This window comes from Benincasa hispida, chromosome 10 (assembly GCF_027475165.1).
Source record: "Benincasa hispida cultivar pf3 chromosome 10, pf3_genome.v1.1, whole genome shotgun sequence".
Lineage (NCBI taxonomy): Eukaryota > Viridiplantae > Streptophyta > Magnoliopsida > Cucurbitales > Cucurbitaceae > Benincasa > Benincasa hispida.
The window spans coordinates 9882275-9946549 of record NC_143487.1 but is presented as its reverse complement, the minus strand read 5'-3'; the positions used below and the strand labels follow the sequence as shown (position 1 = coordinate 9946549).

At 35.2% G+C, this 64275-nt stretch overlaps 1 protein-coding gene across 1 annotated transcript; it reads right to left on the bottom strand.

Annotated features, from left to right (window-relative positions):
* Positions 1-9989: 9989 nt before the first annotated feature.
* OVA5 (Lysyl-tRNA synthetase, class II) lies at positions 9990-33730 on the bottom strand. The gene is made up of 14 exons (XM_039045597.2): positions 33305-33730; positions 32982-33200; positions 32456-32567; positions 31645-31753; positions 30866-30923; positions 30048-30116; positions 25283-25390; positions 15071-15163; positions 14887-14991; positions 12749-12955; positions 12231-12325; positions 11377-11467; positions 10763-10939; positions 9990-10340 (listed from the first exon to the last, which is right to left on the bottom strand). Exons 1-14 carry the CDS (start codon positions 33578-33580, stop codon positions 10248-10250), a joined length of 1812 nt encoding a protein of 603 aa, XP_038901525.1. The 5' UTR covers positions 33581-33730; the 3' UTR covers positions 9990-10247.
* Positions 33731-64275: the final 30545 nt, after the last annotated feature.

Sequence of the window (64275 nt, the reverse complement as noted above, 5' to 3'; positions counted from 1 at the left end):
TGTAATGGTTATATTATAAATGTAAATTTGAAATCGAAGTATTGAGTCGAACAAGTTGGCTTTGAAGTGCTAGTACACAAGAGGGTGCAAATTCGAGGAATGGGAAATGATATGTTTGCCTTATTGATTCTTCTAAAGAATCCTTGCTATATTTAGACTTCTTTCATGCAAAACATTTGTGATCCCACCACCATGCGCACGTGCACGTCAACCCGCCCCCCTGTGCCCGAGCGCCCCCCCACGGCCCTGCTATGTCCGCCCACCCATCTTGCAATCCTAGTATTATTGTAGTACATACTATTTGTATTTATAATTTGACACATCATTCAATGATTTAGTAATCTATTATTCATTTATTTCATGGATCTCACATTTAAATACTATTTTGTTAGAAATCTGATTCGTTTCCTTAAGAATTTCCTAACAAATTGATCCCCAGAAATAGATCAATGCACTAGTAATTTTGTTATGAACTTTAAGGAAAAATTACAGCCAAGCAGATGAGCAAGAAGAATAAAAGAACCCTAGCAACCATCACTCAAGAGGGCTGGAAATCCTCACCCCAAGCCACACCCCTCTCACAAAGCTAAACCCCTCCTTGATGCCTTTGGTTGGTCCCTACAATAATAATAGACTCCCTCCACTGACTAATATTTCATAAAATTTCCTTTTTATGTTGGATTTTATGTCCTAAAATTCGTGGTTTGTAAACTGATGAAAATAGAAGAGGAAGAAGAATAGAAACACACAAATAATTTACGTGGAAAACCCTAAGTCAGGGAGAAAAAACCACGATATAGACTTGTTTTTTTTTATTATTCAAGTGATACAGAAATACAGGAAGACTTGCTCAAATAAATAGACAAATAGGAAACCCTAGGTCCATAAGAAAATTACAAATAAGTCCCTAGGGCAAACCAACCTTTTTTGACACTCCCCCTCAAGTTGGGGCGTAAATATCAATAAGACCTAATTTGCTGATACAATAATAAAAACTGTCTTAACAATCCCTTTGTAAGTACATCTGAAATCTGCTGATTAGAAGGGATGTAGAGAATGCATATGCTTCCATTGTCTAGTCTTTCTTTGATGAAATGTTTGTCAATTTCGACGTGTTTGGCCCTATTGTACTGAACCGGATTATTTGCAATACTTGTTGCTGCTTTATTGTCACAAAATAATTTCATCGGAAGCTCACTGTCTTGTCAAAGATCTGTTAACACTTTCTTCAACCAGATTTCTTCACATATCCCCAAACTCATGGCCCTGTACTCAACTTCTGCACTATTTATGGCAACCACTCCATGTTTTTTACTTCTCCAAGTGACCAAATTACCCCAGACAAAAGTGCAATACCCAGACATAGAATTTCTATCAACAGCAGACCCAACCCAGTCTGAATCAGTATATGCTTCTATGCTACGTTTAGTTGACTTCTTAAACAATGAACCCTTACTAGGAGTGCCCTTCAGATATCATAGAATGTGTTTGACGGCTGTCATATGCTCCTCGTAGGGAGCTTGCATAAACTAACTGACAATACTCACTACATATGATATATCAGGTCTCGTGTGAGATAAATATATCAACTTCCCGACTAATCGCTGATATCTCTCTTTACTAACAGGAACTCCATTGTTAACATTGCTTAGTTTGGCATTATACTCTGCAGGGGTGTCTACTGGTTTACACCCAGTCATTCCTGTTTCTTTGAGGAGATCCAGAGTATACTTTCGTTGTGAGACTGAGATACCCTTCTTCAACCGAGCCACCTCTATCCCAAGGAAGTACCGCAATTTTCCCAGATCTTTAATTTCAAATTCTTCAGCCATCTTTGTTTTAAGTCTCATAATTTCACCAGTATCATCACCGGTCAACACAATGTCATCCATATAAACGATAAGTACTGAGATCTTTTCTGAACCAGACTTCTTTGTAAACAATGTGTGGTCTGAGTGCCCCTGACCATACCCCTATGCTTTAACAAATGTGGTGAATCTGTCAAACCAGGCTCTTGGAGGCTGTTTCAACCCATACAATGACTTCTTTAATCTACAAACTCGGTGCTTAAACTGGTTCTCGAAGCTGGGTGGAGGGCTCATATAGACTTCTTCTTCGAGTTCTCCATTAAGAAACATATTCTTCACATCCAATTGGTACAAAGATCAATCTTTATTAACAGCAATAGATAACAACACCTGGATCGTATTGAGTTTGGCTACAGGGGAGAATGTCTCAGAGTAATCAATACCAAAGGTTTGAATAAAGTATTTGGTTACCAGTCTCGCCTTGTATCTGCCAATCGAGCCATCGGATTTGTACTTAACAGTAAATATCCATTTACATCCAACCGTCTTGTGCCCCTCAGGAAGAGTAACCTGTTCCCATGTCTCATTTCTTTTTTTTTTCTAGAGCTCTCATTTCTTACATAACTGCAGCCTTCCACTTAGGGGCTTCCATGGCAACATGTATACTACTTGGAACCATTACCGTATCTAGGCTGGTAGTGAGAACCTTGAACTTGGGAGATAAGTTACTACATGTCATGTAACTATACATAGGGAACTTCGTACATGATCTAGTCCCTTTCCTCTTCTCTAGGTTTCTTACTGCAGCTAGCCGTTTGATCTATGGGCCTTTCTTTAGAAGGACTTCCCACACAATCACCTTCCCTTCCACTGTTCTCATTTACTGGAGTTATTTCTTCAGTGTTGTTCTTTCCATCAGTTTCTTCATCCTCATCAATCCATTCTATTTTCTCATCACTGTCACCAATTCATATATCTCTGTCCACTTTGCAAGTATTAGTCTCAACAACATCATCAGTATCACAAACAGGGATGTTCATACTTGGAGCTGAGACTGAGTTAGACTCATGAACTGGAGCTGGAGAAATGACAGGCGGCACTGTTTCCTTCCTGAGATTCTTCTTGTTTAGCCGAAATCTCTAGGGGAATGGAATACGTGGACCAGTTAGCCTCTTCACTAGGACTCTCCCCCTGAAGAGGACTAATAGGAAAGAAAGACTGATCCTCGAGAAAGGTGACATTCATAGAAACAAAGTATTTTCGAGACGAGGGATGATAGCACTTGTACCCACGTTGATGGAGAGGGTACCCAACAAAGACACATTTCTGGGCACGAGGAGTAAATTTCGTATGGTTGGGACCGTGGGTATGGACGAAGACAACACACCCAAATACTCGCAGAGGTACGTCAGGGATTAACCGGGTGTTGGGATACGACTCTTTGAAACAGTCAAGGAGAGTGTGAAAGGCTAAGACATGGGAAGGTTGTGGTTGATGAGATGGGCTATAGTGAGGATAACATCACCCCACCGATAGGAAGGAAGAGAGGTAGATATCATAAGGGAATGAGCGACTTCTACTAGATGCCTATTTTTCCTCTCGGCTACTCCGTTATGTTGGGGAGTATAGGCACACGAGCTTTGATGGAAAATCCCTTTAGAAGCTAGGAAGTCCCGGAACGAGTTATTAACAAACTCACGCCCGTTGTCACTTCGCAAAATGGAAATTTTTGTGTTCAACTGGGTTTCTACGGTAGCATAGAATTGTTGGAAAACAGAGCACACCTCAGACTTATCGGCCAAAAGAAAAACCCAGGTTGGTCTGGTGTGATCGTCAATAAAGGTGACAAACCAACGCTTGCCTGTAGAGGTAGTGGCTGGTGAAGGACCCTAGACATCACTGTGAATAAGACTGAAAGGTTTGGATGGTTTGTGAGGCTGAGAATGAAAGGGGACACGACTTTATTTAGCCCGGATACACACATCGCAATGTAAGGACGATATATTAATATTATGAAATAAATGCGGAAAAAGATAACTTTATATATTGAAAATTAGGATGTCCCAGACGGTAATGGCATAACATAAAGTTAGTTTCAACAGTAGAGAAATTCAAAGAAATAAAACTAGTCCTATAACCATCCCTAGAAGAAGTCTCATCAGTAAGGAAATAGAGCCCCCTATTATGTCGGACAATGCCAATCGTCATCCCCGAGCTCAGATCCTGAAACAAAACAATGTCAGATGAGAAAACAGTCTGACAGTTTAGGTCTCTTGTAATTTTACTGACATATATTAAGTTGTATGAAATTCTAGGAACATGCAACACATCATGCAATATTAGACCCTCAAAAAAAGAAAGATGTCCTTTTCTTGCGAAAGGGGCAAAGGACCCATCCGCGATTCTAATCTCTTCATTTTCGGTGCTCGAGTGATATGATATAAAATGATCAGAAGAACCAGTCAGGTGATCTGTTGCTCCAGAATCCACAATCCAGGGCTTTTTTCCATTAATGCTAATAAAACCAAAGGATTGAGCCATACCTGGGTGTGTAATAGCATTGACCCCAATAGTACTTAAGTTACTCTGGCCGTCAGCTTGAGGTTAAGCCGAGGCCTTATCATTCGCCGAGTCGCTTACCAGAGCCTGTTTAGGACCAGACTTGTCCTGTGACTGACGTCGTTTGTAATTTGGAGATTTTCCATGAAACTTCCAGCACTGGTCTTTTGTGTGCCATTGTTTTTTGCAATGCTCACAAACAGATGGAGGTTTCTTGTCACTGTCAGATCCGGAGGACTTTGTGGCAAAAGCAGCAACGTTAGTAAATGTAACTACTGAATTGTTCATTGCACTAGACCTATCTTCTTCCAAGCGTATTCCAGAACACACCTTCATAAGTGACGGTGTAGGATGTTGGCCCAATATCCTGCTGCGAACACCGTCAAACTTCGAATTTAGCCCAGCCAGAAAATCATGCACTCGATCAGCTTCCTTAATTTTGGAATACTGAGTCTCGTCATGTGTACACTTCCAGATAATTTCATGGCATAAGTCCATTTCTTGCCATAATAGTGATAATTTGTTGAAGTACGACTTACGTCCATAGTCCCTTGCTTGCATTCATGGATTTGCTTGTGTAAGGTATATAGGCGGGATGCATTCTGCTTCTTCAAATACAACTGCTGTACTACATCCCAAATGTCTTTGGTAGTTGCCGTATAGAGCAATGGTCTGCCTATTTGAGGTTCCATGCTACTCACCAGAACTGACCATAGCAATGAATCTTCTGCTCTTCAGATGCGTTCTTGGGGGTTACCAGGTTCAGGTTTTGGTATCTCCCCAGTTAGATAGCCAAATTTTTGTCTTCCTTCCAGAGCCATTATGATGGAATGCGACCAGGAGAAATAATTTTGGCCATTCAGTTTTTCTCTAATAATAATTCCTGCAGAATTTCCCATTGATCCAGATAACAAATTTGCAGAGGTAAAGAATGGAAAGAGTTTACCAAGTTCGCGGAGTACAGCTGAAGATTGGACAGCTCTGGTTGAGCACTTTGCGAGTTCGTGCCAAGAACCGACCCAAGATCCGCAAATTGTTGCTGAAGAAAAACAAATCTTTTTTTAATCTCATCAGGACACACCCCATTCAAGGCTATCGAAGAGTTCGCTGGAAAAGGGTCAAGACCAGCGCCACTGCAGTCGGATTGGACTGGCTGATCCACCGGCGGCTGCTGTTCAGAAACGAAGTCACGACTGGAGAAGAGAAAATCGCCATGGCTTCCTGTTTGCACCCAAGTGTTCACCATGAAGTAAGTCTGCTGCGATCGAGTCTGGACGCCGTCGACAGATCGGGTCTGCTGGGTGGCTGGGCTTCAATCAAATTTGGATGCCGATAGTTGTTTGCACCCGAGAGATCGACGGATCTGGCACTAATGAAGTAGGGTTGGGCGCCGCCATCGATGGGGTCTTTTCCGCGCGCAATCAGAGCGCCGTTTGTTGGGTTTTATGTCCTAAAACTCGTGGTATGTAAACAATAGAACTTATTCTGAAAATTCAATAAAGGTGTTATTGAATAGATTTATTGCTTGATAGAAATCCAATAAACCTGAAAGCCCCTTGACTATTGGATGAATACTTGAACTTTATGTGGAGATATAAAGGTGGATCAGGTTCGAGTAAATAATCAAAATGATCTATAGTTTATGAATAAGGTTGGGTACCTTATTCTGGTAACACTATTAGATGCGGCCCGCTCTGTAGTTGTTACAAGGACTTGTAAAGTGCTACAAACAAAGTGATCCTAATTCGCTCATATTGGACATGAGAAGTGAGGGTGTCCTTGTACAAAAAGGTTTGTACAAGATCGGACCACGAAATCAGTCACTCTTACTTTATAACGTTGTTTACTATTTAAGACTGACTATTTCGAAACGATGACCTAGGTAACTTGACCTTAATCCTGAGCTAACTATGAACTCCTGTTTATTTGGAATTATTCTTAGATTTGCATAAGTGAGTGTTGACTCAACAACACCGGCTCAATAAACCTCCCATTTCAGGGGTAAGACTAGATAGATAGCTGGGGACATAGGGTGCAAGATGGAATTCATTCCTACCCGCTTTTAGGGATAGTAAAGAGGTTGTTCCCTTAAGTGCTGATTCTGGGTCTTGAATAAGAGTCCTCGCCCTCTCATTGGCCCGAGAGGGACTTAAAGAATAAGAGGTAATTTCGGGAACAGAGATTTGACCCAGCCGTTATTACGAACAACCTGTGAAGGTTTGACTTACTAATCATGGTTATATCGAGTGGACATAATATATCTACAGTGAGGGGAATTCAAATATGGGCTTTAGTGGAGTGACTTATTAGTTAACGAATGGGGGTTAGATCAGTCTAATGAGTTTAGCCGATTAATCTCGGATCGTTGGAGCCCATAATCTGTAGGTCCACGAGTCCCCCTACTAGCTCGAAAATGGATTAGCTTTAGAGTAGTGTGATAAGTTAATTTGAAGCGTTCAAATTAAAATAAAATAGAATTGGAGAATATATATTTAAATATGATTTAAATATATGAAGATGGATCTGCGTAAAATTTAATTTAATATTGGATATTAAATTAATTATAATTATTTAAATTGTTTAAATAATTATTTATTAATTTTATTAGAAAATTAATTTATGAAATTAATTTGAAAAATTAATAAATTTTAATTTTAGAAATAAAATATGATTTTAAAATCAAAAATAGATTTTGGAAATAGAAATTACACAAAAGGGAAAAATGGTTTTTCCATTTTCATCTTCAAAGTTGCTCACAAAGAACCCATTATCTTCAACCTTCAATTACCCCAAACATGAGTTGCATCCCATGCATCATATCTCTTTGCATGATAGTTTGCAGTATATCGAAGAGATTGGAGTGAAGTTGATGGGATGTAACCGATTGAATTTTTCTGAAAATTCAGGTAGAAGAAGGTGTTCTTCATTTTGAGTTGTTGCAGTAAGCATTCTCCAAGTTCCTTTTGATTTCAGCTTATTTTGAGTCCCACAACTCAATCTAGAGCACCAAGAGAATAGTAGGGAAAATCTTGTGGTGGTTTGCACAAAGATTTAGAGGATTTAGCAGCTGAAAATCAAGATTCCAACGGTTCTTCAAAAGTATGTCTTGAAACCCATTAAATTCTGTTTAAGCATATTTTCTTTTCTGCCAAAATTAATGAATTAGAATGTTTATCGATCCTCGTCGCTTCTGCTGCGTGCTGGTACCTGTCCAACACCATCTACATGTCTTGACTGGGTGCGATCCTCTACGGTCGGCCGCAACCTAATCTGTCCGCGATCCTCCATGGCTAGGCATGACCCGATCTGTCCGTCTACGGATTGGGTTGTCTATCCGACGACACTCATTTATTGAAGAAGACACGGTAAGGCAGCCTCTAGGTACTGTTGGACAGCTTCCTTAATAGTGTCAGCCATCTCGGAGTTGGTCATCGAAGGGGACTCATCAATGGCGGCCAGGGTTTCGTCGCCTTGCTCTGATACCATGATGAAAATAGAAGAAGAAGGAGAATAGAAACACACAAATAATTTACGTGGAAACCCCTAGGTCAGGGAGAAAAAACTACGATCTAGACTTGTTTTTTATTATTCAAGTGATACAGAAATACATGAAGACTTGCTCAAATAAATAGATAGACAGGAAGCCCTAGGCCCATAAAAAAAATTACAAATAAGCCCCTAGGACAAACCAACCCTTTTCGACATAAACAATAAATGAATTCTATTTTCCAATAAAGTTATTATTGAAGTTTATTCAATAAATATGTTATTGAATATGTGAATTGCATTTAAAAACCCTAAATCCAATAAACTAAGAACCCCTGGTTATAGTATGAATATTTGAACGATATGTGGAGACATAAAAGTTGATCAAGTTCGAGTAATAGCCAAAACGATCTATAGTATAAGGATAAGACTGGGTACCTTATCCTAAAGGATGCATCCCACTTTGTATTCTATACAAACGATGTGATCCTGAATCGTTCATGTGAAAACATGCGAGTGGGGACGTCATATGCAATGAGTTTGCATAGGACCAGACCGCGGAATAGTCACTTTTACTTTATAACATCGTTTACTGTTAAGATTAACTATTTCAATATGTTGACCTAAGTAACTCGATCTTAATCTTGAGCTAACTATGAATTTATGTTCATTCGAGATTATCCTTTAATCTACATGGATGAGAGTGGTCTGAGTTCGCCGACTCAATAAACCCCCAATTTTAGGGATAAGATCAAGTAGATAACTGGAGACATAGTCTTGCAAAATGAAATTTGCTCCTACCTAAATCTAGGGATAGTAGATAGTTTATTCTCTTAAGTGCTGAGTTCAGGTCTTGAACAAGGGGAACCACCCTCTATTTGGCCCGATGGCTCAGTTTGGTGGTTGGACCACAAATTAATTATTCATTAGAGGATCCGTGAGACTTAAGAAACAATATGTAATTACAGAGGTAAAACGATAATTCTGACCCAATTGTAATTATGAACAACCTGTGAAGGGTTGACTTATTAATTATGGTTATATCAAAGAGACAAAAATATATCTACAGTGAGGAAAACTGGGCTATAGTAGGGAGTTCCGGTAGTTAAGGAATGTTGGTTAACTAGGTTAAAGAGTTCAACTGGTTAAGCTCGGATCGTTAAAGCTCATGATTTGTAAGTCCATTAGGTCCCCTGCTACCTCAAATCAGACTAAAGATAAGAGAATTTAAATTGTTTAAATTTGACTTAGGAATGTTAATTATATGTGATATAATTGACATAATTACAATATGAAGAGTTGAAAATTTTTAAATATGATTTAAATATTGTACACATGAATAGAGATTCATGATGGAGATTGGTGTTATTTATTAATTTAATATTTGACATTAAATTAATAATTATTTAAAATTAATTATTAGAATTACTTTTATTTAAAATTATTTTTAAAATTAATTTTTTTTAATTAATTTTTTTAAATCATTTAAATTAAATTTTAGAAATTCAATATTAATTGAATTTCACGTTAGTGGATTTTTTCCACATTTGAGCTTAATCAACACCTCAAATCCCACTAGTTTATGTTTAATTTGGTGTCAATTGGAGATAAAATTAATTTTGCATGTTCTCTTCTTTAACCAAAAGAAGAAATGCTGAGATCTGAACTTTTTAGAAAGCTTGTGAAGCTAACTTATTCTTTCAAAGTTCATTATACCAAAAACACTTTCGAACTCTCCTTTTCCTTCAAATTCATCCTAATTTGGATCCCACAATCCGTTCTAAAGCCGGAGAATAATAGAGAAGACTCTAACAATGGTCCACGAAGTGTTTGTGATCAAAACAACCCGTGGATAGCTTCAGTTTCCAACTACATCACGGTTTGCTCAAAGAACTCTGTCTCTACAGTTTTGAACTAGCATGCTTGATCCTTAAATTAATGAAATTAGAGTATTTAGATCTTAATTGCTTCCGCTTGTATGTTTCTAACTCCATCATCTTATCCCTACGCTTATAATGGGTGTATAATTGGGGGCCTTACATACTTTTGTGGCAAGTCTTGACAAATTGCCAATCAGACAGGGTACCCCTAAGTTGAAGTCCTATTCATCCACCCCCAATCGTCCAGGGCTTTTGATTTCAAAAGTAAATTCATGCATTAATTTTATTATTTCTAAATCTCAATCCAATCAACAAAACTGCAATGCCTTTGCAATAACGACACATTAAAAAATCTTGTTGCCTTTACAGCAATAAATGGCCAACAGAAATGCACAGCAAACCTCAAGTAGCACATCCAGATGCATAAACGTGCCTTCAACAACTATTCCTGCTAGCCAACAAAACTTGGAATCTAGGAACAAACCTTCAGCCTCTCAGGTCACTTGTCCTAAAATTACTGCTGAATTTTAAGCACTGGAAAAGCAATTACATCTCGAATGCTTGCAGAATTTGTCAGAAGCATCACTAATCTATCAATTCCAATTCCCTGAAAGTTGAATTGTTTCATCAGTTACAGCGATGAAAAGGGATACTAAACATCCAAGTGCAATTAAATATCTATCATATGTTCCACAATTTAATTATAGATCAAATATCAGCCCCAAATGTTGTGTACAAATTGACAATGTTCAAATTCTGTAATTTGTATGCACTGGAAAATTTTAGACTACTTTGCATGCAAATGGGAGACTTTAGCAACTGGTTTTAAATGTTTGCATATGAGAAAACTTCAGAGAAGCTATGAAATAGCTATTTAAGATACTTTCAGTGGCCACTTTCTAATCTGTTTATGCTGTGATTATAAAATGTCAAAAAGAATGAAGAGTGGGCTATAGTTTCACTAGCGCATTGAGGACGTCATCCAAATCGTGATACAGAAAAGTGGACAGATAGAAAAGATAACCATACCAGTCCAGAAGCTGGTGGCATGCCATATTCCAGAGCTGTAAGAAAGTCATCATCAAGTGTCACTTCATAAGAATCATCCTCATCTTTTTGGCGACTGCGGTCCATAGAGTCTGTTCTAGAAACAGCTGCACCATGCTTCTCATTGTGTTGCCTGATCTGGGCTTCAAATCGTCCTTTCTGCCAATTTTTTTTTTTTTTTTTAAAAAAAAAAAGGGAAAAAAATCGTGACAATCTTTCCAATTATCATGGAACCCTATAACTTCCAATAAAAATGGTTATTTGTTGACATGGCATGAACCAATCATGCACGAGTATACCAAGCAAGAAGAATAGAATGCTCTTATGAAGCTTGGCCGCACATTGATATCATGATATGGAGTTAGATGCAAACCAAAAAAACCAATTTTTTTGGTAACCCTTTGACTGAAAGGGTCTCTAGAAGGTGGAATAAAGTATAGGAGAGCTATCTTCCACCAAAAGGTGACAAGATTATCCAGTTCAATTTGACTTCAATGCCAACGTATTTTCTCTCTTTCAAATGCCAGGAAATTGGCTAAAAGTTTCATCATGCTTGCACCCTTCCGACATTACTGATTGATATAATTAACTCTTACCTGATCAATAGGATCGGTCAATTCAGAAAATGCATTGGCCAGCTCACGACCACAAATGAAAAGTTCGAACCTTTCTGTGAACCCTGCATGCCTAATAATGCACAAGAAATGAAAAATTTTAACCCCCTCCCAGAAAAGAAAAAATAATTGAAAAGATACAGACAAGAAAGATGGAAAAAGAACATTCAAACAACTGTTTGTGTAGAAATTTGAGGGCTCCATCAGAGTCATCCTTCAATAATTTCCAAAAGAGGAGTATAATTGAATATTTTAGGATGGAAAATAAAATTGACAATGCCCCAGAGCTTATTTCTCTGGAATCCTTGTCGATTCCTAAAGGAATTAGAAAATATGCATTTGTGTTTTAACTTTCAGGATTGGATATCTTGTAGCACAAACTTATTTTTATTTTTTGATAAGAGTTGTAGCACAGACTTAATAGCATAAACTTATTATTATTTTCGGTAGGACAGTATGTTCTGTAATATTATGCTTATGTTTCTAGTTGGTTGTATAAATTTTTAATAAAATAAAAATTGATGATTATTTTTCTTGCCCTACAGCTGAATTCTTGGTAATGAATGGAATGGACAAATTTGACATTGTAGCACGCACAAAAACCCAAAACACTATGGGCACCTACATTTACTCATGACACTGATTTACTTGCGTCTTGCAGTAAAGGCATAATCAGTCAAAACCCAAATAGGAACTGCTTAGTTGATAAGAAATAGAAAAGCTCTTGGGTATATAGGTCAGATTGGAATTTTCTTATCCCCCTGATATCTTATTACACTAAGAATACATGAAACACTAAGCTAAAAACATAGATACACGTCATGTGCCCTTGATACCTTCTGTGAGGTTTAGCCAGAGGAGATATCTCGATAGGGTAATCCAGAACGAACGTGGGTTGAAGGAGTTTCGGTTCCACAATAAGCTCGAAAATCTGGCACATAATATGCAAACCACAAGGATTGGGTTAGATAAAGACAAATCTTTTCTTCTATAATAGGAAACTATTTCATTAGAACAAAGGATGGGGCCTAGGCCAAAAGAGTACCTAATCTATGACAAGAAAGATATAAGAAAGCCCTCCAATCGAAAGGATATAGGCCAAAAAAAAAAGGGAGAAACGAGAAATCCTACAACTAATCATATAAAATTCAAAGCTCTTACAAAAGGAAAAATAAAGTTATTGACGCCCATAGGGAGGCTGCAAAGTGGAGAAGTTATCGCACCGCATGAAAACAAATGAACCAAAAAAAATGGACTAATTGCATCCATAAAGTTTCAAGATAGAACTAAAATCTTCTAATAACATAATGTACATGTGTAAAGGTAAACTTCCAAGGTAGAGATGGAGCATAACCTCAGATAACAAGTGCCCAATTGATTGGCATGCTTCAATAGAAGTTGTACCCTTATTATCAAGGGTATCCCCAATGGTCCTCAAAGTAACTTCTTTGGCAACTTTAAGGTCATTTCCAAATTCATTTATATCTATCCCAGTGGCTTCTTTGACGAGGTTGTGCATTGTTTCTCTCCTCCAAGGCCTTTCAAAGCATATTTCAGTTCCCTACAAAGATTTATGGATTAACCACAGCATAAGGTTCATCATCTAATTGACTGATAATCACCCAATGGAATGTTCTGTAAATGTGGCATAATTTTACATAAATACATATGCGTGTATATATATTTATAAAAGCGGTTGGAGAAACTTTATCTGCCTATTTTACCATTATCTTTAATATTAATATATATCTATTTTACCCTCAAGTTCAAGAATTAGTTTTTTTTCTTTCTTTTTTTTTGGAAAAAGGAAACATAACTTTTCATTAAATTAATGAAAAAAATTAATAATTAATAATTTGCAAATCACTTTGATTATAATTATGGTTAAAGTAAAAATCACTTTATCATTAATGAATTGCAATTTTCCAAATCGTCTAGAAGAGTGTAAAGGTCACACAAGTTATCGGAAGAACACAAGTTTCAATTAATTAAAGACAAGACTAAATAAGTAAATAAATTATAATTGTTTTAAATGGTAAAATTGCTAAAAATATTTTCAAGTATAACAAAATTTCACTATCTATCATTGATAGACCGCGATAGACATCTATTTAAATAAATAGTTACTAATAGTTCCTTAAAAATCATAGTTAAAGTAAAAAAATAAAAATCACTTTATAATGGATTGCAATTTTTAAACCATCTTGAAAAGTGTAAGGTAAGAAACTAAATTAACAGAAATATAGTTATCAAGAGTTCATAATAAATTATAAATAAAATAAAAATCACTTTATAAATAATGAATTGAAACTTTTAAATCATCAGGTAACATAAATTTTCGAAAAGTCACAGAAATTCAATTAATTAAAGTTTATAAAAATTATTTTAAAAAATACATAGTTATAAATAGCTAATTTCACAAGTAAAATTATTTGATTTTAAAAATTACCCCTTCAAACCAAAATTTAAAATGTATGTCTAAAATACATTTTCAATACAACTTATAATAATGCAACCGTTAATTTTATCAATTTATATTTATTACGGTCACTTTAAAAAATCCATTTTTCAAATCCCAGAAAGTATTTTTCCATTCGAAAAATGTGGCACGTAACATACTCGAGGGTCAAAATATGAAATTAAAGTAAAGGAACATATTAAATAATTTCAAAAGATACAGTGCATTGTTTTTTGTTAGATAACTTGGAGCTTTCCATTAAAATTTAAAATCTTCATATTTTGTAATTGAAGTATTGAGCATTATCAAATGAGACCTTTATAAGTATTGAAATGAAGACTTGAAATAAATATCATAACAAAAATATTAAATTTCTATTATTACTTACAAAATATTAATACCAATTTTATTTTGATATTCATATATAAGAAACAAAATAGAGAGGATATGAAATTCGTCTGAAATTGTTAAATGACCTTTTGTCATATTTAGAATTATTCTAAAACAAGCGGTTATTACTCAAAATCAATTCAATGTTTAAATTTACATTTTAAAACTATTTTCTATACTATTAAAATTGATTTTGAAGGATTAAAGGTATTTTTCGAGTGATTTTAAAAATGAAAAAAATGATTTTAACCATTTTACAACCACTCCTAAATATGCCATAAGAGATTACACAAAATTACTTCCCATTGCCAGCTATAACTAAAAAGGATAACTATGTCGTATGTACGAAATACATATTTCACAACAGGAGCTCCATGTTGAACCATTCACCTCCTGCTAAAATATCATCGACAAATTGGTCTTGGAATGTTCTATTCCTTTAAAGCCAAAGTTCCAAGGAACTTTTATAGCATTAATCTACGAATTCTCTTTTAAGATATACCCTTTTCAAAGGTGCTTTTATTCTCTTTCATTGTTCAAGAAGAACTTGTTAAATAACAATTTTGCATTTTTCAAATAAAATAAATAAGTACACCATCCACGTCGCAATAAACTAAAATGTACAAAATTGAACTGGATCATACCTGGTAATCAACAGAAAGCTTCCCATGAATAGCAAGAGCACAACGAGTAACAATTTCTTCCGCCATATTCATCATACTCTGATAATCGGAATATGCTTCATATATCTATGGATCAAGCTATAAAGTACTGATTAGAATCCATTTCCAAGATGCAACTTCAAAAAATGACCGAAAGAAAGCTTGCCTCTATAGATGTAAATTCAGGATTATGACGAGTAGAAATTCCTTCATTTCTGAATATGCGTCCAATTTCATACACTTTCTCAAAGCCACCAACCTGTCACCAACAAATAATATGTTCAGGGTAATACTATATCTCAGATACAAAGATAAAGAAATAATGTGTTCAGGGTAATACTATATCTCAAATACAAGTTTTGTGCTGATAAAGAAGGGGTTATCTAACATCCCCTATATTACATGACGATTTTCTTAATGCCTACCAAAGTCGATATGGAAGTTGATTTTGCGTTCCTTTCTCTGGGAAGCTTCAAAAGGCAGCAAGATTTAACATTTAGTGAAATGGGATGTAGTTTCTAAAGCTCAAGAAGACAGTGATCTTGGCATTGGCGGCTTGAAATTTTAAAATATAGCTCTCCTAGCTAAATGGGATTGGAGATTTATGTTGGAAAAAGATTCATTTTTTTTTTTAAAAAAAAAAAAGAACGATATTTTTATTGAGATGATGAAAAGAGACTAGAGACCGATGCCCAAAATACAATGAAACAAGTAAAACAAAACAAGAAGAAAAAGATAACAAGTGCAAGCCAAATACATAAAAGCTATGCTGGAAAAGTAAAGATCTTCCAATTTAAACTTAAATCTTGTATGGAGAAACGGGTAAAATGCTTTGAAAGAGAGAACCAGGTGGATGCATTAATCCAAGCAATTTTGTAGGCGATCTATCCATGCCATAGACTTATCTTGAAAGGTAAGTGGATCAATATATACAAATATATACAATGTTGAGTTTTCTGAACTAAAAAAGAATACTCCCACTTGGACTAAAACTCCAGTGGATCAATATATACAAATATATACAATGTTGAGTTTACATGGAGAGAATAAAAAGTACAAAAACAATAAACTAGGGCATCAGAATACCCATCAATTCTCCCACTTGCCCTAGTGATACAAAGATCATAGACCTAGTCCTACTAGATGACCCTCGAACACTCTAAACGAGAGGGCCTTCGTAAATAGATCAGCTATGTTTCTTTTGCTGATTCGCTTACAGCAACATACTCAATTTCCATTGTGGAGTCCGCAATACAAATCTGCTTGATGCTTCTCCACACAACTGCTCCTCCGTTCAGAGTGAATACCGACCCGAAGATGATTTCCTCGAATCAATATCGGTCTGAAAGTCAAAATCAGTGTATCCAGTAAGGATCATATCCTTAGGACCATACATGAGCATATAATCTCTCGTTCTCCGAAGATACTTGAGAATGTTTTTAACAGCAGTCCAATGGTAATAACAAGGATTGGACTGAAATCTGCTGACAATTCCTACGACATAGCATATGTCGGGACCTGCCCTTACCTACTACAAACTGATTAACATAAACTTCACTTCCAATTAGAATATACCACAAAACAATAGAAATCAAGCTCCAAGGCAAATGTTTGATGGCCAACACCCACCAATCAATCAAGCCCTGATGGCAGCCCAGACCAATAATCCTTTCATGGCCACCCCTGAGTCTGTTGCTGATCCCAGATGGTACATGGACAGTAGAGCCTTTAATCATGTTACCAGTGATCCAAACAACATGACATACTCATCTGAATATGAAGGTACTGAAAAAATGACAGTATGTAATGGAAGTACTCTTCCTATTTCTCACATTGGTTCTTGCTCATTAGTGACAAACAGTGGCTTGGTAAACTTGGAAAACGTTTTATGTGTACCTGAAATAGCAAAGAATCTAGTTAGTGTCTCTAAATTAGCTAAGGATAACAAGATGATTATTGAATTTCATGATGACTGTTGTTTTGTTAAGGATATCCATACGGGCAAGGTGGTGCTGAAGGGGGAACTCAAAGCAAAGGGACTATCTTCCAATCACCAATCTTCCCCAAAAACACCGTATCCCTCCCCTCCCCCACCCGACAACAAATGAATTGAGACATGAAAGGAAACTATCTTGCAATCCCTTTTCAAGAACTAGAATGTCACATTACCCCATTCAGAGCATTCAAAAGGGGGCAAACCAAATTTACTCGCAATAACCTTGCGCCAAAGAACATCAAGTTCATGATAAAACCACCTAGCCATTTAGCCAAAAGGACGTCATTCAATGAGAATTACATACAGACACAAGAATTTTAAAGAGGGAAAGAAAGTAAAGAGGAATCGCACTTAACACCAACTAGATGAAAGTTAGACAATGAATGTCAAGTCACTGCCTTCGAGCTTCTGCAGAACTCGGTAAGGATTAAAATAAACTAGGAAAAAAGATTAAAATGGTTGAAAATAGGATTATTAACCTAGGGGTATTTATGTAATTGTGTAGACCCCTCGGGTTTTCTACTATCTATTTATACAGTGTGTCCCTGTGTATTCTGTGTATAAAATTAAAAGAATAAGAAAAGTCTTTAGATCGTGGTTTTTCTCCCTGTACTAGGGTTTCCACGTAATCTTGTTGTTCTTCTCTTCCCTATTCTTTATTTTTAACATGGTATCAGAGCTAGGTGATGAAACCCTAGCCGTTATGGAAGAGAATCAACCCCAATCTTCTTCTGCTGATGGGTGTTCGAGTTTTAACATGAACACGGCTATCCGAGCAACTGTAAAAGAGTGTTTTCAGGCTGCCCTACCGGAGTTACTTTCTGTTGTCTAGTTGCAATTATCGGAGAGTCGCCGTCAGTGGGAGCCACCACATCAAATCGCGCCGATTGGGCTTCTCCATGCAGAAACAAGCCAAAGTTCAGTTGCGATCGGAGCTAGCCAAGAAGAGCAGACGAACAACGTTCTGGGAAGGGTCGATCAGCGGGTGGAGTGTCCGGCCACGAATGGAGCTAGCCGCGAAGAACAGACGACCTACGGTGGGAGAATCGATCACGATCTGGGTAGAAGCGGCAGCCTTGGACGCGAAGAACAAGCTCCTCGGTCCGATCTGAGTAGAATCAGACCCGGTCTGGAGCAAACCGGGCCGTTCCGGGTTGAACAGCAACAAGTCGGGTCATTCTGGGTTGAGCAAGGGCAGACCCACGATGGGCAACACCATTCCTTCGACTTCTGCTCCGACTCAAGGGTTTTTTGGCTGGCCGATCCTTCCACGTTCACCGCCCGAAGTCTCGAACAGCCTTCTGATTCGGTGGGTTGTGCGCCGGCCAACCCTTCCATGTTTACCGCCCGAAGCCTTGAACAGCCCAACCGACCAGCACCGTTTCCAGCCACGTGTAGTTCAACCCGTTACCAGACGATGTGAGACAACGGTCGGCTTACCTACAACAACAGATTTCTGATTTGGATGCAATGTTCGGTGCAAATCCTCAACCGGTTTATTCAGAAAATCCGGTAAACTAGTTAGCTATTGTGCCTAATGTTTCCTACTTATCTGGTTCGATGGGTAATTCTGCAGGATTTATCGTAGGGGAAAATTAAATGGCCAGAACTATTTTTCCTGGTCCCAATCAATCCGGATGGCCTTGGAAGGGCGTCACAAGTTTGGATATTTGACAGGGGAAATTCCAAAGCTGGCTCCAGGTGACCCACAAGAACGAATTTGGAAAGGAGAAGATTCATCGTTACGTTCGATTTTGGTAAATAGTATGGAACCCCAGATAGGAAGACCACTGCTATATGCTGCAACAACCAAGGATATTTGGGAGGCAGCGCAGGATCTATACTCTAAAAGACAGAATGCCTCTCGACTATATACACTCCACAAACAGGTCCATGAATGCAAGCAAGGGTCCATGGATGTTACTTCTTATTTTAACAAACTATTAATGTTGTGGCAGGAGATGGACTTGCGTAGAGAGATTGTTTGGAACTGTCCACAGGATGGGGCCCAATACTTGAAGATTGAGGAGGTAGATCATGTTTATGTGTTCTTGGCTGGATTAAACCCTAAATTTGATGGCGTCCGTAGTCGGATATTGAGCCAGCGCCCGACTCCTTTCTGCTCTGAAATACGGTTGGAAGAGGATCGGTCGTGTACCATGAATAATCTCATTCCTACTACTGACGCAGCCGCCTTCATCGCCAAGCCGTCCGGTGCTGATGGTGATAAAAAAACCACCACCAGTTTGTGAACATTGTAAGAAGCTTTGGCATACAAAGGATCAGTGTTGGAAATTACACGGGAAGCCCCCAAACAGCAAGCGACGATAGTCTCATGATAAATCTAATACTAGTCGTGCCCTGGTAAGTGACTCAGTAGATGAACAGACTCAGAAGTAATCGTCCGGTGACAGTAAGCACAACTTGAGTACGGTTGGGGTGAGTGCAATTGCACAGTCAAATAATTTCTCTTCTTTTGGCTTGATTAGTATAAATGGTAAAAAACCATGGATTGTGGATTCAGGGGCCACCGATCATCTTACGAGTTCCTCAGAGTTATTTATGTCATATAACCCAAGTGCTGGTAATGAGCGTATTCGAATTGCAGATGGGTCTTCTCTCCGTTTAATGGTTTAATTCTTACATGTGCCTAAAATATCGTATAATTTGTTACCTATCAGTAAAATAACAAGAGATTTGAAGTGTAAGGCGATTTTCTCACCAGATTCCGTTTTGTTTCAGGATCTGAAATTGGAGATGACGATTGGCACTGTCCAACACAATAGGGGACTATACTTCCTTTCTGACGAAGCTTCCTCTAGGAATGATCACCAAACTGGATTTATGTCGTTAAATTTCTCGGTTTTTGAACATGATGTTATGTTATGGCATTTCCGCTTAGGACATCCGAATTTGCAATATATGAAGTATTTATTTCCTCATTTATTTCGTAATGTTAGTACTTCTTCCTTTAATTGTGATGTGTGTATTCGTGCCAAGCAACATCGTGTTTCTTTCCGTTCTCAGCCTTACAAACCCTCGAGTCCGTTTTCTCTCGTTCATAGTGATGTATAGGGTCCCTCACCGGTTACTACTTCCACTGGAAAATGGTGGTTTGTCACATTTATAGATGATCACACCCGTCTTACCTGGATTTTCCTTCTTACTGATAAATCTGAAATGTCCTCTGTTTTCCAACAGTTTTATACAACTGTCGAAACTCAATTTAAAACAAAGATTGGGATTTTAAGAAGTGATAATGGGTGAGAATTTTTTAATGCCTCCTTAAGGGATTTCCTTGTTTCTAAAGGTATTGTCCACCAGAGCTCATGTGCTTACATTCCGCAACAAAATGGAGTAGCTGAGCGTAAAAATCGGCATCTGGTTGAAGTAGCCCGGTCTCTTATGTTATCCCTTACTCTTCCATCGTACCTCTGGGGAGATGCAGTTCTCACTGCTGCCCATCTCATAAATCGGATGCCCTCTCGTATCTTTAATCTCCATACTCCTTTAAAGTTGTTTAAAGAGTCATTTCCAACTACTTGACTGATCTCTGATGTTTCTCTTCGGGTTTTTGGTTGTGTTGCTTTTGTTCACTCTCATGGTCCAAACCGCACGAAATTTAGTCCTCGTGCTCAGAAGTGTGTCTTTGTTGGATATCCACTCCATCAACGTGGATATAAGTGATATCACCCATCGTCTCAGAAATATTATGTCTCCATAGATGTCACCTTTCTCGAGGATCAGCCGTTCCCTGTTAGTCATCTTCAGGGGGAAAACATAAATGAAGAGACTAACTAGTCATCTTATGCTATTCCTTTAGAGTCAGCGTCTATTCAAACCTTGTCTAACCCTAGTTCTGAGCATGATAGTCTGGTCCTTCCTACCAATCAAGTTCCTTGGAAAACTTACTACAGGAAGAATCTCAAGAAGGAAGCAGTGTCACCTGTTGAACCAGAACTACCGGCTTCAGTGCAGGAGTCAGACCCGTCATCAAGTCCAGGTACATATATTCCTAATGATGTTGATATATGTATGGAGACTGATGAAGGCAGGCAAGACAAGGGAGAAGGTAGCAGTAATACTAAAAGAGTGACAGAAGGGGAAACTGCAGAAAATGAAATGATTGAAACTACAGAGAATGAAATGATTCTTGCTAATGACGATGTGGAAGATACTACTGAAGTTTCTGATACACAGATAGTCGATCATGGTGAGGAGCCTGGAAAGGTGCAAGAACTGATGCTTCACTTGATCTTCCTATAGCTCTGAGGAAAGGTACTCGTTCATGTACTAAATACCCTATACATTACATGACGTATAGTAATCTGGCATCCGAGTTCAAAGCTTTTACTACGAGTTTGGACAATGAGGTGGTTCCAGATAACATAAGTGTTACAATAAAAAAACCGAAATGGCAGTCTGCTGTTATGGAAGAAATAAGAGCTCTAGAAAAGAATAGAACCTGAGAACCGGTGACTTTGCTTGAAGGGCACAAGACAGTTGGATGTAAATGGGTGTTTACTATAAAGTACAAGCCAGATGGGACGATTGACCGGTACAAGGCTAGACTCATTGCAAAAGGCTTTACTCAAACCTATGGAGTAGATTATTGTGAAACTTTTTCACCTGTGGTTAAACTTAACACTATCCGAGTGCTCCTGTCAGTCGCTGTGAATAAAGATTGGCCTCTACACCAACTTGATGTTAAAAATGCGTTTTTGAATGGGGAACTTGAGGAGGAAGTCTATATGAGTCTGTTAGGAACCCTCCTAACAAGAACAGTACTAAAAAAATATAGAGAAACTAAAGGACCATTCAATTATAGAAATATAGGAAAATGTATTGAAATATGTTATAAACTCACAAACAAAATAACAAGATAAACCTTAGCCTTTCGAGAGGGCTCCCACCGCGCTCACGGCCCGGCTGGCCTGCCAGCGGTCCAAATTCCCAATTAGTAAATCCTCACATAAAGTTCTTCACCCCCTCCCAATACTCCCTCTCCTTCTATTTATAGAAATATTCAGTAACTAACTTCTCATTTAATTACCCCTATACCCCTTACTAATACCATACTAATATTCTACTAATACTCCTATTATTTCTATAGCTAGGAGCCTTACATTACTCCGCCCTTCGAATGACACCTTGTCCTCAAGGTGTGCTTACAACATGACCACAAAATTGAGCCTCTATATTATTCCTTCCTCTACTGAACTAGGCCACCCACAAGCACTGTCTTCAACCTTTGATAAAAGGATTTTTTTATTTTTTCATTAGCTAATGTGGAACGCACTTGGGCTTCAATTAATTCATCACACCCATTTATTAGGCCCACTTTTCCAGCCCATTAAGCAACCCAGCATCTTTACTCTCTCCAGGCACATATCTACTTTTTCTGTTGTAACTTTTTCCAACCAGTGGGCCCACCAGGTGACATTTCACGTGGGTAAAAAAAAATTTCCCTCATCTTCACGTAATTTTCCTTTTTTTTTTCAAGGCCTTCTTTTCCGTCCATGGTAGCTCCCCTTTTCCTGCAAATTTCAGCACATCTTTCGTGAAGACTTCCCACCTCACTTGCTTCTTCACTGCCACCCGCATTCCGACGACCGCCGTTCGTGCACTTGCTCCTTGACCTTTGTTGCACAACATCTCCTCTTCCCGAGAATGGTCTCTCCGTTTACACGTCTTCTTCTCCTACCACTGCCGCTCGTCCTCTTTGGCCATTACATTATTTCCGTCCTCCTCGCCTCCCCATTTTCTTCTCCTTGCATGGCCAGAAATGATTTCATTCACCGGACTTTTTGCCATCTCAACCCATCCTCCACCCGCGTATTCTCCGTCCTTCGCTTGCCATTTCGTTTATTAGAGTAAGTCAAAGTAGTTAAGTTTGTACCTCGTCGTTTCTTTGTCCATCTTGGCCAAAACTTGCAACAATGCTTTCTTGGGATCATCTTCGCTCGTCCCGTCATTTGCCGCTTCCTCTTCCACTCGCCATCTCATTTTTTCCATCGGTGCTTTTCTTCTTTTTCCCATCCTTCTCTCGTCAACTGCCACCCTTTTCAACATTCGATCGCTTTTCTTTTCCTTACCTTGTTGCTTCTCCAACCATATGTTTGCTGATAAGTTCTCCCTCCACTCTGGATACTGCCTTTTTGCCCTTGTCTTCTTTGATGATGCCTTTGTCCTTCCTTCCCTCTTGGCTTGTTGATTTGTTCTTCCTCGCTTTTTATGAGATCTTCTCGGGTAAGACCGACGTCGTCCAATAACTTTTCGAACTCGACCCGACAGCTTCTGAACAAGATTTTCCTTCACTGTTAGGAACCCTCCTAACAAGAACAGTACTAAAAAAATATAGAGAAACTAAAGGACCATTCAATTATAGAAATATAGGAAAATGTATTGAAATATGCTATAAACTCACAAACAAAATAACAAGATAAACCCTAGCCTTTCGAGAGGGCTAGTCTCTCCCAAATTCCCAATCAGGAAATCCTCACATAAAGTTCTTCACCCCCTCCCAATACTCCCTCTCCTTCTATTTATAGAAATATTCAGTAACTAACTTCTCATTTAATTACCCCTATACCCCCTACTAATCCCATACTAATATTCTACTAATACTCCTATTATTTCTATAACTAGGGGCCTTACAGAGTCCCCCTCCCAGGTTCGAGAGTCAATTCAAAAACAAGGTGTGTAGATTGAGGAAGTCACTATATGGGTTGAAACAGTCTCCATGAGCCTGGTTTGACAGGTTCACAACTTTTATGAAAGCACAGGGGTATGTTCAGGGGCATTCTGATCACACTCTTTTTATAAAAAGATCAACATCAGGGAAGATAGTTGTTCTTATTGTCTACGTTGATGACATTGTTTTATCTGGGGACGATGATGTAGAGGTCATGAGGTTAAAAACAGAGATGGCCAGAGAGTTTGAAATTAAAGACCTCGGGAAGCTAAGATACTTTCTGGGAATGGAAATGGCTCGCTCAAAAGAAGGTATATCAGTTTCTCAACGAAAATATACTCTGGACTTGTTAAAAGAAACAGGTATGACTGAGTGTAAACCTGTTAACACACCAGTAGAATACAATGCGAAACTCGGTGATAAGAATGATAGAATTCCTGTTAATAAAGAAAGGTATCAACGGTTAGTTGGGAAGTTGATATACTTGTCTCACACAAGACTTGATATTTCTTATGCAATAAGTGTTGTGAGTCAGTTTATGCAAGCTCCTTGTGAGGATCATATGACAGCAGTTGAATGTATTCTTCGGTATCTGAAAGGAACTCCTGGTAAAGGCCTAATGTTCAGGAAAACCGATAAACGTTCTGTTGAAGCCTACACTGATTCTGACTAGGCAGGGTCTGTTGTTGATAGAAAATCGATATCTGGGTATTGTACGTTTGTCTGAGGAAATCTAGTCACCTGAAGAAGTAAGAAACAAGGAGTTGTTGCTAGAAGTAGTGTTGAGGCTCAGTAACGGGCCATGAGTCTAGGGATTTGTGAAGAAATCTGGTTGAAGAAAGTATTATCAGATCTCCAGCAAGATAATAAGCTTCCGATGAAATTATTTTTTTATAATAAAGCTACCATCAATATTGCAAACAACCCAGTTCAATATGACAGAACTAAACACGTAGAGATAGACAGACACTACATTAAGGAAAGGTTGGACAGTGGAAACATATGCATTCCCTATATTCCTTCAAATCAACAAGTTGTTGATGTACTTACAAAAGGGTTACTGAGACAAAATTTTAATTATTGTGTAAGCAAGTTGGGCCTTGTCGATATCTATGCTCCAACTTGAAGGGGAGTGTTGAAAATAGGGTTATTAACCTAGGGGTATTTATGTAATTGTGTAGACCCCAAGGGTTTTCTACTATCTATTTATACAGTGTGTCCCTATGTATTCTATGTATAAAATTAAAAGAATAAGAAAAGTCTTTAGATCGTGGTTTTTCTCCCTGTACTAGGGTTTCCACGTAATCTTGTTGTTCTTCTCTTCTCTATTCTTTATTTTTAACAAAAATAAAAATAAAAGGAAACTTTAGCAGATAATTGTGGATGCTTACCCATGAATAATATGCAACACACCACGAAACTACCCAATAATGCAGAAGTTTACTATAAAGCGGAAAATAAACATCTTCAACGATGACTATTTTGTAGCTTGTTTGGAAAGGGGTTCCCCCACCCCTTGCCCTTATGTTGTTCTTTTCCTTTTGAATAAATTCTCAGTTTCTTATAGAAAATAATGATGACTACTGTTTGCAAAAATCCTGAGAAGCAGGAACTAATGGGATAAAACAAGGGACCAGTAATTCCGTTCTTTACAAGAACACTAAAAGATTATAATATCAATAACTCACAAGCATCCTCTTCAAATGGAGCTCAGTAGCGATTCTTAAATACAGATCTCTCCCAAGGGAATTGTGGTATGTAACAAAAGGCCTTGCTTCAGCTCCCCCAGCTGCTCCCTAGTTGATTAAACAAATAAAAAACAAGTACCACCTAGTAACCATACTTGGACACATAAATTTATAGAGTAATCAATACATAGAAGAAATGGTAATTCATCCATAATTTAGAAAATCTTCTTAACATTCTAACAATCAGAATCAAGTCAAAAGTCTCATGTATGTAACAATTTGATATAGCTACAAATTTACCAGTTTTAATTCTCTGTAAATGAACTGGCTCTAATAATAGCAATATGATTTGGATTAGTCTTGCAAGTGATAGTAGATATAAGGTTTAGCATAAAAAGATGTAGAAAATAGAAATGTTTGGTTCCAAAGTTCCTTCAAAATACAATTTTATCAAGCATTTCATACTTCTCAGAAACAAGATGCCAATATAGTTTAGGTCTGCCATAAGATAATTTCTCATTATGACATTATATTGCAAGCTGTCAAAACTAGTTCATAAGAGTACCATTTAAAGGGAAGTTTGAAAAATTAAAGGCTAGATCTCGGGTATCCTTCAAAAGAAGCTACCATCCAATTATTTAATGCCGTCAATTTGTTTTGTGTTTGGAGGCTGACGATGCTTTTTATTATAGTATATGTTATCATGTATAGTTGCCCTTTATTGTTATTGTGGGAGGAAAGAAATTTGCAGATCTTCAAAGATAAGGATTCATCATATGATCAATTTTTAGCCTATATATATATATATATATATAGTTTTTGGTTCCAAAGTTCCTTCAAAATAGAAAATAGAAATGTTTGGTTCCAAAGTTCCTTCAAAATACAATTTTATCAAGCATTTCATACTTCTCAGAAACAAGATGCCAATATAGTTTAGGTCTGCCATAAGATAATTTCTCATTATGACATTATATTGCAAGCTGTCAAAACTAGTTCATAAGAGTACCATTTAAAGGGAAGTTTGAAAAATTAAAGGCTAGATCTCGGGTATCCTTCAAAAGAAGCTACCATCCAATTATTTAATGCCGTCAATTTGTTTTGTGTTTGGAGGCTGACGATGCTTTTTATTATAGTATATGTTATCATGTATAGTTGCCCTTTATTGTTATTGTGGGAGGAAAGAAATTTGCAGATCTTCAAAGATAAGGATTCATCATATGATCAATTTTTAGCCTATATATATATATATATATAGTTTTGACAATATGCAGAGCGTGGGAATCGAACTTCTAGAGACGGTTCTGTAGGGACCCACCCTGAATGGGGTTGGGAATCCCTGATTGGAAGGGGAATGGGGGAGAGAACGGGAAAATTTTTTCCCCGTTGGCTAAATGGGACGGGGACGAGGATTACATTCCCCATCCCCGCTCCAATGAGTATAACACACACACATATATACATATATACACACACACACACTAATTGAAATGAAATGCCATATGAATTGAAATGCTTAGACAATTTCCACCAAGAGATAGCAATGGTCTAAGAAGATGTCAAAAGTGTTCGGCTTTGTTGTTGAAGATGCGATTGTTTTGTTCGAGCCAGATCGACCACAAAAAAGCTCCTAACGAGCTGTTTCCAAAGAAGACCCTTTCTACCCTTGAAAGGGTGGCTATCTAAAACAAAGGATAGAAAATGGGTAAAGTTCCCAAGAAAGACCACACACCAGTTGAAAGCCTGAAGAATATGGTTCCAGAAGTTCTTAGGGAAAGGGCAGAACATGAAGAGATGATCCTCGTTTTCGGTCTCAGTTTTACAAAGGGAACACCAATAGGGTGAAAGCGTCATTTTAGGGAGACGACGTTGTAGCTTGTCATAAGTGAGGACCACCTTATGAGCAAGTTTCCAAAGGAAAATTTTAATTTTTTGGGATATTGATCGGACCAAATAGCGCCAATTGGGTCCTCAAATAAAATGGTGCCAATATCATAACTATTGTCATCCAAGACTTTGTTGTATAGGTCCCAGATGGCTCAAGCTTCCAAAACTACTTGTCTTCTATTAGTAGAGACTGATGAGATGCAAGCAAATTTGAGAGGACAGCCCATTCTTCTGTTTCCAGGGCATTGAGATGTCTACGAGGTTGAAGGTTCCACCCACCCTCCATCGAGTTCCATAGCTCGGAGACCATTGCATCTTTGGCAAGGGAAAGCGCTTGGGAAAAGCAAACCTCAACGGGTTGTTATTCACCCACGAATCCCCCCAAAAGGATGTAGATCGACCATTTCCCAAAGTAACAACATGTTGGTCCACACGAGGTTGAAGGTAAAACAAGGTTTTCCATGGACCCTCGGCAGTAGACATAGAACGGGAACCAGCCTTGTTGCCACACCTAGAAGTGCCAAATTTAGCAGCAATCATACTTCCCCAGATAGTAGCTTTCTCCACCCTGAAATGCCAAATCCATTTTGCAAGAAGACCCTTGTTCCTTAGCTTGAGATTAGTGATTCCCAAGCCACCGAGAGATTAGGAAGAGGTAACTTTGTCCCAATGGACAAGGTGCAAGTTTGATCCATCATATTTCCCTTTCCAAAGGAAACATCTATAGAGCTTTTCCGTAGTATGACCTTACTAGGAAGTTTGTGAAAGGAGAGGTAATATGTAGGCAAATTACCCAGGGATGCTTGAATGAGGTTGTTAATCTTATTCTTTCAATGAGGGTAAGTATCCTTTCTTCTCTCTCCTCTCTTCTCAATTCTCTCTTTGCCACCTCATTTAACGCCGACGTCATGTCCCTTCTCCGATCATCCTCGCCGCCCTCTTGAGCTCATTTCGCCTCCTTTTCATTCAAAAAGCCTCCTCATCTTAGTTTGTTTTTTTATCTTCTCAATGGAAGTCAAGAGTTGTAAGATAAATGAAGTCCATTTTTGTGTTCGGTTCGAAGATGGAAAGTTTTCCATCAAAGATGTGGAAGTCAACAAGCAACTCATTTTATCAGAATCGTAACTTATCTGGTTCGTGGATAACATATCAGAAATGATTAAGTCCCCAATCTCCAGCTTCTTCGTAAAAAATGGAAGAGATGAATTCAGTGTTACAAGGTTATCTAAACTTAGCAGTTCTTCGGGTTGGTTAATGAGATGTGTAGTATGGCCAGCATCTGGAGGAAGGTTTTTCATCCATGTCCCATCGGGTAATACAACTTTTGGTTGGCAATCCTTCGTCAACATGTTAAGGGATTTCTTGAAGCTGAAATTTGAATCTAGCTCAATCTTGAATCAAACGAAGACATCATCTTGGCAAAACAGCTTGATTCAAGATGTTAGCCAACCTGACATGTTAGGAAAAAAAGAATTCAGAAAGCTCTGTTTTACCACATCGAAAAAACAGGCATGATCACGAGTGTTCATAAGGGACAAAATTCCTCCTCTGTTCTAGAAGCTGGAAAACATAGCAAGACAAGTTATTGGGTACAGAAGAGTTCTGAAGTTTTCAAGGAAGATTTTAGCAATCTATGGATCATTTCAAGACTACTTGAATTAAAATAAATGGCCAGAAATCTCCAAAGTGTATAAAGTTTTGTTTTAACTCCGAACGTCATAATCAACTCTCTGTCTGCGGAAAATGTCTTGATAGAATTGGACAGTGGGTGGTGAAGACTAAAGAATCTTGGAGAAATCTTGGAAGAATCTTGAAACTGAAGCTTTTATTCATTGATTAAAGAGTGATAAGTTCCCTTTAAATAGGCCCAAAGGGAAAGGGCTTGTACACGCCTAATTAACTAACTAACCTAACCTCCTTTAAATAAACCCAAAGGAGAAGGGTTTTGTCACACCTATTCTAAAATTAAAACTGAATTTGAAAAGAGAATACAATCAGTGGGAATCTGCCATTTTACAAGAAATATCCAAAATACCCTTTTTACAAGAAATGCCCAAAATACCCTTAATATCCCTACATCAGTGGGGATCTAGAAGATCTAATAGAGTACCCCAGAAAATGGCAGAAGTTTGGACATTTCTATTTGAAGTTCAAAAAGTAGAACAACTTGACAACGCTTCCGCATATGTATTTCTTATATTTGCAAGTTTTAGCTTTTTAATTGAACCTTTAAATTCTTTGAATATTTTCTTCGGTTTTTTTATTTAATTTATTTAAAATTAAAGTTAGGGGTACCTTGAACAGAGATTTTATTTTATTTTATTTTTTTATAATGTTATAATAAAAATTTATTTTATTCTTTGAATTTAGTCCAATTTTGTGAAAATTCCGTTTTGAGATTTATGCAAGCATATAGTAGTCGTCCGATTCCCATTCTAAAAAGTCGGGTCATTACATAATATATGTCTATCGTGATCTATCGCAGTCTATCACTGATAGATAGTGACATTTTGCTATATTTTTAAATAAATTGGTTCATTTTTCTTTATTTGAAAACAATCCAAAAAAATAATAATAATAATAAAATAAAGAATAGATAATGAAAATTGGTTCCCGCATATGTGCACGTACACAATATGAATCTCAACAACTAAAGAAAAAATAGTTTATAGAGGCAAACAATCAATCAAGCAAAGGAGATACTAGATGTTGTCTAAAAATAAATGGAAAAGCAATTTGGAGCCATGTGAAAAGAACAAGGATGATTGATTGTTTCTAATTGACCCTTAATTTTCAAATTTGTAAATTAATCTTCATAAGAAATTTTTTTAAAAAATTATTAAATTAGATATAAATTTAGCATATGAAAATTTTCACGAACCTGTAGGACTGGAGTCTCAACTTCAACAAATCCTAATGATTCCACAGTCTTGCGAACCTCTGATATTATCTATACAAACAAGGGATAGCAAGAGTTCAGAGTATTACAAAACTTAACATTATTTCTTGCAAATATTGCATTGTTTGTGGGGGTGGGATTTAGTAGGGTCTTAGTTAAGGATATTAGTATGGTATTAGTAACGGCATAAGAGTAATTAGCTAGGGAGTTGGTTATAAATAGAGGAAGGGGATTGAGGGAAGGGAGGCAATTGTTGAGTAATTTAGGGCTTGGGTTAGCATACTTGAGAGGGGAGGTTCCAAGTGCATTATACGATTTATCCTTTTTTTTTTATAGAAACAACTGCTTTCGTTGAAAAAGAATACAATGACATACAAAAAAAAACAAGCCCACCAAAACCCCACTGAAGAAAGGATTTCCAACTAAGTAAGATATTGCCTAGAGTATAATTATAAAAAGTCTTCGAAATCGAAACCCAAAGAGAAACATGAAACATAACCAAAAACCAAACGACACTAGGGTCCCTCTCCACATCCCTAAGCATTCTATCGTTTCTCTCACCCCACCGATCCCACAATAAAGCCCACACTTCTGCAAACCAAGGAAACTGTCCTTTCTTTTGGTCTATCTTGTAGTTCTTGATCCTTTATATTTCAATATATTTCAGTTCTTGATTCTTGGTATCCTAACTAATCCAAACATACGACTTTTTTAAGGAAGTGAATAGAAGAAAGCCACATGCTTAATTACATAGTTATGCGTACAAGTTACAAATAAGAAATAGCTTAAGCCTACATCACCTTCGCTCTTTTCCGAAATGTATCGGCTACTTCAGGATTTGCAATCATATCTATGTACCTAAAAACAAAATGCATCCATTCAACTATGAAAATAACATTTCTAAGCTAAAGCATATTCCAAATGCATGTTATTCGTACTCATTTGAAGTGCATTGTCTTCTTAAGATTGAAAAAATATCTAGATAGTGAATATTACATGTGAACAAAAGGTAAACATTTTCCATAGGTAACTGATAATATTTTTAAAAATAAAAAATAAAAAAGAAGAGGAAACACAAAGGGAATGAAAAATCCTTCAAAGCCAACTTGATTTTCATAGACATTCTAAGGTTTTTCTAAGAAAGGGGAGGGCCTGAATACTCATCATGATCACCGAGGGTTTTCACAAGGAAGACTCCTAAAAAATATTCGTAATCCAATTTTGTGAATTGCTTTCTGTAAGTTTGTAACCTTCGGTTTATTCATGATATAAAAACCAGGAAAACCTCTATGGCAGAAAATATTGAATGATTTCCACGAGCTTGCTTTCTCTAACCTTCAATTTGTTGTTGATATAAAAACCAAGCCGAACTCGATGGCAGAAAATATTGAATGGTTTTTGTCTCAATTGGGATGTTTTTACGTTTCCCTTATAATTCCTTCTGTTTAGATGGTTTTGGTTTTGATGTTATGTTTTATCATTATTTCTATGTTTTCCCTTTAAGGTTATTTCTACTTTTGAGCATTAGCCCTTTTTCATTATATCAAATATAAAAGAAAACATAAGGACCAAAAATTACCTTTGGCGGTAGCGCTTATCAACATCAGTTAAACCATGATATTTGTCAGGAAGTGGAAGTAATGACTTTGTCAGGATTTCAAAAGAATTCACACAAACAGAAAGTTCCCCTGAAGAAAATAAAGGACAAAAATAAAATGAAGTCACAACAAATCAAAATGCCTAATAAGGCGCAAATGCAGTTTAGATCCACGTAGACATATGCTCTCCAGTCTTAAATGTAATATTACATAAAGGAATAAAGATTGTTGCCAAATTTTTCGATCATGTATTTTTTTTTACTGTCCCTTTTCTCAAGATTGTCGGTTTAAATTTCTCATACTCTTCAGTATGTAGTGGCCTTTTGCTTCAAGTGTCAAAGACAATGTTCTTCAATTACCGGTGGGTCCTTCCATTCCCGATGAGATCTGATCTACTTTGAGTTAACGTGACCAAAGCTTCTCAGGATCGTGGATAGAAAGAAACATGCAAATCTTTGAAGAAAATATAGCTTTTATCAATAAAATGTTTTGACTCTTGTTCCAAAAAAGGGGATTTTGGTAGACAGTTTCCTATGCAACAGGCAGATTAAGATAAGAATAAATTAATATTTGAGGTTCTCTCCTAAGTCCCAATTTCAATTAAATTATGAGAAATAAGTTCTTGTTTCTAATATCTACATCCAATGAGTATTTGTATTTAACTTCTAAAACTATAGCTTCCAGAAGTTAACTGCAGAAACCTTTCCTTGCCAACGGTAAAATGTGACCTAACCTCCTAAAAAAAACTAAAATGTGATCTTACCATTTCAAAACAATAGCATGAGGACTCACCTTTCTCAGTTCGCTTAATTGAACCTCGGGCACCAAGAATATCTCCAATATCAACAAGATTCTTTATCTGATCAAACTGATCATTTATGAGCCTTTCCTTCTCACAGTAAAGCTGAAACCAAAAGTTTAACCAATTATGTTGATTAAATGGCCCATGCTTAGAAGAGAGGGAGTAGAAAACTCTTCTCTTTTCTTTTTTGGATAAGAAAACTCTTCAGAATAGTACACTGTACAATAGATCAAATATAACTTAAAAGTAACTAAAAAGACGTCATTCCCATAGATATTACGAGAGAACAAAATCAAACAGACCTAACGTGAAATGACTCCCAATTATGTTCACCACCACCCAACATCAAAAACAAAAATTTCCCCTTCCTAAAAAAGGAGGTACCCTGCTAACGTGAAATGACTCCCTGTATTATATGCACTCCACAAAGTTTCACCGATCCTAGCAGATACTTGACGGGGTAATAGCGAGCATATGTGCGTGTTTTTGTCCATTACAGCAAGGGAGAGTACGAACCTGAATTGTACCAGAATCATCTCTTAACGTCAGAAATGCAAGCTTTCCAAACGCTCGGCGAGCCACAATTCTTCCAGCTATTGACACACAGTCCGCGTCGCTATTAGACTCTTCGCCATTACCTAGATGCTTATACAACTCTTGCAGCTGATTAGCAGTATGAGTCCGGTCCCACGAATACGCATAAGGTTCCAAGCCCTTGCTCCTCAATTCTTCAACCTAACACAACAGCGTGAATGTCCAGCACATTCAAGGAAGTCCAAAGAAAGAAGAGCCGGGGAGGGGTGGAAGTATGGTACATTTATAAGTGGCTAGAGAAGAACCTTCTTTAAGCGAATTGCACGAATCGCCTCCCTGTCAGACGTGGAGGAAGGTGACGACGTAGTCGAGGAGGAAGAACGGCGGGTGCGCGCTGAAAGCTTAAGCTTTCCATCTCCAGCAGTGGATGCTGCAGCGGAAGAACAACGGCGAAGGAAAAGGGTGGAGCGAGAAGATTTGGAAGCGAGGGCGGTGACTGTGGAAGAGGAGGAAGCTAAGCGAATGAGGTGCTTGAAGAATGGCTGGGAGTATATTGTCCCGTATAGCTTCAAGGCTTCCATTAGCCTGACTTTCGCCTCACAACTCCTCTTCCTCCCTCTTCTGCTGTCAGTAAATCTAAACCCAAATGAGCCCTTATCCACTCTGACTGCGCATATGCCCGTTGCGCCAATTCCACCTCAGGCACTGGCCTATTTTACTCCATTAACGGCTTTTTTCAAATATGAGTTGTTTCTTATCTCTCTCTCTCCTTTTTTTTTTTTTTTTTTTTTTTTTGGAAATCAAGGCATGTAGTTTGATTTCTGATTTCGATTTCATCTTAAATTGTTCCTAAATTTGATTTGATATGGTATGAACACTATGTCAGCTATGTTCAGGTTAGCACTCCATTTTATTTTACAATATCTTTACAATAAAAATGATAGACCTCATTCTATTTTTATTTCTCTCAAATTTATTTAGTTTTTACTATTACCATTTTAAGTTATTGTTTTCTCCCTTTTTCTTTTATTTAAGTTATTGTTTTCTCCCTTTTTCTTTTATTTCAATTTTATTTTCCCCTTTTTACTTTTCATCCTTCTTCTTTTATATTTGTTGTTATTTTCCCCTTTTTACTTTTCATCCTTCTTTTTTTATTTTATTAACTTAAGTACTTTGGTTGACGGTAAGGGAACACCTCTGCCTGGGAATCGTTTAACTAGTCAATTCTCATAATTTTTCATTTCATTAATTTTCATTACAATTTTGGATGATAGAATAAAACGTCTTTTTAAAACGGGTGTTGTAGGGTGCTAATACCTTCCCTACACTCAATGACCCCCGAACCTATCTTTAGAAAAGTAAACTATTTTAATTTTAATTTTTTTTAATGGGTGACCAATCACACCTTAAAATGATTGGTGGGGACTCCAAACCTTTCACCTTGAAAGAGACTCTAAAGGAAGGACGTCGGACATTCCACGTCGTGATAACATTGAGATAGCTTAGCGATCCACTAGGAACTATAGAAGGTTAAAGTCATTACGTTTTATTTATATTATCTTTTATTTTATTTTATTTATTTATTTGGTTTCTTTCCAAGATATTTTTCTGGCTAACTAATTTTAATTGATTATCATTATTTTATTTCTTTATTTTTATTTAGTTTTGTGGAAAAAAAATATTTTGTTTGTGTTTGGTTTCATTTATTTGTTCATTTTTTGCTACTTATTGATTGTTGTCACTTATTTGTTTTTCATATCTGTATGGTTTATGTAATCATCTTATATTGTCATGTATTTCACACACATTCACAAGCCTTCTACCTGGGCTATATCTTTTAGGATTAGATTGGATTAGATTTAGAGGTTGAGTACTGTGACCTACATGGAACCTAGTCCTGGTGCAGACACATGAAAATCTCCATTCAAGCCAACTATATCGTGAAAGCAGTTGGAAGGCTTAGGGACCATATATTCCCTTAGGTGTGCTAGATTTAACCTCACATTTATGCGTGTGTTTAGGATTTTGGTTCGTTCATGAGTTTAATCGAGATGTTATTTCGATTATTTTATTTAGGGTCGAGATGCCTTTATATTTTGTTTATACTTTGCTTATATTTGTGGTCCTATTAGTTCAAATGCATTTTTCCGCTATAATATTGTCATGCATGCCACATATACATTCACAAACCTCCTACCTGGGCTATACCTTTTGAGATTAGATTCAGAGGCTGAGTAGTGTGACCTTCATGGAACCTGGTTCCCATGCAGGCGCATGAAAATCTATACTCAAGTTGGTCATGCTGTGAAAACAGTTGGAAGATTTTGGAACAAAATCTCCTTTAGGATTTGTTAAAAATCAACCTTACAATTATTTGGAGTTAGATTTTAAAAGTTGAGTCTTTATTTTTCAAAGTAAATGACTTGACAACCCTTAATTTTGGTCGTAGACTAAAGAACGAGTTCAATAAAGTCACCACCTTTAGTACCAACCCCACCAGGATTGAGTATAGAAGATCAGTCCATAGTACGTTAGTGGTCAGAAAGCACGTAGAGAACTCATGGGGACCGTTTAGCATCTAGAAAAACCACAAAGGTTGAAGACATTAGTTTCCCTGAAATCATTTTGAAGCTTTGAAGCTAGCATGGAAAGGTTTAACCATAGCCAGGAAGGAAAGATTCGTCAACAAATATGGTCAGGTAGCCCAACTTCTCTATGTGCAAGTTAATGTTTCTGTGTTAAAAGTTTTAATATAATATTGGGATCCAACTAATCGGATGCTTCATAGTTTTAATAGACATGACTCCAACTATTGAAGAGTACTAGTCCCTTCTAAAAACACCATCACAGGAGAAAGTGGAAGTATATTCTTACAGTGGGTTGCTTACTATGAAAAGGGCGTTGTCAACATTCTTAGGCAAAGTTCGTACAAATGAAATTGGAAAACATGTGAAAACAAAATGGACAAGCGTGTGCTTGCCTATGGAATACATACTTTCCCTTCAACGGAGATTTATAGGTGAGGATAAGGGATTATCATTGTTGGCCTTAGGTATCTTCAACGCGATCTTATTCCCGAAGGTAAAATGATATGTCAAAGAATGGGTGGTCGAATTATTTTTGAAGATAGAGGAAGGAGTAGACCCTATCATACTAATATTGGCTGAGACTTTCCGGTCATTGAACCATTGTAGGACAGAAAAGGCTGAAAATTTTATCGGTTGTGCTCCGGTGTTGTATGTTTGGATTATAAGTCATGTGAAATGCTCATCAGAATTTAAGTGTCCTCAAATCAGATTTTCAAAATCATGGAACAAACTCCAAAATCCTATTTTAGAGTTTGTACAATAAGGTTGGAACTCAACATTTCCAAAAGAAAAATGTTCTGAAAGCTTTCTTTGCTGAGTTGAAAATAAAGGATGTGGTATGGAAGGCTCAGCAGATGTCCATCAAGCCAATGATGTACAAATGTGGTGAGTTCCAGAATTTACCTCTCTTAGGTCCATAAGGATGTATATCTTATGCTCCTTTGATGGTGTTATGTCAAATGTGAATACGCCAATTCATTCCTGCAACACATGAGCTCAACAATTCAATATTTGCTTACAATAAAGATTTTGTGAAGACAAGATTCAGTACATTGTAAAGGCTTGGAAGAAATCAGTAAAATTCAAAGCGGTAAATTCCACAAAGACACCACAGAAGATTACAAGACATGAAACTTGAACAACGTGAAGATTATGGATGCATCTCCATCTACCAGTATTAAAATACATCCCCAAGAGGAAGTAATGATTCCTAATCAAGCGACAAAATATGAATTACGTGATGAGGAATTAAAGAGGATGAATGTATCATTAGTTTAGGAAAATGAGCGATTAAAGTTTGAAGTCAATCAATGTTTGTTGTGTAACACTGCATTTAAAAAAGAACTACACATGTTAAAGGATAATGTCAAAAAGCAGAGGAATTTAGAACGAGAACTGTCAGCATTAAATACAGAAGCTCGTGATTTGAATAAAAAAATTCATCAATCAAGGAAGGAGAAAGAACTCGCAAAAACAACTATAAAGTCTCAAGATAATCAAATCTCACGATATAGTCCGATATATCCCTACTCCATGAATTAGTAAAAGAATTGGAGAAAGGAATTGATCTTAGAAACAAATAAATTCTAGATTTAGAAGAAAAGAACAAGGCATTGCATTAAACAGTTGATATAAAAGAAGGACAACTATGTGAAATTAACAAGGAAAACATGACCTTGAGAGAGTCCATCCAGTCCTTCAACATTCGATTTACCAAATATTAGGATATTGCTAAAGGGTTAATGCGATATCATACGCATTTAAAAGGACAATATAATGAATTAAGAGAAGATTAAGAGCTTCTGAGACTTAATAATGCAACCTTGCGCAACAAGACGAAATATATGCTTACAAAAATCAGGAAAGTTACAAAGAAATCAGACGACTTAGCAAAAAAAGCATGTGTCATTGATCGTCGCACCCACACAACCAAACAACAAAGACATGTCAAATTCTTGGGAAAGTTGCATACTATATTATAATATTGGGGGCGGTTTTATTGATTTTCTTCTTTAATTGACATTTTTAAGTTCATTTTTTGTTCACTTAATTGAATATTTTCCTGCATTGCTTTCAAAATTTGTCAGTCATGTCATTAAATTATTTTTTTCTTTTTTATTTTCTTAATAAAGAAACAAAAAAATAAGATAGCTTGATCACCACGAAGCAATCGCACTCACGTTACTCGGTACTAATTAAGGAAAATGGAGGAACAAATGTAGAAATGGAAAAAACCAGGAAAGATATTAAGGAATTAAAAGAAAAGATGGAAACTATTCTTCATATATTGGAGAATGGCAATTTCATGGCAGATATAGCTCAACCCAGTACTACGACTAGGACAAATCTACCACCAATCCATCAATTAAAGGATTTACCCTAAAGTACACTGCATATAATCCTCTTTACAATATTCCTGTTGAGTAGTTGCCTTTTCCCTTCTCAACCAAAAGTGAGCCAGTTCCTTTGGCTAGCCAATCAGGCTTTCAACTTGTCAATGAGAATCCATCAAAAGTTATGATCACAATTCCTAACCCAGATGATCCCGAGGTGAGAAGAAATTTGACAAAGGAAGAGCCTAAAACTTATTCTAGTGGAAATTATGAAAATCTCGAAGAAAGATTGAGAGCCATAGAAGGAACATGCGTTTCGGCAACATAGACGCTTACTCAATTGTGCCTGGTGCCAGATGTTGTTCTTCCAGCAAAATTTATAGTTTCGGAGTTGAAGTACATCGACCCCATTTCAAAACCCATGGCTTTGACCCATTGGTCATTGTCTACGTCATTCATTACCTGCCTATAAGACAATGGATCCTCAACACCATCATCTAGTATGACGACCCTGAGTTTCAATTAAATCCAAGTAACGATCAGGTTGTGTTACAACCCTCCCACTGCGTTGAAGCACTCTCAATGATTGAAAAGGACGATACTAACTTGAAGTGCTAGTCCCTTCATTAACTCTTGATGAAGGACCAGCATCATCATCAACAACTCTTGTTGATTCTTTAGTATATTTATTTAATACTAATTTGCTTTGTGGTTTATGATCTCTCATATGGTCTTCTTCCAAGAATGTAGCGTTTGTCGATACAAACACTTTGTTTTCTCGTGGATCAAAGAATAGACCACCTTTCATTCCCTTAGGGTAACCAACAAATTGGCATAATCTTGAATGAGGTTCCAATTTCTTAGGATTTGTCACTAGCACATGTGCTAGACAACACCATATCCTGAAGTAGCGTATATTAGATTTACGCCCCCTTTATAACTCGAAAAATGTTTTAGAAACACTCTTCGATGGAACGTTGTTCAAGATATGAACTTTAGTTTCTACTGCATACCCCCAAAACGAGTTAAGCAATTAAGCATAGCTCATCATAGAACGAACCATGTCTAATAAGGTTCTATTTCTCCTTTCTGATATGTCGTTTTGTTGAGGTGTACTAGGTGTTGAAAGTTGAGATTGGATTCTATGTTCTATCATATCGTCTTAGAATCTTAAACCCATATACTCTCCACCTCAATCAGATCGAAGTGTTTTAATAGTCTTAACTAACAGATTTTCAACCTTTGCCTCATACTCCTTGAACTTTTCAAGGACTTCAGATTTATATTCCATTAGGTATAAGTAATCATACCTAAAATAATCATTTATAAAAAGATGAATTATTCGTACCTTCTTTGAGCTTTTACATTCATTGGACCATAAAGATTCCAATGTATGAGCTCTAAAGGCTTTTTGGCTCTATAACATTTTCCACTAAAAGGTCTTTTAGTCATTTTACCCTCATAAGAAGATTTACATGGAGGTAATGAATCATCTTCTAACTCACTTAGAAGTCCATTCTTTACCAATCTACCGATCCTATCGAGATTAATATGACTTAATCTTAAGTGCCAAAGATAAGTATTATTGTTACTTGGAGAAATTCTTTGTCTTTTCGTTTGAGTATTAGCAGTCTTAAACATCTCATGATTTAAAAGTGCTTTTGTTTCGGTTGGTATTAAGACATACAAGTTGTTTTCTAATTTAGCCGAACAAATATGAACCCCATTTTTTTGAAATGAATGCTTCATTACTTGTAAAAAATAATGAATACATATGTTCAATTGGGTGGGAAATAGATACTAAATTCCTTTTCATTTTAGAAACAATATACATATTTTCTAAGAAAAGAAATCTATTTCCAAAAAATAACATAGTAGTTCCTTCTGCATGAGTTGAAATGGTGTTTCCAGTTCTAACCTTGAGCGTCATTCACCCTCAGAAGCTGTTAGAAGGAACTAGTTCCCTATAAAGAAGAACAAACATGATCAGTGGCTCTTGAATCAAGTATCCAGACATTGTGGTCATTTTCCACTAAACATGTTTCCAAAACAAATAAATCACATTTACCTTCCTTTTCCTTCTTCTGCTCAGCTAGGTACTTTGGGCAGTTCTGCTTAAAGTGACCTTCCACATTGCAGTGAAAGCACTTACCTTCGTTGGTCGCCTTGGCCTTTTCCTTACTCTTCCCAACAGAGGGAGCCTTTCCCTTTCATCCTTTATTCTTCTGGACCTTCTTAAGACTAGAAGATGAGGATACAGACTTAGTTTATGAAGATGAACCCTTATGGAACTTTTTGGAACGAGCCACATTTTTCTCTCCTTCTACCGGTCCATTACCTTTCATAAGAGACTGGTAGGTCTGCAACTCATTCAGGAGAATCGTTATGGTGTATTGGATTTTATTCATAACCACATTGCTGTGGAATTGAAAAAGGCTCTGCGGGAGAGATTATAAAATAAAAGACACCTGACTTTGCTCGTCAATGACTGCCCTGTTCATTTTAGTCATGTTGAACTGGACCATCAGGTCGAGAACATGTTCTCTAACTGATTGGTCTTTCTTCATACATGCATTATAAATGTATTTGAGGGCCTCGTATCAAATCTAAATGGACGGTTGCCCAAACATACCCTAGAGAGACTCCATGATCTCACAAGTAGTGAGCATGACCTCATGCTTCTTTTTTAGTACATCAGATAGACTCGTCAAGATATAGACTCAGGCCTTTGTCCAACGGTCATATACATCCCTAACATTTAGGGTGCATTTCGAGCAGGGACTTGAGGACACTCCTCAGTTAAGATAAACCGCAGATCATCAATAATAAGAATCATATTCAAGTTCAATTTCCATGTTGCGTGATTTTCATCGATTAATTTTTCATTTTTAAGTAAAGTGATAATTGAGGAAGACGTGCTGAAAAATAAACAAATAAACGACCATTTTAGTTATCTTTGCCTTAACCCAACACACTAAACATCCAATCAGTTTGGCAAAACCAGGCAACATAGAACCCTAAATAAACTATTGATTTGATTTTGCAACAATACTTCAGAGGTTTAGGACAACAGTCAACGAAGGGTGATCAGCTATCCCTCCCTTGAATTAAAACTATCTCAGCTAATTACTAATTCCAGAACAACTTGTATTCCTATAGCTCTTAGCTACCATTAATATGGTCAAGGATTCATTAACTTGTTTAATTCATCCTGTAAGTGTGACGCTTTCATTTTCGAATTTCAGAGGTACACTTTAATAGGCTATTGTTAGGAAAAACAATTGTTGAAAATTAACCTATGAAATTCTATCTATTTTTGGAGTTTGCGTTGTTCCGAAACCTATGATTAGGCCCTCCGAAGGGATGGTCACCCTAGGACGACACACAAGCAGATCAAAAAAATCTCACAATGCAACTTAATGAAAGAGACCGTAGGATACGTTGACACGTGACCTTCTCCCACGTACTATGAACATTTCTCCTATTCACACTGATATTAACCTATGCAAATATTTTTCGAAGGGAGACCACACCCAAGACGACACAAAGCCGAGCATGGATCTCACTGTGTATGAATCTATCTAAGTCTACGTCTATTATAACTCTTATAATAAGATCTTTATACTAAAGTTCTAGGTGTATTAAACCATTTAATTTACCTAGTGACATTTCATGCTAATATGACCTCGGTTAATTCACATTAAGTTCCGATCCAGTTTTCAGTTAGGAGGTGTTACGTAAATCGTCAATTTAAATACCTCCGGTCTAGACAAAACTGTATCGGTTGTGTTCCCTTATAACCTTAATCCTATTTGTCCTACTTAGTCAATTTTAAAACGATTTTTAAAAAAAAAAAAACTAAATAATTTTTCTAATCTAATTAGAAATGTGATATTATGTCTAATTAATTTTAAATAATTTAAAATAAATATATTTTTTTTAAGATCATATGTTTGCATGCTACTCTGTTATAGGTTAATGGTTGCTAATCATTAATTTTTATAAATATACAAATTTTAATGATTAGTCCTATATATGCCTACTATGATTTTAATTAATTAACAATCATATTCTAATTAAAAAATTAAACCATATTACAAGCATTTCAGGACTTTAATATAACCATTATATTGAGTCATAAATGTGTCATGCTCAATGCATATTGATTTTCAATTAAATACGACATTTATATAATGCTATGAAAATCAACCAAACATATTCATATACATTAATGAATATAACTAATTATATTTTCTAATTAATGTCATGCAACATGCTTCTCCAATTTCATATATTTGACATATCACATACATTAAATAAATCTTGAAATTATAAATCATACGTTTCATACCATACATTATAATACTTATAATATACAAAAATGCATGAACATGCTTAAACTAAGGTGGGATTTATTTAAATGACATCCACAAAAGTAAATTACACTAATTTAGCTATTTTTATCCTAAAAAATCTTCTGTCGCTCTAGAACAGACAAAACCAACTTGAACCGGTGTGAATTAGATCACCAACCTGCAAACCAAGCCAAGGCAACTGAACTGGACCACCAATTGAACCCCAGTCGAACTGGACTCGCTTTGGTAACCCTAATTCTCTGCAGAATTGTGTAGAGATGCTGAATGTCGGTAAAATTATGATTTTTGGCCAAATTGGTCTCGATCTTCATCGACACGAGCCCTAATTCTAGACCCGGACTTACAGAGAACAATTTACAACAATGATACCCAAAAAACACAACGGCCTCTACATTGATCATATCAAAATTGTAAATCTAAGGCCAAATATTGCATAAAATATTCAATTGCAAACCATAACATTCATAATACAATAAATCCCACCAAACCAATGAAAAAAATATATTTAAATGGCCAAATTGATAATACAATTTGACTCTGATACTAGGATGAAAACACTAAGACACATAGGAAGCCAAAACATAAAACCATTTCATTTTTTCAAATTGGCATTTAAAATCAAAACAATTTTGCATTGGAATAAAAGGTAATATCGATTAAGTATGCAATTCCTGAAAAGACAAATTATATAGGGGAAGAAACTCTACCTTACAAACCTTTTGACAATTATGTATAATTTATCTGTTGAATTGGGATTGAGCACCACCACTCGGAAAATCTCCCTATTCTTGCACAAGACTTGTCGGATTCTCTTTTGGGATTTTGGAATATCGCGAAATTATTTTTCTTTCTTTTCTTAGGAAGAAGAAAACACACATAGTGAGCTTAAGAGTTTTTTTTACCTCCCTCTACAAAACAAAACAAAAACATGAATTTATCCCACGTTTTCTCGTAACTTCCCTAAAATGAGGAGTTAATTTTTTTAATTTAATTTAAATTAAATTAATTAAATGATCATTTAAATCATATTTAAATGATTTCCTCTTACATAACCTATAGTTTCAATGTACATTAAATTTAACCTATAGTTTTTATTTAATCGATTCAATTAAATTCAAAATTAAATTAAATTAAAAAAATTAATTAATTCTTCAATTAATTAATAATCTAATTAAATATCACATATTTAATTTAATATCCCATTCAAATCATATTAAAAAATATTTCTCTCATTTAACCTATAATTTTAATGTGCATCTAATGCACATTACTTTTAACTTATGATTTTCATTATGAATCTTATTCATATTTGAACTCTTTTCAAATATTTCTTTCTCTCATTTATTAATTTTAAATCATATAAAAAATTAACAATAAAGTCTAAAATTAAACTTTATATTAAAATGTATCAATATACATTAAAAAATTCACAATTCTGAATTTGAACATTTCAAATTCAATCTAATGACAAATTATCTTAATACCCTTTACAAGCTAAGAAGTGGACCTAGTGAACCTGAAGCTCCAATGATGTAAGTTTAATTGGCTAAACTCATTAACCAAATTAATCAATATTCGTTAACTGTACACTCCACTAAAGTCCCACAGCTGCACTCTTCTCACTACAAATATATTTTTGTGTCCACAGATATAGACAATAACAACAAGTTAGTCCTTCACGAGTGATCGTAATACCAGTTGGGTCAAATTACCATTTTACCCCAGGGTTACCTTTACATCCTTAAGTACCAATGCTTCTCTAATGAACAACATGTTTATGGTCCAACCATTAAACAGAAACCCGTCTTGAGCTAGCGAGAGGGTAGGGCCCTTTGTTTAAGTCTCGGAGACACCGCTTAAGGGAACACTCATCTATTTACCCTGAAGTCGGGAATGACTAAAATCCATATTGTATGATTATGTTCCCAGCTACCCACTCGGTATTATACCTAAAATGGTAGGCATATTGAGTCGACGAATTGGCCACTCTCACCCATACAAATCAAAGGATAATCCCTTGTGAACAAGAGTTCATAATATACTCGATAGTAAGACTAAGTTGCATAGGTCATCCTATTGAAATAGAAACATAATTAGTTAACAGAGTTACATCTAGTGGTTACTATTTTACGATCTGGTCTTGTGCAAACTCATTGCATAGGATACCCCCACTCGCGTGTCTCCTACACAAACGTGTTGGATCACTGCGTTTGTATTAAATACAAAGTGGGTCGTATTCATAGTGTTATCAAGATAAGGTACCCAATCTTATCCCTATATTATAAACCCTTTTATGCTGTATCTTGAACATTGATCCCTATATGTCTCTACATACAGTTCAAGACTCATAAGACAACCTAGGATGTTAGTTTATTGGATTTTAGGGTTAATAAGACAAAATTAAATAAAACATCAATAACAATTATTAATAAAAAATATTAATAACTATTTATTAATGACGATGATTTAATTACATTCACTATCTACGAGTTTTAGGGCATAAAACCCAACATGATCATAGGTTTTGGAACAACGCAAACACCTAAAGAGGATAGGGTCACTTTGGTTAATTACCAACAGTTGTCTTTCTTAACGATAGCCTATTGGTACGTATCTTTGGGATCTGAAAGTGGGAAGGTTACACTTATGGGGATGAGTTAAGAGTTAATGAATCATCGACCGAACAATGGTAGAAAATGTCTATAGAAATATGAGTTATTTTAGCATTAATGTTAGCTGAGAATTGTCTTATTTCAGAGGAGGAATAGCTAATCACCCTTCAGTGGTTGTTGCTCTAAACCTCTGAAGCATTGTTGCAAAAACTAAATCAATAGTCTATTAGGGTTTCTAAGATTGCTTGTTTTTGCTAAATGATTTGATTCCTTGCAATTTGTTTGCTTGTGTGATGGGTTAAGGAAAAAATAATTAATATGGTCATTATTTGTTTAATTTCAGCAATGTCTTCCTCAATTATCGCACTACTTAAAAATGATAAGTTAACCGACAAAAATTACTCTATATGGAAGTCCAACTTGAATACGATTCTAGTTGTTGACGATCTGTGGTTTATCTTATCAAAGGAATGTCCTCCCACCCCTACTCGTAACGCACCCCAGGCTATGAGAGATTCTTAAGACTGATGGATAAAGGCCAACAGAAAGACCCACACCTACATCTTGGCAAGCTTAACTGAAGTCTTGTCTAAGAAGCACGAGACTATGGAAACAACATAAGAGATTATAGAATCTCTATGGGAGATGTTTGGACAGTTGTCCTATCACCTCCACCACGATGTTCTCAAATACATTTATAACTACCAGATGAAAGAGGGTCAATCTGTTCGGGAACATGTATTGGATATGATGGTCCAATTTGACGTGGCAGAGACAAATGAAGTGGTCATAGACGAGCGCAGTTAAGTTGCGTTCATCATGGAATCTCTTCCAAAGAGTTTCTTACAATTTTGCAACAATGCATGATGGACAAAATTCAATATAATCTTACTGGTCTCCTTAATGAGCTACAAACTTATCAGTCACTTATGAAAAATAAGGGACCAGTTGAAGGAGAGGCAAACGTTGCCCATTCCAAAAAGAAATTTCATAAGGGTTCATCCTATGGAACTAAGTCTGTTCCTTAGTCTTTTGCTTTGAAGAAGATTCGGAAGAAGAAAGAAAATAAGGGGAAGGATTCTATCGCTACAGTTCGAGGAAAGGGGAAGGCAAAATTTGTGGCTGACAAGGGTAGGTGTTTCAACTGCAACGTGGATGGACATTGGAAGAGGAATTGCCCTAAGTACCTCGCTGAGAAAAAAAAAAGAGAAATAAGATAAATTCGATTTACTTGTTTTAGAAACATGTCTTGTTGAACATGATAAGTTTGCCTTAATACTTGATTTAGAAGCAACTAATCATGTTTGCTCTACTTTACAAGGAAATAGTTCTTTTCGACAGCTCGAAGAAGGTGAAATAACGCTTAGGATCGGAACAAGACATGCCATTTCAGCCCATGCAGTGGGAGCTGCAAAGTTATTGTTTGGAAATAAATTCATTTTTATTAAGGATTTATATATTGAACCCATAATTAAGAGAAAATTTAATTTCTTTCTTCTGTCTAGTCGAACAATCTTACACAATTTCATTTGAAAGTAATGAAGCACTCATTTTCAAGAATGGTGTTCTTATATGTTCAGTTAGATTAAAACATAACTTATATGTATTAAGACCAACCGAAGCAAAGACGATTTTAAATCATGAGATGTTTAAAACTGTTGTAACTCAAAGTAAAAGGCAACATATTTCTCCTAAAAGTAACAACATCTATCTTTGGCACTTAAGATTGGGTCACATAAACCTCAATATGATCGGATGTTTGGTAAAGAATGAACTTCTAAATGAGTTAGAAGATGATTCATTACCACTATGTGAACCGTGTCTTGAGGGGAAAATGACCAAAAGATCTCTTGGTGGAAAAGGTTATGGGGCAAAAGAACCCTTAGAGTTAATTCATTTGGATCTCTGTAGTCAATGAATGTAAAAGCTCGAGGAGGATACAAATATTTCATCTCTTTGATAGATAATTATTCGAGGTATGGTTACTTTTACCTAATGGGACATATGTCTGAAGCTTTTGAAAAATTCAAGGAGTTTAAGGTTGAGGTTGAAAACCTATTAGGTAAAACAATTAAAGCACTTCGATCTAATCGAAATGGAAAGCATATGGATAAAAAATTTCAGGACTATATGATAGAACATGGAATCCAGTCCCAACTCTCAACTCCTGGTACACCTAAAAAATGGTGTATCAGAAAGGCGAAATAGAACCTTGTTAGACATGATTTGTTCGATGATGATCTATGCTCAGTTGTCTAGCTTGTTTTAAGGGTATGTAGTGGAGACTACAGCTTGCATCCTGAATAATGTTCCATCGAAGAGGGTTTCTGAAACACCTTTTGAGTTATGAAGGGGTGTAAACCTAGTTTGCGCTACTTTAGGATTTGGAGTTGTCTAGCACACGTGCTTGTGACAAATCTGAAGAAACTAGAATCTCGTTCAAGGTTGTGCCAATTTGTTGGTTAGCCAAAAAAAATGAGAGGTGGTCTTTTCTATGCCCACAAGAAAATAAAGTATTTGTATCGACAAACACTATTTTCTTGGAAGAAAACCACACGAGGGATCACAAATCACATAATAAATTAGTATTAGAAGAATCTAATAAAGAGTGAACAAGAGTGTTGATCAAACTGGTCCTTCAATAAGAGTTGATGAATGAGTTAGTTCTTCAAGTCCGTCACGTCCTTCTTAATCGTTGAGAGTGCCTTAACACTGTGAAGGGTTGTATCTGTTGGATCGATATGGCAACCCTAGAAGGGGGTGAATAGGGTTTAATTAAACTTTTTTTTTCTAAATTAATCCAATTAAACTAATTAATACACTTTTTATAAATAATAAGAAAAATTCAAATTATGCAACAAATAAGATGACAAAAAATATGATAATTTCAATCTATCAAATTTTAGCAAATAAATAAGAACAAACTAAAACATATAATAAATTGCTTAAATTAATTGAAAAAGTAAAAAGGAAAGAGTTAGAGAAGAAGACACTGTAATTTTTATAGTGGTTCGGTCAAACTTGACCTACTCCACTCCTCAATTACCTCTTGGGAATTTGAATAAAATCTTTCCGACTCTTTCCATGGATTAGAGCCCAACCGTTACACCACTGCTTCTTTTACGGGTTCAAGAGCAAACCCGATCCTTTCCACGATTTAGGATCAAACCGTTACAAATGTTGGAATTTTTTAAGAACACAATACAACTCTCACTAGAGTGGATTTACAAGTTTAAGCACTCAACAAATTTATCCTCACAATACAATAACACTCTCTCAAGAATAAGATGAAAAGAAAAAAAAATGGGAACTTAAAGAGAGCAACAATGGAACTTTTGAGTTTTGGAGGATTATGAAATGTAAATTTTGTTGGTTTAAAATTTGGAGAGGAAGATGGTTTATATAGAGATGAAAAAACTTTTAAAAACCACAATTAATTTGGACCATTGGATTTTGGAAAAGAAAAATCAATGAGGGAGATTTTAAACTAAACTTTAGATACAAACAAAATATAATATTAAATTTATTTTCTTTTTAAAATTAATCCAAAAATAAAAAAACATACTATGTGTCAAAAACTAACCGTTAGACACAAACATAAAATAATATTAAATTCATTTTGTTTTTAAATTCATTCTCTTTAAAGTCAATCCAAAAATAAAAACATACCATGTGTAAAAAACTAGCCGTTAGACACAAACATAAAATAATATTAAATTTATTTTCCTTTTAAATTTCCTTTTAATTTCAATATATTTTTTTTTAATTTTAAATCAATCCAAAAATCAAAAGTCTAATCTCTTAATGATCCACCATTCAACCAATATGCTGTCACATGTCTACATGCAAATGGTCTGGTTATGCCACGTCATCCACTATGGTATTTTCTCTATAAACTTGTTTCGGTCATATCGTCTTCGTTTTAGTTCCGATTTGAGTGATTCAAGAGGTGTTGGAATCGTTGTTCCAAGCTCTACGCTATGGACATATTAAAACACTAAGATTTTTAGTAATTAAAAATTGAGTTTGTTATCATCAAAACATTGATTAATTAATTAATTAAAATTAATTAATTTGAGATTAAGGGCTAAAAAGTCAACAATCTCACCTTTTTTATGATGATAAACCATTCAAGAAAAATAGCTTGAAATACATGTAAATCATATGTAGTACATAATAAAATTCAACATATCACCATAAAGATCATTATTGAAATTCACTCAAAAAAAATAAATTCTCCCCCTAATTAATACAATCAAAATTATAACAAATTTATAGCATATTTTTCTTAAACTTCTCCCCTTTGGAATCATAAAAAATAAAAATTAAGAAAAATTTAGAACCATACAAATGTTTCCCTTAAAAACATGAACATAAATTTAGCACAACTCTCCCTAAGAATATTAACACATGCTTTCCATATCTCCCCCTATCAAAATGCCTTCTAAAAGATTTAACAAGTAAAATTATAAATCAAGAGGCATCACAACGAATAATACCGAGCTCAAGCCTATTTTTGCAAAAGTTTTCTTCATTCAAAGGCTTGGTAAAAATATGCGCTAATTGATTATTAGAGCCTACAAATTCAAGAGTAATATTATCATTTTGCACATGCTCTCTAATAAAGTGATGCCTAATATCAATATGCTTAGTCCTAGAATGATGTATAGGATTTTTAGTCAAATTAATAGCACTAGTATTATCACAAAATATAGGCACATTATCAAACTTTAATCCAAATCACAAAGAGTTTGTTTCATCCAAAGAATTTGAGCACAACAACTAGCAACTGCAATATATTCCGCTTCGGTAGTGGATAAGGCAACCGAATTTTGCTTTTTACTAAACCAATAAGCTAAGGAACTACCGAGAAATTGACAAGTCCCACTAGTACTCTTATGGTCAAGTAAACTACCCACAAAATCCGCATCGGAATATCCTACCAAATTAAATTCAACATTTCTAGGATACCATAAGCCTAAATTAGTAGTACCAAGCAAATATTTAAAAATTCTTTTAACGGCATGTAAATGTGATTCCTTAGGACAAGATTGAAATCTAGCACAAAGACATACACTAAACATAATATCGGGTCTACTAGCGGTTAAATAAAGTAAAGATTCAATCATACCTCTATAAGTTTTTATATCCATACACTTACCTTTTTCATCCTTGTCAAGCTTAGTAGTGCTCATAGGAGTTTTTGCAATTTTACCTTCATTGAATTTGAACCTTTGAGCAAATCCCTTGTGTATTTTTCTTGACTTATGAAAATACCATCATTGAGTTGTTTGATTTGGAGTCCAAGGAAGAAGCTAAGTTCTCCCATCATACTCATCTCAAATTCACTATGCATACACTTAGAAAATTCTTCACACAAAGATGGATTAGTAGAACAAAAAATAATATCATCCACATATATTTGTACTAAAAGCATATCATTTTCTTTAGTCTTAATAAAAAGAGTAGTATCAATTTTACCCATTTTAAATCCATTCTCAAGCAAGAAATTACTAAGTCTATCATACCAAGCTCTTGGAGCTTGTTTTAAGCCATAAAGAACCTTTTTCAACTTATAGACATGATTAGGAAAATCAAAACTTTCAAACCCCGGAGGTTGTTCTACATAAACTTCCTCCATGATATGACCATTTAAAAATGCACTTTTCACATCCATTTGATACAAAATAAAATTCTTATAAAAAGCAAAAGCAAGCAACATTCTAATAGCTTCTAATATAGCAACGGGTGCAAAAGTTTCTTCATAATCTATTCCTTCCTCTTGACAATAACCTTGAGCTACAAGTCTATCTTTATTTCTAATGATATTTCTATTTTCATCCATTTTATTTCTGAAGACCCATTTAGTTCCAATTATAGAAGCACGAGAGGGCCTATGAACTAACTCCCAAACTTTATTCCTTTCAAATTGATTTAATTCTTCTTGCATAGCTAAAATCCAAAATTCATCATTTTCAGCATCTTTAAAACTTTTTGGTTCAATTTGAGAAACAAAAGCAAGATTATTAAACATATTAAGAGAGGAACGAGTTTTCACACCTTGTTCGGGATCACTAAGAATTAATTCTTTGGGATGGGAAGGAGCATACCTCCACTCTTTAGGCATGGATGAATAACCAACTTCATTTTTTTCGATTAAGCTCACCTCTTGCTTATTCGAAACAATTTCCTTGCCTTTGTCACTAACAAGTAAATCTCTAAAATTTCCTTCTAAAACATAACTTTCTTGTTGTCACCAAAGGTTACAAGACCTCCATCCTTTTTGGAGAGAGAGACAAACTTGGAAGGGTCTCCCGTCATGTGCCTTGAGCGACCACTATCCTAGTACCACTTGTTTTTTCTTAGAGGCTTTCAAACAAACCTACAAACACAAATGTTCAAGTTTGATTTTTTGGTACCCACACTTGTTTGGGTCCTAGATGGTTAGCATTGACAAACTTGGGAATCCATTTCATTTTGCATAGACATTTAAGGCATTGGATTTAGACAAGTAACAAGAATAAGTTGTATGTTCAAGCTTGCCACATGAGAAACAAACAACATTATGCAAAGATTTATCTCTTACAACAAATTTATGCACTCTACTTTTCTTGGAGAAATTATTCCTTGGAGCATTGTGAAACTTTGCCCTTTGAGAAAAATTTCTTCTTGGAGAAGTAGTATGAGCATATTTTAATTTAAAACACTTAGGTCTAATATGGCCTTCAACACCACAATAATGACATATAGGCACAAAGTTAGATTTAACATGCTTAGACACAACCTTAGGCATATTAAGCTTAGGCATATTATGAGATGTTTTAACAAAGATAGTTTTAGAACTTGAAGGAGTAGAACATTCATCAATATAGCCTAAACCTCTTTTATCACCAAAAGGCTTGCCTACTTCAATTATCTTGTCTAATCTTTGAGCACCTATTGTCAACTTTTTAATAGATTCTTTAGCCTTATCAAGTTCTTGCAAAGCACTAAATTCCTTTTCTTTGAGTAATTTAATCAAATTATCTTTTTCACAACTATCATGCTCAAGAAATTTAACTTTGTCAAGCAAGGCATTTTTCTCATCACAATCAAAAGCATGCTTGTCACAAGAGATATTCATTTCATCAATATGCATAGCACCATGCTCATTCTCTTTTAAGCAAGCAATTTCTTCAAGTAAAGACTTATTTTTACTAGATAAAACATTATATTTCTTTTTAAGCACAACACACTTAGAACTAAGTTTTTCTAAATCATTTTGCATATTTTCAAAAGCTTCGAACAATTCATTATAAGAAAGAGGTTATAGAGTTACCTCATCATTTTGTTCATCCACTTTGTCACTATGAGCCATGAAGCAAAAATTGGCCACTTCTTCATTATCACTTCCACTTTCGCTTTCACCGCTATCATCCCAAGTAGCTTTCATTGCTTTCTTCTTGGATTTCTTGGATGATTTGAGAAAAGGACAATCGGTTCTAACATGACCCGGCTTCTTGCATTCATAGCATATTACCTCATCCCTTTTGTTCTTTTCACCTTTTGACTCTTTTTGGTTGGAGAGATGCTTCTTGAATTGCTTCTTTCTCTTGATGAAGTTCTTATACTTACGTGAAAGATAGACAACATCATCTTCATCTTGGGAGTCAACTTCTAAAGAGATGTTCTTTAAAGCTATACTCTTTTCTTTCCTTTTCTTCTCATCCTCCATATTTTTCTTGATCTTTATCTCATGCATCAACAACGAGCCCATGAGTTCATCAATGGAGAGAGATTTGAGATATTTTGCCTCTTGAATGGCGGTAATTTTAGGCTCCTATTGTTTAGTCAAAGACCACAATAGCTTCTTTATCTTCTCAATATTTGAGTACTTTTTCCCAAGTTCTTCTAAAGCATTGATAATGTTAGTAACTCTAATAAACATATCGGAAATAACTTCATTTTCATCAATTTTAAACATTTCATATTGATGAACTAACATATCAATCTTTGTTTCTTTTACTTTACTAGTTCCTTCATGAGTAATTTCTAATTTATCCCATATCTCTTTAGCAGTTTTGCAAATAGACACTTTATTATACTCAATTTCATTCAAAGCACAAAATAAACAATTAATAGCTTTGGCATTCAAAGAGCATGCTTTCTTTTCATTTATTGACCATTCTTCCTTAGGTTTTATAGTGCTAATACCATCAACATCTTTTGTTGGAATTTTAAAACTTTCCTCAATAATATCCCATAAATCATAGTCAATAGAAAGTAAGAAAAATCTCATTCTATTTTTTCAATAACTATAATTAGTACCATTAAAGAAAAGAGGCTTTGTAATAGATTGACTATCGGTAAAAGGGATAAAACCTAAAGTTGCCATAGCTAAAAAACAATTAAGTTTATCAAGAAATAAATATTTCAAGAAGAGCAACCCGCTCTGATACCAATTGTTGTATCGATATGGCAACCCTAGGGGGGTGAATAGGGTTTAATTAAACTTTTTTTTTTTTCTAAATTAACCCAATTAAACTAATTAATACACTTTTTATAAATAATAAGAAAAATTCAAATTATGCAACAAATAAGATGACAAAAAACGTGATAATTTAATTCTATCAAATTTTAGCAAATAAATAAGAATAAACTTACATACAATAAATTACTTAAATTAATTGCAAAAATAAAAAGGAAAGAGTTAGAGAAGAAGACACCGTAATTTTTATAGTGATTCGGTCAAACTCGACCTACTCCACTCCCCAAGCGCCTCTTGGGAATTTGAATAAAATCTTTCCGACTCTTTCCATGGATTAGAGCCCAACCGTTACACCACCGCTCCTTTTACGGGTTCAAGAGCAAACCTGATCCTTTCCACGGTTTAGGATCAAATCGTTACAAATGTTGGAATTTTTGAAAAATACAATACAACTCTCACTAGAATGGATTTACAAGTTTAAGCACTCAACAAATTTGTCCTCACAATACAATAACACTCTCTCAAGAATAAGATGAAAAAAAATTAGGAACCTAAAGAGAGCAACAATGGAACTTTTGAGTTTTGGAGGATTATGAAATGTAAAATTTGTTGGTTTAAAATTTCGAGAGGAAGATGGTTTATTTAGAGATGGAAAAACTTTTAGAAACCACAATTAATTTGGACCATTGGATTTTGGAAAAGAAAAATCAATGGTGGAGATTTTAAACTAAACTAGTTGTTAGATACAAACAAAATATAATATTAAATTCTTTTTCTTTTTAAAATTAATCCAAAAAATAAAAAAACATACCATGTGTCAAAAACTAGTCGTCCACAAACATAAAATAATATTAAATTCATTTTCCTTTTAATTCATTTTCTTTTTAAATTCATTCTCTTTAAAGTCAATCCAAAAATAAAAAACTAGCCGTTAGATACAAACATAAAATAATATCAAATTTATTTTCCTTTTTAATTTATTTTTAATTTCAATTTTTTTTTATTTTAAATCAATCCAAAAACCAAAAGTCCATCATATGTTAATCTCTTAATGATCCACCATTCAACCAATATGCTACCACATGTCTAAATGCAAATGGTCTAGTTATGCCACGTCATCCACCACGGTATTTTCTCTATAGACTTGTTTCGGTCATATCGTCTTTGTTTTAGTTCCGATTTGAGTGATTCAAGAGGTGTTGGAATCGTTGTTCCGAGCTCTACGCTATGGACATATTAAAACACTAAGATTTTCAGTAATTAAAAATTAAGTTTGTTATCATCAAAATATTGATTAATTAATTAATTTGAGATTAAGGGCCAAAAAGGCAACAGTATCACAACCTAATCGCTACTTAGGTTTAACTAAAACTCAGGTCGTCATACCTGATGATGGCATTGAGGATTTATTGTCATATAGACAGACAATGAATGATGTAGACAAGGACCAATGGGTTAAAGCCATGGACCTTGAAATGGAGTCATTGTACTTCAACTCAGTATGAGAAACCTTAAAGGGGTAAAACCCATAGGGTGCAAATGAGCTATAAGAGAAAGAGAGATGCAGTTGGGAAGGTACATATCTTCATAGCTAGACTTGTAGCAAAGGGTTACACCCAAAGAGAAGAGGTTGACTATGGGAAAACTTTTTCTCTCGTTGCTATATTAAAGCCTATAAGAATTCTCTTGTCCATAGCCACATATTATGACTATGAAATATGACAAATGAATGTCAATACTGCCTTTTTGAATGGTAACCTTTAAGAGAATATTTTTATGTCTCAGCCCGAAGGGTTCATAGCCCAAGGTCAAGAGCAAAAAATTTGCAAGCTGAAACGATCCATTTATGGGTTGAAATAGGCTTCCAAATCCTGGAATAACAGATTTAATATTGCGATCAAAATTTTTGGTTTTGACAAAAATGTTGATGAGCCTTGTGTATACAAGAAAATCAACAAGAATAAGGTAGTTTTTCTAGTACTTTATGTGGACGGTATCATACTCATTGGGAATAATTTAGGGTACCTCACTGTCATCAAGAACTAGCTAGTGCCCAATTTCAAATAAAATATATGGGAGAGGCGCAGTATGTCCTTGGGATACAGATCATTAAGGATTGTAAGTACAAAATACGAACATTGTCTCAAACAACGTATATCGATAAAATTTTGTTTGATATTCGGTGCAGAACTTCAAGAAGGGTTTATTACCTTTCAGGCATGATGTTCACTTGTCTAAGGAACAATTTCCTACGACACCTCGAGAAGTTGAGGATATGAGACGGATTCCCTATGCCTCAGTTGTGGGCAACTTAATGTATGTTATGCTCTGCACTAGGCTTGACATTTGTTATGCAGTGGGAATAGTCAGTAGGTACTAGTCCAATCCAGGGTTAGACCACTCGACAACAGTTAAGAACATCCTCAAGTATCTTCAGAGAACGAGGGACTACATGCTAGTGTATGAGGCTAAGGATTTTATCCTTGTAGGATACACCAACTCTGATATTTAGACTGACAAAGATTCTAGGAAATCTACGCCAGGGTCAGTGTTCACCCTTAACGGGGGAACTGTAGTTTGGAGAAGCATCAAGCAATGATGCATGGAAAATTTCAATATAAAGGCTGAGTATGTAGCTGCTTGTGAAATAGTTAAGGAAACCGTTTAGCTCAGAAAATTCCTTACAAATTTAGATGTGGTTCCATATATAGACTTTCTGATTACATTATACTGTGACAACAATAAGGTTGTAGCCAAAAATGTGCTTCCATATATAGACTTTCTGATTACATTAAACTGTGACAACAATAAGGTTATAGCCAATTCAAGAGAACCTCGCAGCCATAAACGAGGGAAGCATATAGAGAGGAAGTATAACCTAATATGGGAGATAGCGCAATGGGGAGACGTGATCGTCACGAAGATCTCTTCGAAGCATAACATCGCTGATCCATCTATGAAGCCTCTCTCAACTGAAGTGTACGGAGGTCATCTAGAGAGTCTAAATCTGCGAGACAAGTATATCATATAATCTAGGGCAGATAGGAGATGTGTAAGAGGTATAAGGATGCCCTAATTTATTATATTTGTATATGTACTTTTCATGTAACGTATTTATACGTTTGACATTTCCAACTTTGGATTATTTATTCTATTTACATCCCACTAACTAGAGTTTTAATTCAAGTGAGAGTTCTTAAAATTCGTAGATAGTAAATGTGACATTTGACCGATCATTAATAAAGTATTGTTAATGTTTAATACAATCAATAGTTATTGTTTATCTTGCCTAAATAACCCTAATCCAATAAACTAACATCCTAGACTGTTGTATGAGTCTTGAACTGTATGTGGAGACATAAGAAGATTAGTGTTCAAGATACAACCTAAAGGGTTCATAGTATATGGATAAGGCTGAGTACCTTATCCTGGTGATACTATGGATACGACCACTTTGTATTTAATACAAATGCAATGATCCAATACGTTCTTGTAGGGGACATGCGAGTGGGGGTATCCTATGGCAATGAGTTTGCATAAGACTGGACCTCAAAATATAATTCCGTTGACTAGTTATGTTTCTATTTAAATAGGATGACCTAGGTAACTTAGTCTTAATTCTGAGTATATTATGAACTTCTATTCACGAGGGACTGTGCTTTGCTTTATGTGGGTGAGAATGGTCGATTTTTCGACTCAATATGCCTACCATTTTGAGGACAAGACCAAGTTGGGAGCTGGGAACATAATAATACAAGATGAATTTCACTTCTTCCCGACTTTAGAGTAAGTAGATGAGTGTTCCCTTAAGTAATGTCTTCAAGACTTGAACAAAGAGTCCTACCCTCTCACTGGTCCGAGAGGAGTTTCTATTTAACGGTGGGACCATAAACTGGTTGTTCATTAGAGGAGTACCGGTACTTAAGGATACATAGGTAACCCAAGGGTAAAATGGTAATTTGAGTAGTTGGTATTTCAAACACTCATGAAGGACTAACTTGTTGTCATTGGTCTATATCCATGGATACATAAATATATGTGTAATGAGAATAGTGCAACTATGGGTCTTTAGTAGAGTGTACCCATAGTTAGCGAATATTGTTTAATTTGGTTAATGAGTTTAGCCAATTAACCTCATATCGTTGGAGCTTTTGATCTGTAGATCCATGAGGTCCCTTCCTAGCTCGTAAAAGGAATTGAGGCAATTATGATTTGATAAAGTGTGAAATGCTCAAATTCACTTAGGGAAATAATATAATGTTTAATGATACATTATAAGATAAAGTTTATATTTTATTTCAATTTTGTAATATAAATTTAATTTTGGATATGATTCAAAATTAATTTATGAGAGAATTAAATATTTGAAGGAGTTCAAATATTAATGAATTGGATTCATATTAAACCTATAGATTAAAATTAACGAGTACTTGATGCGTATTAAAACTATAGGTTATGAGAGAAATACAATTGAATATGATTCAAATGTAAGTTAAATTAAATATTTGATATTTAATTTAAAAATAATTTAATTGGAGAATTAAATCATTATTTAATTTGATTTAATTTAATTTAATTTAAATTATAGATTATGTGAGAGATGTTTCATCTAATATGATTTAAATGAAATCATTAATTAAAATAGATTTAATTCATGATTAATTAATTAGATAACTTCTATGTAGGAGAATTATTTAAAAACGTGAGTGGTTCCATGTTTCTCTCATTCTTTGATCAAAAAGTTGGTTTGTATAACGGAGGAAAATGGAAAAAAATCTACACAAAAAAGTTTTGGCCTTTTACTTCTCTCAAAGAAAATTTCTCCTTCTTCCTTTCTTTTTTCCAACTCAATTGGTTCCCACAAACCAAAGATTATCAAAAAGTTTCTTTCTAAAAACCCAATTGGAGAATTGGATTCTCACTTGGTTCTACAATGGTAAAGGTTTTCTATTCCTTTTCTGTGTTTTTTTAAGCATGCTCAACCTAAGTTCTAATTTACGGTAGGCTATTTTTTTTTTTTTTTTTGTGGTTTCCGTTGCGGCAAGGCTTTCATCCCTACAGGATGACCTTCTGGACATTTTCATAGGATGCATGTGAGTGAGGACAAAGTATAGACCCATGTCGGTTTGTAGGAATAGTCTTCAATCTTGAAAGCATTCAAGATAAGTAAAAATGATGTTGCCATGTTGCAGGGGATGTAGGGGAATGTCGTGGCCATCAGGTGCCAACTATTGATCCGAATTTTGAGCTTGGAGCATTACGACAACCTAGTCTGTTGGTAAAAAATGACTAAGAGAATGTTATTTCTAGTATGAAAAAAAACATCTTTCCAAATAAAAAAGTAACGAGAGAGAATGTCAAAACATCAAAAGCGTGGGCGACTTTGTTCTCGAGAACATGACAAAAGCATAAGGCATTAACAAAAAAAACTTGAACGTGAGAGATGAATCCATGTTATTGATGAGATTAATGACTTTGCATTAGATTCAACCACTAGCGAGGTTAAGACCAACATATTATAGCTTTACTAGTTTCAACCCCTCTGGACTCCACAACATTTTTTTGGCTTTAAGAAGACTAACTTCTCCTTTACTATATTGAAATTAATAAAAATAGAAAGTTCAAATCCAGGTAATCAAATTTCTTAAAAAAATCCATCAAATTTGTGATATTAAATCAAATCATATTGAAAACCCATAAATTGAGATAAATGGTATACGTGAATCAATTTTTGTGTCCAAAATAAAATTTTGTTCACAATTTTATTTATTTATTTATTTGCCTATTAGTCTTATCTATGTGAAATAACCAAATGAAGCTCTTAGGAGAGCATAGAAAGGAATGAGAGGGAGAGCAAGATCCTGATTCACATGTATAATGAGTTGTCTTCATTAAGGGTGTTTGTGAGTTGGATTGAATTAAGGTTAAGTCCTTTTGATTCCAAACTCAATTGTGGGTTTTTTCAATCTAAATAACTCTTATTAAATAATAAACTCAATCATGAAATATTTAGGTTGGTTGGTTCGTGAGGTTATTTATTTAATTTTTTTGTTGTAAAAATAAGTAAAATGCGAAGATGAAAATGTTTATTTATTTGATCTCATATATTGAGCTAAGATTAAGAACTCAATTTATTTTATTTCTAAAGTGCTAAAAAATTATTTAAGGAGTTTTTGGAGAGTAAATTATTCCAAAAAAAAAAAAAAACCATGATATTAAGTCTAATGAAAATCAACATATGTAGTATTTTAAGTATAAAAAAAATACTTTTGAAAATTAATAATAAATTCGAGTTTGTTCGAATAGCTTTTGATCATTTTAAGTGAGTTCGTGAACTAACCCAACCTATAAAATTTTTATTTATTTGAATCTAATCCAATATGTATGAATTGGGTTGGATTGATCAAGTTTTTTCAAGTTATGAGGATTTTTTTTTTTGAACACCCATAGTTTTGATAATTTAAAGTTGATACGACTTAAGTAAATGGTAAAAGGGAAAAAGCAATTTGTAGGATTTCTTTTTATTTTAATTAGGTAAAAGTGGGAGTTTTGAACTTATTTAGGGAAAATGGGTCTTTTTTTTTTTTTGTCCTTATCCGAATGTGTCTCTTGAAAAGACGCATTCAATACTATTTTTTTTTTTTTTACCGCGTTGAAGAGACACATTCATTAAAAAAACTTTAAAAAAAGTTACGTCAAGAGACGCATTCATATGAATAATAATAATAGAAAAAATCGAATGTGTCTCTTCAAGAAACTCATTTAATTTTGGTAAAAAAAATGTATTTTTTTTTCTATTCTTTTACCAACCCTAAAATAAACCATCTCATTACTTTTGTTTTTTAAAGTGATAATAATATTAGAAATTTTTTAACAATATAAACAATAATGTTATTTTGATTAAGAAATTTCTATGATTAATTTGATATACTAAATATTATTTTTAATAATATTCAATTTGTTTAATTCCAAATCATTGTTACCTAAAATCAACTATATCATTAATCCCGTTTTTTTTATTTTAATAGTAATATTACTAATTTTTTAATGATATAAACAATAATGGTACTTTGAGATTAAGAAATTTCTATGATTAATTTGATATACTCGATATTAATTTTAATATCATTCAATTAGTTTAATCCCAAATCATTGTTTTTGTTGAAAGTTATTAGAAACTTATGCAAAAATATAGATATTAACTTCCGACTATTGTAAATAATATTCAAGGTTCTTTAGGATATGTTGTAGGTTGCAAGTGCATTTTCTTGTTTGTATTTGATTAATAAATTTGATTATATGTACAATTTTCTTCATCCATGACCAGAAGAAGATCATCTATTACACCTAGATCGATCATGTTGAGTCACATAGTGTCCACGATCACCATGACCTCTTACACTTGATGATTGGCCCTCCTTTGTAAAGTGTATACCCTCACTATAATGTCTGTATGTCATGTACTGATCATGGACATCTGGACGGACATGTGAAGTTTGTCCTTCTTCCATACTTAGCGTACTAAGGATTGTTGGAAAGAATTCAAATGTTGAGGGAGAGGGCATCATGGAAGTATGTGTAAAGTGATCAAGTGGGGTTGTTGGATACTCATTCTGAACAGTATTTTGATTTAAGTTCGTTTCTTTCAAAGAGGTGGAATAGAATAACCCGAGATCGAATAGGAACATCCTAATGTCTTGCTGGATCACTTGTTCTTCCACTGGAACATCGTCATAAAGAATATCGTACTTGATATACAGAGGTGAGTCTACGCAAGGCCCTTAGACCAGAGAATGACATATTTGGTAAACCGGCCTGAAAAATAAATGAATAACAAGTTAATGACTCTAAAATTACTTTTTATGCAATTAAGCAATAAAATTAAATAATCATAGTAAATAATAAACTCATACCAATAAGTGATAGGATGCTCCTGCTTTCATTATGTATCGTCTGCTCACAGTGGAATACCGTTCAATATATCTAGGCTCAGTATCTACAACGTTGTTAATGAGAGGTCTATTAACAACCAAACTTTGACGATTTTCCCAAATTAAAATTTGATGAGCCAAATATGCAATTCAGTCTCACTCATGCCTGCCTCTTATATCGTGTGAATGAAGCCGGGCGTCTATATTGCTAGGTTTAGGAATTTGTTGTAACATCCTAAACTGATGCATCACACGATTTGGGTGATGCCACTCTACAACAAAAAAGCATATGAGTGGACATTTGGATGTCCATATCTCATTACCATCGAGACAATATGGTGACAATAGTTGGATGAGATGATTGTATGACTCCCAAATAATCTGCATGCATATGTGTCAAAATATGAATGAATCAGAAGATTGAAACATTATCAATATATAATATATGAATGAATATAATAATACTTGGCTAGGCATGTGCGTATCCAATATGTATCTATATTGTAGTAGAACATGCATCGGTGCTCTAATTACAGAATAGTTATTATTCCATCTACAACAATCACAAGTTGAATTTTAGCTATTAGTATTTCATAATGAACACAACAATAATGAGGTAAAAATGCTTACCATATTACAAGTGGTTTTTCATCCAAGTCGTTCTCATATCGATGGAGTCGTTAAGGCGCTAAAAGAGGAAATCGATCCCATGCCCAAATCTGCAGCAATAGAAGTGAGCCTGCAATGACTTTGCCATCTATAACTATGCCTTTGCATAGTTGCCTATATAACCATGCAAGACATCCAGCCCCCCAATTGTTCATCCCAACAACATCAAAATCTACTTAGAGAGGAAGATACATTATGTGCACTCTATTGTTGGATTTTTCAGGAAATATCAATCCTCCAATCAAGGTAAGAATATATGCTCGAGCATATCGTTGGAGTTTCTCTTCATCTGCATTATTTGGTAGATAGGCAAAGTTGTTGAATTGATCAACTAACCATGGTAGGCTAAGACGACTCTCTTAAGAACGACGTCATTCATTGTTACGCCTAAAAGAACAGCACAAAGTTGTTCTCATTCATAATTTAGTGACCCGATCACTAGTCTTCCATTAATCAAGTGCCCAAATTGGATAGTTACATCTTACAGTGTAATTTTACAGTCTCCATGCAACATGTGGAAAGTGTGTGTTTCCTGTCGCCACCGTTCCACTAATGTCGTTATCAGATGCCAATCTAGTTGTATAAATTTGATACAGTGACTCCATAGAATCCTGAAGCTCGTAGATAATTCAATATACGAGGGTCTGAGTCTTCCTGTCTTTGAATAACATCTCGTTGCAGACAATGCATAGCATCAATATGCTTGTCTTCCCAAACAACTTCAGATCTATGGTTGCGCTATAAATACAAAACCGAGTCGTTGTATGGCCCTGTGGTAACATTCGTGTCCATCTGATCTCATAAAAATAATATTAAATTTTAACTTAAATATTTACTAAAAATTAATGTGATTACAATCAATAAATACAATTATAATCAATAAGGAATACACCATTCGTTGTTATAGTTATAAAAAAATTTACAAGAATGAGTCAATAAATAAATAAGTAAAAAAAGTTACAATCAATAAAGACAATTACAATCCAATGACTAAGTCGCATCGCAAGCTCGATTGGGACGATTTCGTCTATTATGCTCTTCTTGCCTACAAATTGTGCAATGTCTTGTAACGTTCCCTCCAATCCATCTCGTTTGCATGCGAGAAGTACACGGTTTGCCAACTTTTCTAACTTGTGATTCATCTAGATAAATAGTGTGATGGGATAAACTAGCATGCAACGGAAGCAAACAAAATCAATAAGCACTCTAATTACACTTAATTTGAGTTCTAAAGTATGTATTTTCAGAAGAAAAAAAAACATAAGTGGGTTTCATGTTACATACCTTTTAATGAATTCTTTCAATTCCAAGCTGCTCTTCACTCCAATTCAGCTCCAAATCAATCGTGAACCATCAAAAGATCTTCTATACTATTCTCAACCTTGAATTTGAGTGGTGGAACTCAGATTTTAGTGAATTTGCGAAGGTAAAATGTGGGTTTTAAGAGAAAGAAGAAGAAGTGTAGAAAATCAGATTTTCCAGCTCTAGTTCATTAGTTTCTTCTTCAAATCTGAGAGTTTTTATTGAATCTCAGCATGCAACCACCTTCAATCTAATTGATAGCCAACAACTACTTCCCGATTCAAGTGGAAATTGTGTGATTGTGCATGAGAAGCACCTCATGCTTGAAGTTCAAAGTGGGAAAAACCCACTTTCTCCATTTTTTCCAAAAAAAACCCCAATTTCCAATCTCTTTTTAATTAATTCTAAATTAATTAAAAACCTGATTAATTCACTATTTAATTAAATCAAAATCCAATTTCTCAAGTTGAATTAAAATTGGAATTAATTTGAATTTATAATTAATTAAACATATTTAATTAAATAAATAATTTAATACCTAATATTAAATTAATCATACATCTAATTTTAAATATGAATCTTATTCATGTAATTGATATTTAAATAAATATTTAAATACTATAAACTCTCCAATTTTATTTAATTTCAATAATTTAAACGTTAATTATATCAAATATAATCATACAAACCCTAATTTGAATTTGAACTCATTGTTCAAATTGAAATTCAGTTTAAACAATTCAAATTAATATCATTCTAAATTCACTCAATTTATTAATTCAAGGTGTTTATGTTTTATGAGATAGTAGAGGGACCTTATGGACCTACATATCATGAGCTTCAACGATTAAGATTAATTGGCTAAAACTTTTTAGATCGAATTAATCAGTATTCGTTAACTTCGAGTCACACTACTATAGCTCGATAGTTGCACTCTCCTCACTGTAGATATATTTGTGTTCACATGATATAACCATAACCAGTAAGTAGACCCTTCA

Coding starts and splice junctions, on each gene's coding strand:
- OVA5 (XM_039045597.2), bottom strand. CDS start 33,580: ATGGAAGCCTTGAAGCTATACGGGACAATATACTCCCAGCCATTCTTC. Junction 33,201..33,304: donor GTGCAATTCGCTTAAAGAAG/GTTCTTCTCTAG, acceptor CTGTTGTGTTAG/GTTGAAGAATTGAGGAGCAA. Junction 10,940..11,376: donor TGACCGATCCTATTGATCAG/GTAAGAGTTAAT, acceptor AAAAATTGGCAG/AAAGGACGATTTGAAGCCCA.